This window comes from Camellia sinensis, chromosome 11, assembly GCF_055761805.1.
Source record: "Camellia sinensis isolate YWXY chromosome 11, ASM5576180v1, whole genome shotgun sequence".
NCBI lineage: Eukaryota > Viridiplantae > Streptophyta > Magnoliopsida > Ericales > Theaceae > Camellia > Camellia sinensis.
Window position 1 is genome coordinate 58,732,721 of NC_138971.1, and position 72,089 is coordinate 58,804,809.

General features: G+C 39.7%; 1 long non-coding RNA gene across 3 annotated transcripts; it reads left to right on the forward strand.

The window, feature by feature from the left end:
* Nucleotides 1–20,278: 20,278 nt before the first annotated feature.
* LOC145801968 (uncharacterized) lies at nt 20,279–42,034 on the forward strand. 3 transcript variants are annotated; one of them, XR_014343940.1, is made up of 5 exons: nt 36,665–40,237; nt 40,369–40,536; nt 40,642–41,215; nt 41,288–41,386; nt 41,554–42,034. It is a non-coding gene; the product is annotated as an uncharacterized LOC145801968 (long non-coding RNA). The 3 variants fall into 3 exon arrangements; XR_014343941.1 differs by lacking the exons at nt 36,665–40,237; nt 41,554–42,034 and adding an exon at nt 20,279–20,668 and having other exon boundaries at nt 41,288–41,542; XR_014343939.1 differs by lacking the exon at nt 41,554–42,034 and having other exon boundaries at nt 41,288–41,542.
* The last annotated feature ends 30,055 nt before the right edge of the window (nt 42,035–72,089 follow it).

Sequence of the window (72,089 nt, forward strand, 5' to 3'; positions counted from 1 at the left end):
TTCAAAAATGAATTTTTGAGGTAAAAATAGTATGAATATGAAAGGTTTGGAATTGGTTTTGGAGTGTGAGGTTACGTTCCTTCGTTGAGACTTCGAATCACACTCAACGCAACTTCATCATCGAGTGTGCAGGACAAAACATCCAAGTCTTACAGGCAGTCAAAAAGGGGTGTTTACAGGGAGACTCGGGATAGTAAGAGGCAGAGGGGTTCCACCCCACAGTAGTGCCAGGGAACATGGTCTAGATCCACTTTTCCTGTACCAAGTTTTGGGTTAGAGAAAGGTGGTCAGGGTGGGATCACTCGCTTTTAGTGTGGTCAGTTGGGCCATAAGTCTGTAGTTTGCTCGTAGAGGGGTGGAGGACAATAATCTACACCGTTTTTGGCTCATTCTTATAGCCAGAGTCAAGAGAGAGGGCAACCGCATACTTGTTATTAGCGTGGGGCAATCAGGGCACTTGAGGAGGTTTTTTCCTCAAGCAGGTGGCACATCTGGTCATAGAGCCATCAGCCTACACCGTCAGCATAGGCCTCGAGGGCCAATTAGGGAGCCTCTTCGGTTTAGTTAATGTATCAAACTCATGCTTCGAGGAGTGAGCAGGTAGAGTAGAGACCTACATGGTATGTCTATGCTGTTACCACGCCAGATTTGTTGCTAGCACCTTCAGTAGTGAGAGGTAATTTCTTGTTGTGTGATTCAATTGCCAATGTATTGATTGATACTGATGCATCACATTTTTTCATTTTGTCTGCATTCACATCAGCATTGAGGTTAGAAGTGGCTCAGTTAGCATCTCCACTTAGGGTAGAGTCACCTATTGGTGGTGAGGTTATGTTGGACTAGGGGTGTCAGGGTTGTGAGATAGAGGTTGTTAGTCGCTGACTTCTTTTTGCTTCTGTGTTGATTGACATGTCGAGTTTTGATGTTATTTTGGGAATGGTTTGGTTGTCATCCTATTAGGCCATTATAGACTGTTACCGTTAGAGAGTTACGGTATGCACCTCGAGTGGCCACTATTTTTATTTCCAAGGGGACCTAGTTGATAGGGCCTTATTGCCAGTGTATGATCTATGTGGTCAGGGCGAGGTTAGTCTCATTCTCGCTACATTCTTGGGTGTTGAGAGTGATGTGGTCCAAGTTGAGTTGTCAATGATAGTTTGTGAGTACCTAAACATCTTTCTCGAGGATCTCACTAGTTTACCACCTCTCGGTGAGATTGAGTTCTCAATTGACTTAGTGTCTGGCACGACACTGATTTCTATGGCACCGTATAGATTTGCACCCGCTGAGTTGAGTGAGTTCAGGATTCAACTTCAAGAATTGCTAGATAAAGGCTTTATCTGCCCTAGTACTTCACCTTGGGGAACACCAGCTCTCTTTGCCAATAAGAAGAATGGCACATTGCAACTTTGTATTGATTACCGTAAGTTGAACCAGATAACTGTTAAGAACAAGTACCCATTACGTCGTATAGATGACTTATTTGACTAGTTGAAGAGGTCTTGTTGTTTCTTTAAGATAGACTTGAGATCGGGTTATCACCAATTGAGAGTGAAGGAGGAAGATATCCAGAAGACGACATTCTTAATGCGGTATGGCCATTATAAGTTCTTAGTGATTCCTTTTGGGTTAACCAATGCCCTGACATTTTATATGGATTTGATGAATTGGATCTTTCATGAGTTCCTAGACCGTTTTGTAGTTGTCTTTGTTGATGACATTTTGATTTACTCAACCTCTGAGGAGGAACATGGGGAATACTTGCGGATTGTACTTGAGTTGGTTAGAGCCCAAAAATTGTATGCTAAGTTTGGGAAGTGTGAGTTCTGGTTGAAAGAGGTCAAATTCTTAGGCCATGTTGTGTCCAGGAAAGAAGTGACTATAGAATCCTCTAAGATTAAGGCAGTGCAAAATTGGAAACAACCTAAGAATGTCTTTGAGATTCGGAGTTTCTTGGGCTTAGCAAGGTATTACTGACGTTTTGTGAAGGATTTTTCTAGATTAGCATCACCGTTGACTAGATTGACGAGGAAGAGAATTAAGTTTGTGTGGAATGAGACTTGTGAGAAGTCATTTCAAGAGTTTAAGGTTATACTTACAACTGCTCCAGTGTTGATTATTTCAGAGAGGGGTTTAAGCTATTTTGTGTATTGTGAGGCGTCTCAGGAAGGTTTGGATTGTGTTTTGATGTAAGAGGGGAATGTAGTAGTTTATGGCCTACGACAGTTGAAAACACACAAGAAAAACTATCCTATACATGACTTAGAGCTAGCAACTGTGATCTTTGCCTTGAAGATTTGGAGACATTATCTGTATGGTGACAGGTTTGAGGTATTCTCCGCCACAAGAGTCTGAAGTATCTATTTTCATAGAAAGATTTGAATCTGAGGTAGAGAAGATGGATGGAGTTTATGGAGGATTACAACTTCGAGTTGCATTATCATCCGAGAAAGGCCAATGTAGTGGCCGATGCCTTCAGTAGGAAATCATTTGTAGTGTAGCTACTATTGCTATCTAGGAGTGGGAGATGTTGGGCACTATTAGCAAGTTTGACTTATATCTTAGCGAATTCGTTGAGACTGCAACTTTATTTACTATAGTTGCACAACGTACGTTTGTGAGTCGAGTTATTGCAGCACAGCGGGGTGATCATGAAGTAGGAACCCTTTGAGAGAAGATATCTAGTGGGAAGGTAGAGAAGGGCTTAAATGTGTATTCTGACTCGAGTGTTAGATATCTTGACCTCCTTTTCGTACAAGAGTCCTATAGAGAGGAGGTACTCCGAGAGTTCCACCATTTGTGCCTTACTGTGCATCCAGGAGGCATTGCTTAAGATATTAAAAAAATTCAATAAAAACAAAAAAATATAGAAAACAAGGAACCAGAATTTTTTGAAAAATGTATTCAAAAAATTGGAAACAAACATGGTGATTGTCCACATCATCAAACCATATCATTTGAGCTAATTTGAGTCACAAAAATTTAAGCTACCAAGCAACACCTTAAATTTAAATCACACATAACTTTTTAGACAAAAATTTGTTATTGTTGGACAATCTTCACTGTATTTAAATAGATTAAATTCTGTTGTGTACAAAACAACAACAAGAATATAAAGAAATAAAGAAAATGAGAGAATTTGTTTGATTACAAAAATTAAACTCGAAATAATAAATAAATAAATAAATAACAGATTTTATTTTGTTACAAAAACAAAATTTAAATCTGATTTTAATAAATAAAAACAACACTGAAAATAAATTAAATAACTTACTTGATTTAATTTCTTCGAATTATTTTCTGATCAAGTCCAGTGTTTGACACTGTGTCCTTAAGACAGATTCGTCCTCTCCACGGTGCTATCAGAATTTGGACGTCTATCTCCCAAGATGAAATGATCTACCACAAACAATAGCAGCACTACAAATTGTTTGCCTTACGAACACACTAAGTGTTTACACTCTTTCTTTCAGAAATAAAATGTAACAAAATGAAGAATAGAATAAGCAGAGGTGAAATACGAAATTTCTGAATTAATAACATCAAATGAGAGTGGTCCTTTTTATAGATGTAAAGGTGGCTCTTGGTTTTAAATTGAACATGTATGATACCTGTTGATTTTGAATTCAAACAGATTTGAATCTGTTAATAATTCAAAGAGATAGCAAAAAACGGCAAGGGCCCTGTTTGGGTGTGCACTAATTCCAAACTAGTTTATTTCTGTTTGAAAACAGGAAGGGCCCTGTTTGGATGTACAGAAAATCCAAATCAGTTTAATTTGAATTCTGGATTTTATTTTACCAAAAATAAAATTAAATTCAAATGTTTTTGACCTAAAAAGATTAGTATTGGGCCGAACAAGCCCAACCCAACCACACACCACGCCCAAGCCCAGGCCCAGGCCAGCCCGACCGGACGGACGGCGGCGGCGGCGCGCGCGTGTGTGGTGATTTTTGGGTCCAATGGGTCTAGCCCATTTTGCCCATAACCTCTCCCTCTAAAACACTTGAGTACCCCTTGGGGCACACCCCAAGTACCAAACCCATGCCTTATAAACCCTTTCAAAACTTCTCACCAAATCAATTTGGGACAAGCCATTTTACAACCTTAAGGAATTTCCACCAAAACTCCATTTCCATGGAGCACACTTTGGCTTTAATTTCCCATTCACTCGGTAATGGTTTTGAGCAACCAAATATACCACGTGAATCACAACGCGGCATAGAACGCGTTACCACTTTGACCCGAGTAAATCGACACTTGGGGCCTACCTAAAAAATAGACCAAACTTGAGAAAAAATTTTGGTTTTACCCATAATTTTTCAACCATTTTCAACAATCCCCCACATGAATGGAATTTGATGACAACGGAAATGCAACAATATGCAGACTTTAACGAAAGAGTATAAGTCGAAAATATCTTGCATCAGGATAGGTAGTTTTCGGCCTTGAACCTTCCCTAGTGATAACCTATCGGACTTACTGGCTAACCAATGGACGCGATGCCTTGAATTGTTCAGCCGTTTGTGTAAGCCAAGACAATAGATTTCACACAAAATATCTTCTATCACATCGTGGTTCTCACTGTTGTGTTCATTTTGGCCTTGAAAGTGCCTGGTTTTCATAAGTGTTTCTAGAGAATTTAGCCTTTTCATTCTCATAGAACCGACCCCTGTTCAACACTCATATAGGTGATTCTTATTGTGAGTATCTCCTTATACTCGTCTTGATTTTATGCCTTAATCAAGATATAAGTAATCATTAAAAGCAAAGCTTATCCTTATACCCCTGCATACAACATATGTTGCAGATATCACTCTCACCATAGGAATGGGTAGGGAATTTTTAATCCCTTGGTGATTTCTGGTGAGCCATACATAACTTAGTTGTCCCTTTGAACTTAGTTCTTGGGATCTCCAGTCATATAAGTAGGGTTACCATTATGACGACTCTTATGTAATAGGCTTTAATCCCATCCCCTTCGATGAACTATACACTAGCTCTTTTGTCAAACATTTTATTAACAGATCTGCAATATTCTCTTTAGATTTTATATAATCTATTGAGATTATTCCGTTTGACAACAATTGCCTTACGGTATTATGTCGACGACGAATATGTCGTGACTTACCATTATACATATGATTCTATGCCCTGCCTATTGCAGATTGACTATCACAATGAATGCAAATAGCTGGCACAGGTTTTGGCCACATTGGAATGTCTTCTAAGAAGTGGCGAAGCCATTCTGCTTTTTCTCCTGCTTTGTCCAAAGCAATGAACTCGGATTCTATTGTGAATCGTGCGATGCAAGTTTGTTTCGTGGATCTCCAAGAAACAGCAGCGCCTCCTAGAGTAAAGACATATCCACTAGTGGATTTTGAATCTATAGTATCTGATATCCAATTGGCATCACAATAACCTTCGAGTACTGCTGGATATTGAGTAAAGTTCAAACCATAATCACGAGTAAATCTTAGATATCTAAGAACCCAAATGATCGCTTTCCAATGGTCTTCTCCAGGGTTACTAGTGTACCTACTCAATTTACTGATAGCATAAGCTATATCAGGAGGAGTACAATTCATTAGGTACATTATGCTTGCAATGATTTGGGAGTATTTTAACTGAGACACTGTATCACCTTTATTTTTTGATAAATAAAGACTGATGTCTACAGGTGTTCTAGCTAAATTCAAATCATCCTTGATAAATTTATCAAGAATTTTCTCAATATAACGAGATTAAGATAATGCATATCCGTCAGATGTTTTAGTAATTTTCATTCCTAATATTATATCTGCGACCCCCATATCTTTCATATAAAATCTTTTGTTAAGCATTTGCTTAGTTGATTTGAACATGTTTTGACTGCTTCCAATGATAAGCATGTCATCCACATAAAGACAAACTATGACATATCCTTAGTCAGTGTTTTTAACATAGACGCATTTGTTACATTCGTTTATTTTAAACCCATTAGTAAGCATTGCATGATCAAATTTTCATGCCATTGCTTAGGTGCTTGTTTTAATCCATAAAGGGATTTTACAAGTCGACAAACTTTCTTTTCTTGCCCTGATACTACAAACCCTTCGGGTTGTTCCATATAGATCTCTTCATTTAGATCACCATTTAAGAAAGCTTTCTTAACATCCATTTGATGTATTTCTAAATTAAACAACGCTGCTATAGCAATAAGCATGCGAATGGATGTTATTCTTTTCACAGGGAAATATGTGTCAAAATAATCCAGACATTCCTTTTGTCTGTAACCTTTAACTACAAGTCTTGTTTTATACTTGTCAATTGAACAATCTGCTTTTATTTTTCTCTTGAATATCCATTTATATCCAAGAGTTTTAGAACTTGGTGGAAGATCCACCAATTCTCAAGTATGATTTTGCATGATGGATTCAATTTCATTATTAACAGCCTCTTTCCACAAAGGTGCTTCAGGACCTGTCATTGCTGCCTTAAAGCTTTGAGGTTCATTTTCTAACAAGTATGTCAGAAAATCTGGACCAAAGGATTTTGATGTTCTCGCTCTCTTACTTCGTCTTGGTTCATCATCAGTTAAATCCTGTTGGTCGAGACCATTACTAGTCTCTTGTGTTTGATTATCATTAGTCTCTTGACTTTGTGTACAATCATAAGTTCTTTTCTGTGAACTTAATTCCTGTCCTTTCTTATAAGGAAAGACATGTTCAAAAAATACAGCATTCCTTGACTCTATAATAGTGTTTACATTTATATCAGGTATTTCTGATTTATAAGTCAGAAACCGATATGCACTACTATTCTGAGCATAACCAATAAACACATAGTCTACTGTTTTTGGTCCAATCTTAGTCTTTTTAGGAATAGGAACTTTAACTTTTGCCAAACACCCCTACACTTTTAAGTATTTGTAGGAAGGCGGTCGACCTTTCCACAATTCATAAGGAGTGCTGTTGGTTTTCTTGTGGGGTATTCTATTAAGAACATAATTAGCAGACAATATTGCTTCTCCCCACAAGTTCTGTGGTAAACCTGAACTTAGTAACATGGCATTCATCATTTCTTTTAAGGTTCTATTCTTCCTTTCAGCAATTCCATTTTGCTGTGGAGAATAAAGGGCTGTAGTTTGGTGAATAATGCCATGTTGTGCACAAAATTCATTTAATGGTGCATCATATTCACTACCCCTATCACTTCTAACCATTTTAATGGTTTTACCAAGTTGATTTTCAACTTCTGTTTTGTAGAGTTTAAACATTTCTAAGGCTTCATCTTTACTTCTAAGTAAATAAACATAACAATATCTTGTGCAATCATTGATAAATGTTATGAAATACTTCTTGCCTCCTCTAGTTTGAATAAATTTTAAATCGCATACATCAGTATGAATTAATTCTAGAGGTTCGGTTTTTCTTGCAATCGATTTAAATGGAGCCTTAGCTAGTTTCGCTTCTACACAAATTTTACATTTATGATTAGGGTTAATTTCAAACTTTGGTATATGATCTAAACCAATTAATCTACGCAAAGCATCAAAATTCACATGTCCTAATCTACCATGCCATAAATTTGACTCAAGAATATAAACAAAAGATGTGTTATTCTTATTCATAGCAATTTTTTGGTACAACTGTCATTACATTCAACTTAAAGAGACCATCACTCATGTATCCCTTACCAACATACATACCACTCTTTGTTAATACAAATTTATCAGACTCAAAGACAAGCCTAAAACCATTTTTACTTAACAAAGAACCAGAAACTAAATTCTTCCGGATGTCAGGTACATGCAGTACGTTGTTGAGGGTCAGTTCTTTCCTTGATGTCATCTTCAAGATAACTTTTCCTTGTCCAGCCACAGTAGAAGTAGAAGAATTTCCCATGAAAAGTTGTTCACCATTTGTAGCCTCATTGTAGATAGTGAACATTTTCTTGTCCGCACATATGTGACGAGTTGCTCCAGTGTTAACCCACCACTCTTTGGGATTTCCAACCAAGTTAGCCTCAGACATCACAGCAGAAAGGTTGATGTCATTCACTCCGTCAGAGATGTAATCCAATTCTGTTACATTGGCCTGATTGGTGGTCTTCTTACTTGTACTTCCATGATCCTTCTTAGGGCGGCGGCAGTCAGAAGCTCGATGTCCAGTCTTGCCACAATTATAGCATATTCCTTTGAACTTCTTATTGCCATTGTTGTCGCTTTGTTTAGGACCATCTCCAGTAAACTTCCTCTTTTTGTTATGTGGTTTATGAACTTGTTCAACCACATTAGCCTTGGACTCAATGGGATTTTTCCCATTCCTCTTTTAGCCTTTCGGTTATCTTCCTCAATTCTTAATCTTACAATCAACTCATCCATGGTCATCTCTTTGCGTTTATGTTTTAAATAATTTTTGAAATCTTTCCAAGTCGGTGGTAACTTTTCCACTAAAGCAGCGACTTGGAATGACTCGCTAAGAGACATACCTTCTGAATGAATATCATGCAAAATTATTTGAAAACTTTGAACTTGAGAAATTACCGTTTGGGAGTCTACCATTACAAAGTCTAGAAATTTACCGACGACAAATTTCTTCGTGCCGGCATCTTCTGTCTTGTATTTCTTCTCCAAAGAATCCCACAATTCTTTTGCTATTTTTAAAGGACTGTATACATTATACAGCATATTGTCAAGGCCATTCAGGATGTAGTTTCTGCACAGGAAATTTGAATGTTTCCAAGCATCTACAGCGGCAACAACTTGCCGATCACTTTCACCCTCTTTAAGTGCTAGAGCCTCTTCATGGAGAAACCGGGCAAAATTAAGAGTCGTAAGATAGAGCAGCATCTTCTGCTGCCATCTCTTAAACTCGGTACCGTTAAATTTTTCCAGTTTTTCTCCATGATTGATTGGTACATGAACATGGTTTTGGATAGGGACCGATGTAGGTGTAACAATAGGAGTACCACTGCCAGATGCAGTTTCAGTTGTAGTAGCCATAATCTCTGATTACAAAAATCAGGAAAAAATAAAACACAAATTAATTTTCTAGTTACCAAAACCAGAAAATAAATTATAACAACAAAACAATTTTATTTTCCTTATTACTAAAACTAGAAAAATAAAATATCACAATAATTTTCTGTAATACCAAATAATATTCTGCAATTGTTAATGTCACTAGTATATTACTACTAGTTGTCAAAGAAAAGAGACAGTATATTACTACTATCTGTCAAATAGCATAAATCAGTATTTGTTTTTCCAACCAGAATATTACTTTGAAAACACAGAAAATTAAATATAATGAGAATACCAAAAAAGGAATCTATCTTAAGATTGTTATTGTTGGACAATCTTCACTGTATTTAAATAGATTAAATTCTATTGTGTACAAAACAACAACAAGAATATAAAGAAATAAAGAAAATGAGAGAATTTGTTTGATTACAAAAATCAAACTCGAAATAATAAATAAATAAATAAATAACAGATTTTATTTTGTTACAAAAACAAAATTTAAATTTGATTTTAATAAATAAAAACAACACTGAAAATAAATTAAATAACTTACTTGATTTAATTTCTGATCAAGTCCAGTGTTTGACACTGTGTCCTTAAGAAATAAAATGAACCGAACAAGCCCAACCCAACCAAATACCACGCACCCGCGCCCAAGCCCAGCCCGCCCGACCGGCCGGACGGACGGCGCAGCGCGCGCGTGGTGATTTTTGGGTCCAATGGGTCTAGCCCATTTTGCTCATAACCTCTCCCTCTATAACACTTGGGTACCTCTTGGGGCACACCCCAAGTACCAAACCCATGCCTTATAAACCCTTTGAAAACTTCCCACCAAATCAATGTGGGACAAGCCATTTTACAACCTTAAAGAATTTCCACAAAAACTCCATTTTCATGGAGCACACTTTGGCTTCAATTTTCCATTCACTCGGTAATGGTTTTGAGTAACCAAATATACCACGTGAATCACAACGCGGCATAGAACGCGTTACCACTTTGACCCGAGTAAATCGACACTCGGGACCCACCTAAAAAATAGACCAAACTTGAGAAAAAATTCTGGTTTTACCCAGAATTTTTCTACCATTTCCAACAAAATTATGGGGGTTTTTTTTTGTTTGCCACCATATATACATTAGATAGTAGGGAAAATGAGTACCACAAAGGGTATCAAACTTCTCTATTTAAGATTTAAATCCGAAACTTCACACTACAAAGTGATGGGCCTTGTCATAGTTTGTGCTGAGTCTATTTTGATGATTCGAATTGTTTATATTATAGGGTTCGTCTATTATATCATCCATTAAAATAATAATAATAATAATAATAATCAGACATACGTAACCCCATGATTAAGTTGTAACTGTTTTATAAAAATTATCAAAATCACACTAACTATTTATAATTTTTTTCCTTAAACATAAATGTGGTTATGTTATGGGATACAGATATTCAATTAATTTAATTTTTTTATTAATTATTTACACAATAATCAATTCAAATTATTAAAATAAATTCAAGACATGCCCCTGAACTTCACAACAGGAACACCACCTAATTCACGTCAGTGCTATACAACTACTAGACCCTTAATACAAATTTCAAGTTCTTATGGATTTGTTTTTCGTATCATTCCATCCCACCCAAACCTAGAGAAATTATTTGGTGGGTCTTGGAGTATTGCTCAATGCCACTCATACTGACACTTATTCAGTTATCTCCAAAAAAGACAAAAATCTAATAAATCCTATTATTTCAACCAATAAAAATCAAGTTGAGCACAAACTCTACTTGTCTCCGGAGCACTACATAATTTTCCCTCGAACCCATGTGGTTCTCCCTTCTCCAATAATGAAGCATTGCAACTTTTAAGAAATGGAAAGAAAATAGGGTGATAGAAATCACAAAGTATAAACATTATAAATGGGCCCAATTGCTTGGTTGGCTCCTACTTTGGCCCGTTATAGCCACGTTTCTTGTGTAATTTCCTCTTTTTTATTTTCCATGCCAACCAAGCAATATATTACTTTCAATCTATTCTTCCTATACCACGAATGGCAATAAAATATACCATTTGTAAATAATAATAAGAATTAATTACTAATAATTTCTATTTCAAGGACCAATATTAATGTAAGTCCTACTGTAATGTTTATAAACTCCTGTTCATCAAAAAAAAAAAAAAAAGTTGGGATTCTTGGTAAAAACTCTCTTTTTTGGGGTTTTTTTTTTAAGGGTAAATGACAACTTAACTAATTTAACTTCAAAAAGTCCTTGAGAAAGAGGCACATAACTTAGTAAGGACACACTATATATATATATATATATTTTGGACAATATTGCCATTCTATATATAATTTATTTTTTTTGGACAATATTACCCTTATATATATATCATATATTTGAAAATCTGATTGATATATATATTGATCTCATATATTTAAAAATCTAATTAGTAAAGATGATCCGAAATCAATGAAGACGGTCTCAAAATCTGAAGATTTCGCTGCCAAAGATCTCGCCGTCTACCAACAATGGACGATTTGCCGCCAATGATCTCTCCAAATTTGCTTCGATCACATGTTCTCTAACTATCTCGAAATATGTATCAACGAGAGCTTATATTTCAAATCTGTACAAATCTAAATCAAATTTTGAGAATTTCATCAAGATTGAGAGTGTTGATCAAGTTTTAGAGGTTTTGCTACAATCACGTGTTTGATTATTGTTTGAATTTGATCCAGTATGTTGATTAGTTTTTTATTTTATTTTATTTTATTTATATTGTGTATGATCTAATTTTGTTTGATAAAATGAAAGCAAAATTTTACCTAGGTACTATGTGCTCTGTTTTTGTTTGACAGAAAGAGGGTAAAATTTTAGTCTGGTACTATATGCTCTGTTTGTGTTTAGGAGTAAGATTTTACTCTACTTTTATGTGCTCTGTTTTTGTTTGATAAAATGATATTAAAATTTTACTCTGGTATTATGTGTTCTGTTTTTGTTTGATAGAATAATAGTAAAATTTTACTCTGGTACTACGTGCTTCTATGATTTGTTTTTGGACTTGTAGTAGCAGTAAAAGTTTACTTTGACTAACAGTAAATTTTTACTGTCAAATGATTACAGATTTGAAAAATGGTTCCATCTCTTATGTTGTTATGCAAGTATGGTGATCGTACCATTGTGTTGAAGTTGTGTCAAACTGCACATTAAAGGATTTAATCGATTTCTATTGTTTATTGATGATACTTTCCCGAATGGAAAATATAATGGCATATAGCTATCAACTACAACAAAAGATTTACTTATTTTCAAAGTAAACTTTTACTTTTAATTATATTAAGATTTTACTGTTTTACTTTTTTGGCCTTTTGTAAATTATACTTACTAATTATAAAATGTTCTCTCTTTCAAATTTTTTTCCTCTTGCAATTGGTATTGTTGATACAGAAACTACGGACAGTTGTTGATAATCTTGTTGTCTTTCATCCAATTTGTAAGAAACTACCCCATAGGCCTAGAAAGAATGGGATTCTATTTAGGGGTGAGAACATAGGGCGAGTATAGTGGTAGATGCAAGAAGTACGGTCATAACAGGAAGACTTGTAAGGAGACATTGTCATGAAAGACATTATTATTTTTTAATAAAAGTATGAAAATAATATAGTACTTTTGCAATAACAATCCATTTTTACTGTGTTATTGAATGGTTGTCTATCCAATTCACTGAGTTGCTTTGTGATTCAATTAGACACTTTAATATATTTTTTTTTAATATTCTTGATTAGTTTCATGTAAAAGAATTTGTAATGGAGCTTGTTCAGTAGAAATGAACATTTTGAATAAAATTTTACTTTGAAAAATAATAAAATGTTACTGTTAGAAACAATATAGGTTTAGTATGAGTTTTACTATAAAACATATCCAACTTGTATCAACATATGTGCCTTTTTATTTTTAAACTTTAAAATAATATAATTTTTAGTCTAGATGTCAGTTTTTAATAAAATTAGTATTTTTAGAATACTCTCGTCAAAATCTATCAAACAAGATCCATGTTACTATGAAATTTCTTTAAAAAAATAAAAGAAAATATCGTCGAAATTGACATAGACGGTAAAATTTTACTGTCATTATCAAAGTAAGGCAAAATCGAAGCGTCATTCAGAATAAAATTTTACTTTGGATCAGAGTAAATTTTACTATGATTCAATGTAAAATTTTACTGTCGTTAAACAAATCAGCAGTTAAACTTTATTTTTGTTAATCAGAGTAAAATTTTACTGTTACGAAAACAGAGTTCATACTAGATAAAAAGAATTATAGTCGAAATTGTATTGTCTCATTATCAACTTTCTCATCAGTCGAAAAACATTGAGGAAGATGAAAATGTAAAATATTTTCTATTGTTGCACACAACAACATATTTGGAAAGAAAAATTCTGTGCAAAATTGTCATTGTTATTAGTGTTTTATTTTTTATTGATTGATCATTAAGCAATAAAATTTTGGAACTTGAAATGAGATCTACTACAATAATATTAATTATAGAGAAAATGCTATACAAATTGTAAGAGATACGTCAAGTCAAAGAGTAAGAAATGTTTATAAAAATTGTTAGTTTTTATATCATTATTCATATTATAGATGTATTTCAGTAAGTAAAAGAAATTATTAAAAAAATATTTATTTATACAATATTACTCTTTTTAAATAACAATTTCAGGCATTCTTTCTTAATGATGAAGTCTTGTTTTCTAACACATGAATGATAAAATTATATGATCCTTAATTATACTTTTCAAAAATTTTGAGTCTTAGGCATAGTTTGGGAAGTTAGTTTTGATGGGTTAGGGGCTAAAATAACCACAAAAAGCAAAATAGACTATTTTAGTCACAAAAAACAAACATCAAATCTAACCTATAATCATTACACTCCTCTCTCACAAAAAAAAAATTAAAAAAGTTAAAAAGTCAAAAAATCCTTCCCAAACCAGGCTTTTTAGCTGCAGGCTAAAATAGCCAAAAAGCCAAAAAGTCAACCCACTTCCCAAACGGATATTTGTGGTCTAAAGCATTGGTTTTGATGGCTTAAGGGTTAAGCCGGCCCTGCATTGCTGCTCTCCAAATTTTTAGGGTTAGGGCTGGGCTGTGAGAGACCCTTAAAAAAAATCATTAAAAAATAATTTTTTTTAAAAAAAAAAATTCAAAATCACCTCGTTTTCAATACACTATAAAAACGAATTATAGAGTATCTGAGCAAGTTGAATTAGAGTATGGTAGGCGTGGACTAGGCTGACATATGCCCACAATCAAGTCAAAATAATGAGAAGGGCTCACGGCCCGGCAGCCCATTTAAAGATTGGGTCGGCGAAGTGGGCTTCAAGCCTAAACTTCTTAACCATATCTTGAATCATGTTCTTTTATAGCTCGAATAAACTTAATTTTTTAGAAATGGGGTCACTGCTGTGTCTTAATTTGAGGTGTATTATGAGTTTATTTTTATAATTTGAACCGTTCATTTTATGGGGTTTGTTAAGTACTTCATGCTTACCGAAAATCATATTAATTAGATATTAATAACTATATGATCGATAATAAAAAAAAAATAAACAATTAGTTTTTCTTTTGAGAAATAGTATAAAAAATATGCAATTCGATCATATAACTATTGATATCCGATTAATATGATATTCGGTAAGCATGAAGTACTCAACAAATCTTACAAAATTATCGGTTTGAATCATAAAAATAAACCCATAATACACCTTAAATTGAGGTACAACAATCACTACTATGTCTTTAGCACAACAGTGACCCATCTCCTAATTTTTTTGTCAATCATTGAAAGGGAACTTTATTAACTTTTGTTTTTTTACCATACTAGACGTCACAAAATGCAATGCTGAATTTATTTTCCTTGAAATAAATGGAGGAGCCACTACGCCAAAATTGGGCTTTAGCGGCGGTTTTTTACCGCCATTAAAGGGTGTAAAACCGTCGTTAAAGCATTTAACGGCGGTATTAACGGCGGTTTCGTTACCGCCGTTTATGCGTGTGTCGGAAAAAGTGAAACCGTCGTAAAAAGACAAATTACCGTCGTTAAAAGTCGACCAAAAACGGCGGTAATATAGGACCAAAAACGGCGGTTTTTTACCGCCGTAAATAGGTCAAATTTTTCAAAAAATAATTCTTTCTTCTTGCACTCCCCAAGTTTTGAACCCAAGACCTCTCATCCACCAACACCAACCACTCTGCCACAGCCACTCTTCATGAAATATATTCCCTAAATAAATATTTAAACATTACTTTTACTTTATTGTAGATGGTTTCGCCGGAGCTCGCCGGAGTTTCGTCGGAGCTCCGCCGGCAAAGACCGCCGTCATTAACGGCGGTAATGATTGGGCATTAGCAGCGGTTTTGTTACTGTCTTTAAAAGTGGGCATTAACGGCGGTTTCGTTACCGCCGTTAAAAGTGGGTTTCATTACCGTCGTTAAAGACACTTTTAGTGGCAATTTTTTTAACGGCGGTAACGAAACCGCCGTTAATGATACATTAACGGCGGTATTAACGGCGGTTTTCGTTACCGCCGTTAATAGTACCTTTAACGGCGATTTTCGTTACCGCCGTTAAAAAAACCGTCGTTAATGCCCTGTTTTGGCGTAGTGAGCATTAGTTAAGTTTACAACAAATTTCAAACCAACAAATTTTATTTTATTTATTTATTTTCATTTTTTTGCAAAAATGAACGGAATGTTGATCAAGTTTATAGTGAAATTCCAAACCACCATTGTGTTTTTCTTCATAAAATCTGGTTTTGTGGTCTTGTGTTCATTTATGCATTAGTGTAAAACTTAAGAAGAAAAGGAAATTAGCAAACTTCATGAACAATGATATGAGTATTTAATTTTGGGAAAATTAGTTTAAAGTCCCTCTCATATTTTTAGTAATGAAAGAGATCCACAACATTATTTTATGATATCTAAAGTACATCAACTCCCACACTCATATATCACAAAGAAATTTGACTATCTAAAATCAAACCTCATTTTTTTTCTTCTTTCTCTCTCTCGTTCTCACTCTAAACTCTCTCGGCGTGCCCAGTTCATCAGATCGTCCACCTTCTTCTTCATCCCCTTGTGGTATGTGCCTCTCTCTCTCTCTCTCTCTCTCTCTCTATATCTATCTATCTATCTATATATATATATGTATCTCTGCATTTCATCTTTAGTGGAAATGGTCCTATATCTAATTTCAAGAGCTTGCAAAAAAGTGATCCTAGTGCTCAAGTTGTGGAGGTGAACAAAGGAAGTTGATTTCTGGGATTTGGAGAGAAAATAGCGAGCTCCATTGATGGAGCCATCATGCTTTCCATCGCCATTGTCCCAATCGTCGCTGAAATGGCTCCCTGCAGCTCAGCCTCGGCCACCGCCAATATGCATCGCTGCCGCCTCAGCTCCTTCTCCTCCGCTGGATTTGGCGGTGGCGACACTGGAAGCAACGTCCTCAGGTTCTACAATGTCTTCAGGTTCAAAAGAAAAATTAGTTAGTTCTCATTGTTGATAAATGTATATATACGTACAGAGAACCCTTGAATTTCTTTTGACAGTGTTGACAGTGTACAATGAAGAGATAGAACTGACAGAGAAATTTTTTATGAATCCAAAGAAAAGAGCTGAAAGAGAAATTGTATACAATGTTTCCTACAAATGTTGACAATGTTTTCTTTGGATACATATATACAATGTCAACACTGTCAACATTGTATACAACACTATCAACACTGTATATCTACAATGTCAGCACACACACACACAGATATATTTATATATATATATATATATCCAATGTTGAATACAACGTCTTCAGGTTCATAATTTCTCTGAATCCAGATAAATGTGTTGACAGTGTTGAATACAATGTTTCCTACAAACTAGAGAAATTTTGTGCTGACAGTGTTGACAATGTTGAATTTCTCTGGATTTGGCCACTTTTCTATGGATTTGGCAATTTTCTCAAGATTATCCTTGAATTTTCTCTGAATTTGACAATTTTCTCTGGATCGAATTTTCTCTGAATTTGACAATTTTCTCTAGATTACCCTTGAATTTTCTTTGGATTACTCTTGAATTTTCTCTAGATTTGGCAATTTTCTCTGAGTTCGAGTGAATTTCTTTGGGTTTGAGGGGGATTTTCTCTGGGTTTAAGTTCTGGAATTTTCTTTCACTGCAATAAGGGCTTTGCTTTCAACTTCTAAAGGATCAGTTTTAAATGATTTCCATGAAAGAAGAGCTCTCAAGGTATTGTGATTATCTAATTGACTCCCACTTACCCTCTTGATATTACCCAGTTATGTCTTTAATTTTCTTTCAATGGACTGTGTAACGCCCTCAAAATAAAACCATAATTCATACATTCATGATACAAGAAATTGACAATATATTCAAGAGAATAAAGTGTATATCTATTTATCAGAGTATTTATCACAAAAAGAATTACATGTTGACCACAAAAGTAAATGCCCTACGGGCTTACAACTTTCCAAGTTAACACTTGGTTACAAAAAAGAAAAGAGTACTAACTCATACACATGAAGCCCTCAGCTTGAATTTACATGTAATACACAAAAAGGTAAACAACAAAAGGGAATCTTCAGCCTCTAAGCCTCCCAAGCTATGTCCTTGGAGGTGGCATATCACCTGAACCTGAAAATGATGTCCCATATAGGGTGAGCCAATACTCAGTAGAGATATACTAAACCAAGTATGAGAAATAACTAAAACAATAGAATTTGATATATGGTTGACACTTATAAACCAACTTACAACACTTTTCAATTCAACATCAAATACATCCATTTTTCATTTTAGTTTCCTTCACTTATACAGTTTTGATTCATAATTATGGCTCAGAACCTGGCCAAACAATTCAATGAGACTATAACACATATTAAAACACTTCCATACTTCACAATTCACATGAGAATATAACTCATATTAAAACACTTCCACACTTCAACACTTCCATATTTCAAGTGATACACAGATTTGCTGTATCAGTGGAATCCATCCCCTATCTCCTCCCAAATAGGTTTGATAGTCCATCCTCTATCTCCTCTCAAACCATGGAGTACATTTCCTATCCCTCCCAAACAATATACATATACAATGTATTTAAACACTTATTATATATAATGATCAATCAATGCACACATTTGTTGTATTATTTCAACTGTCATATTCAATGTGATTAGTTTCAGTTTTCCCTAATTATCATACAATGTCTATAACAATCAAGACTATCCTCCACCGATAGCCCAAAGCAGTTATCTCTAAACAGATAATAAATTTATCAACAGATAAAATATCGACATTTTCATAAGTGATTGATTAAATTATCCAACTACACCATTTACTCCCACAATTTTCCAATTTCATGAATTTCACTTCAATTTCACATTTCCCCAAATTAATGATTCAACATAATTAGAGCATTTTTTTCCCTTTTCTCAATATTAGCCCAAAGGCTCAATTTCATCGATTTAACAACAACAATTTCATTTTTCAATGTCTCATACACACATAGGTTTTAACATTTGAAAATCCTCCTTTTTATAACCTCAAGTCAAACCCTAACTTTCTCAAAATGACTAAGCAACACCATCTAATCAAAATGATCAAAATTTATGTTAAAACTCATAGAATAGAGTAGGTTATCCCTACCTTAATTTTCGGAGCTCAAAGGAGAAGAGAGGTGAAACTCAAAGTGCTCCAAATCCATAACTTTTTAGATGAAAGAGAAGCCCTCACGAAACTCTACCTTTCTTCCAAAGGGACTAGGGTAGAAGACCACTAGAACAAGATGAAACCCTAGAGAGAAGGTATATAAAGAGAGAAAGAGCAGCTGGTCTAGGGTTTGTATAAAAGAAGATGATGAAAAAGTGAAGTGTAACCCGCTGCTGCCAACTGATATATTCGAGGCTCGCTCGAGCAAAGGAGTGGTCGCTCGAGCGACCAGACACAAAGAAACCTCGCTCGAGTGTAGAAAGCCTTGCTCGAGCCAACAAATCGAAGCTTCAGGTCTGCAACCCAGAAGCATGCTCGAGCGAAGGAAAGCTCGCTCGAGCGAAGGAAAGCTCGCTCGAGCGAAGAATTGCAACCTTCAGGTCCAAAACTAAACGCAGACGCAAGCTCGAACGCAAGACTTTTCGCTCGAGCCACCAGATATATCACCCAACTCTCGCTCGAGCGAAGGATCTAAAACACAGAGCTCGCTCGAGCGACAAAAGCCTCGCTCAAGCGAAGACACCAAAATCTGGATAGTAACCATTTGTTTCAAAACACTCCCAACCTGATACAAGCCTGCCCAATACATCCTAAAATTCAAATATAAGGAATTTAAAAGACGAAAATGAAACAAATGCAACAATACTTAACTGCGGAACCTAAGTCCAGAATACTGTACATAAAGGGGAAAACCCGGGATCACTATAGACTGTTTGGCTTTTGAGCAAATCAGAATTTCTTTGGGAAGAGAATTTCTCTGGGATGGATCCAGAATTTCTTTGGGAAGAGAATTTCTCTGGGACCAAATTTTCTTTGGATTGATGTTGAAAGACCTTAGACATTATGAAAATATTAGATGTCCTTTATTCTATAAAATCTTAATGTCAGGGACCCTAAAAAAAAATCCCTTTTAATTTTTTGCTTGAAAATGTATTGGTGAAATACAAAAGAGAATTTGGAAAAGACAACAAAACTGAGATGAAAAGAATTTTTTTAATTTGTTTATTGATTGGGGGTGAAGAAAAGTTAAAGGGTCATGATATGATATACAATAAGAATTATCTGCTACGATTCTTTTATAATAATTTTGTCGTATTTTTTTATTACAGCAAAACATTGTTTACAAAACAAAATATATAATTTAATTTCTTTGATTTAAAAAATAAAATAAAATGATGTCAAAATATTGTGTACATAAAATTAAAAAAAAAAAAAAATCACTCAGAGTAGAAGAAATCATTTGCTTTAAATTTAAATCTAAATTGTTGGATTACCATTATTGTGACCTGTCTTGCATTTATTGAACGCCCAACCAACCTGGAGGGCAGGGGCAGGTGCCCTGCGACTTTACCGTATATATTGTATTAGTGTATATACTTTAGGGTTAGAGAGAAACATAAAGAGCTGCAAAGTGTTTTTTGTAATCCTTATTGTTAGGACTGGGCATAGGATTATTTGATCCACGAAAACTCTTTACCCAATCCGACCTGCATACAAATGGGTAGTTTCAAGTGTATAGTAAGATCGGATGCAGTTTAGAATATGATTTTGTTGTGGGTTGTAGGTGGGTCTCGAGTTTTTCCAGTATCCGCCCGCACTTGCACAATTTTTTTTTTTTTTTAAACCTGGACTGTCGATCTTCTTATTGACAAATTCATATTAGATTCTTTTTTCCAAACGAAACCCTAATCTCTCAGCAATAGCCGCTCTATTCTCACTTTTTCACTCACTCTCGTACTTGTTCTTTCACCTCTCTCTCTCTCTCTCTCTTTGGCGACCGGTGATCGGCCGGTGCGACGACTGGTGATCAAATCAGTTTGCCTTCGCAAGTTCGCAACACTTGTGAGTTGCAGCTGCCATACCATCGTTGAGGTCTGTCAAATCTGTTTCTGTTTTGGATTTTTTGTGTTTTCAAGAACTCTTCCACACATAAACTTTTTATATTATAAAAAATTAGAAGATAAATTAACAATCATTTTCAAACTTGTTAACTAGAAACCTATTGATGAGTTCAATATTAGAACAAATAGAGTTGAATCTGTTGATTACTTCTTTATATTATATTTATTGTTTTAATTTTTGATAATGCGACCTGTCAGACTCAGGATAAAAATAATTCAAAATCTTTGATTTTGTTCATAAAAGTATTCTTTTACAGCTTGTATAATTGTTTTCTCTCACTCAGCAAATTAGTGATTTTATTTTACAAATAATTTGTGTTATGTATTTAGAAAAATTATTTATAATTTTATTGAAGATATGAACAAAAATTATCAAAATTTCACTTAATTTTTCATTATATTTGGAATTATTACTTATCAAAATGCCATAATTTATAGCAGATTAGTTAAATGAAAAGTTGTATATGATACTTTCACATTAAAAGTACATACTTGTAAAACTTGTTAGGATAAGTCCCATAACTAGACAGACAGATAGCATAATTTTAATTTAATTTAATTTTATTCATTACATCTCAAATTCTAGCATATTAGTTGGCAATTTAGTCAAGTAGAAGTCTGAAATTGCAATTTGTGATTGAGGTTTTCTATGTTAGTTCTTATTTAATTTTCATTTTAATTTTTTGTAATCCAATTTGAATGGAGTATAGTGTTGAATCTCCCGTAATCAATCTGTTACCTCTAGAATCCTTCAATTCTTAGAATCTGTTGGTATTTTTCCATAATAATACGTGAAATATATATATATATATATATATATATATAATAAATTAAATAGATATGACAAAACAAATTTTTTAAATAAAAAATGAAATACAGAATAAACTACATAACTAAAAATAAATAAATGAATTATATTATATTACTAATAGAACAAATTATTAACATAGATAACTAAAGATTAGAACTCGTTGATGTATACTAAATTCTAAAGAATTAAAGAACAAATGATGAGAAAAGAAGCAAATCGAAACCTGTGTCAAAACCAGCTCATGCAGAAGTACTTTTTGAATAGCTTTGACGAACTTGATATAAAAATACCTTTTGAATAGCTTCTACCTTCTGAATGCTTCTGAATACCTTTTGAAGCACTCTCTCTAATAAAAACCAAAGAAGTGGCTAGCAAAAAAAAGATAGGGAAAAAATTATTTGATATAAAAATTATCTCCAACTTTATTATCTCAAAACACCATCTCATTTTCCATAAAAAATCTCTCCAAAACCATCAAGTTGGAGGGAAAAGGCCTCTGTTTATACGTATAGGGAAGAACCTTAGCTATGAATGATAACATCAATAAGGCTATCAAATGCCACTAACCAAGGCCATTAACTCTAGCCATTAAGGATGGAGTTACAAAAGTTGAAAACCAATGGCCACTATCTACTCCATCATTAAAAGATGAGAGTTACAAAAAGCTAAATCCCATGTGCTTAATATATACAAATAAATATGTATATAATGATGTTTGAATAATTCAAACAGATGGGTCGCGAAATAGATACTAATGTTGGGTCACAACCTGATCCAAGCCCAATCTCAAAAACATGCACAAGCTAAGCTAAACACAACGCAACTCAGCCCAAGCTCAAGATTAAGTCCAAGTCCAAATCCAAGTCTAAGTCTAAGGCCAAACCCAACACATGCACAAGCACAAGTCTAGGCCTAGTCCAAACTAAGGCTAAGTCCAAATCTAAGCCCAACTTTATTAATGCCTACTTTATGAGACAATTCCCATTCACAACTCAATGGTTTGGGCTCATCATTTTTATATTGTAATTTTATTACCACTCGGACCCACCTCAATCAACAGTTGGGTCTCACTTTTATTTTGAATTAAAGTTGCTGAAAAAAAATTATTTTCCAACAATCCCCCACATGCATAAAATTGGCCGAATAAAGAAAAATGGGCAATGCTTAACAACAAAGACTCGGAGAGAGAGCACATAGAATAACTCTATATCAGAAAAGGTAGCTGTTGGCCTTGAATCTTTCGTAGTAAAATCCTATCAGATTTACTAGCTGATAAATGAACGTGATGTCTTGAACTATTCTTTTATTTGTGTAAACTGAGACAATAGACCTCACACAAGAGACTCCAATCATTGTTATTGTTCTCACTGTTGTGTCTGGTTTGGCCCTAGAACACTAGCCTTGTTCAGTGAGTGATTTTAAAGAATTTGGTCTCGTCAATTCTTAAAGAAGTGGTCCCACTTCGCATTCACATAGGTGACCTACATAAGGTATCTCGCTATACCACGATTGACTATTCACAGTACTTAGGCCTCATTTGGGAACATGCTATTTTAGTAACTTTTTGGCTTTTCACGAAAAGATGTACAGAAAAATAGAGAGAGTAATGTGACAATTTATAGTGATGTTTTAGCTTTTTGGCTAAAATATTTAGTCCCCAAATGAGGCCTTAGGTCATTAAAAGTATTAGCTTAACCTTCCACCCTACAGGGTATCACTGTGTAAACGAATGGACAGGAAGATTTACCTCCATAGTGACTCACCTGTTACATACAATTAGGTTGTCCATTTGAATTTAGATCTTGGAATCTCCAGTCAACTAGGTTGGATTTTCTATTCCGGTAACATTGGCTAAAGGCCTTAACCCCATTCTTTTTGACAACTTCTTACTAACTCTTGATTTAACCCTTTGGTTAGCAGATCTGCAATAATGTCTTTAGACTTTAAATGGTCTATAGAGATAACACGCAAGAGTAGTCCTTGTATAGAATTATGTCTTCGACAAAAATGTCTAGATCTTCCATCTGTGCCATACCAATATTTGATTGGTTGTCACAAAGTATACAAAGTTGCTAGCACAAATTTCGATTAATGTGGAATATCCTTAAGAAAATGGCAAAGCCATTTAGCTCCTTTAGTAGCTTTATCTAAAGCATTGAATTTCGATTCCATCATTAGTATCATGATACACATCTGCTTCAAAGAGCTTCAAGACGCGATTGTAGTTCCAATTAGAGAAAACATATCCACTAATGGATTTGTAGTCTTTATATTAGATATCTAGTAGGCGCCTTTGTGGTTTCTAGTACAACTAGATATCAAGTGTGATATAACCCATATTCCAGCTTTATCGTAAGTACCTTAGTACCTGCATAAACACCTTCTAAAGATAGTCATTGGGATTACTCGTGTATCTACTTAGCTTGCTGACTAAATAGGCTATATTCGGCCTTGTACAACTCATCAGATATATCAAACTTCCAATGATTCAAGAATATTCCATTATTCTTGGTCAAGTGTAGACTCAAGTCTACCGGTGTCCTCGACACACTTCTATCTAATTTACTAAATTTCCTAATAATCTTATCAATATAATGAGACTGAGAAAGCACAAGACCACCAGATGTTTTGGTAATCTTAATTCCAAGAATCACATCTGCAAGGCACATCTGTAGCTTGCTTTTCATGCTCCTCGAAGGGGTTTAGTCTCCTCGGATACGACCGCCCTATAGTTCGGACTCTTGTGGTTTTGAATTTGATTTCACAAGTGTAATGTGAAATAGAAAAACACAAATGAGAGCCCAAGTCTGGAAAATCTTAGAAAATCCATTAATCATCAGAGATGCCAAAAATGAATTGTATTGCCAGATTTTAGAGTCGCCACCTAAATATTTTTAGAAAATTTAGGAAACCTGTGATTCGTGCGAAAAGCCACTTATCCGTTATAACCAAAGTGTCTCGGCTCGGGAACTTAGGTATAAGAGGGGAAGGTCATGAATTGAGCACCCCACTCACCCGATCAAAGTTTGGCCTCTACTAATCATGACGTGATTTTTATGGATAGTATATGCTCATGTTTTGATTATTATGCTAATTTAGTATGTGAGGCACACAAGTATAGACTACATCACCCACTTTGGAATGCTTTGATTTCATGTTTGTTTGAAAAGAGGTTTGAATATGTGCTACTTGAAAAAGTGAGCTCACATGTACACTAATCAAAGTCATTCCAACTAAAGCAAAATAGCCTTCATCCAGAGGCATTCAAAAAAGTATTTCAAATAAGCACATAGCCTCAAGGTGGTATGCTTTACATCGCAACACAAACACACATGTCATATGCTAAAGCAAAAATGCTCACCTAGTACTCAATCGAGGCAAGCCAAAGAAAAGAAAATAATTAGAAAAATGTATGGTTCTAAATATCCAAATGGCTAATGCAACGTATACAAAAATACAACTACTAGGTTTGGCTTATTAACATGTCATATGGATCAACTCAAAGCATACAGTAACCCACGTATTCAAGTAAGTAGGAAATGACAATGATATTTAAGAAAAATGATGAACTGAACCTTATGTATGCAAAAGTAGATACAAAGCATGGCAATGATATGAAACGAAAATATGATACTACCACGATAAACATGTAAATAAAAGAGAGAAAGAAATTGGCATTGGAAGACATACAAATATTACAAGTTTGCCCTCGCACAAAAGGGTCCGAATGAATGTCCTAATTAACTAATTATAACAACGCAATTGAATGAATGAATTAATTAACTATTACAAATTCGAATGAAACCAAAGCAACTAATTAATTACAACATATGAATCTAAAAGCTACTAATCTAATGGACTCGAATAGGAGGTGAGGAATCGCATGCGTGCAACCGAAACATCCTCCAGAAACCTCTCTATTTGCTGCCAAAATCTGCTCTGTTTACAGTCAGAAAATTGTTTTGTTTTGGCCATAGGATCTGCTCTACCTGAGAGAGTGGTCGGCCATACAGAATGATGGCCGTCCAGCCACTGTTTTTGGAGAATGCCCTGCTGAAACAAAGAAAAACATAGTGTTTCCAGGAGATGTTTATCCTCTCTGTCGTTCCCTATTATGAAGATGATCAAAGGAAGAGTAGATTCGATACTCAAATCATCAATCATCGCAAATTTGTTGCTTGATGATCTTAGAAACGATAGGACGAGAGCTCAATAAATGAAACAAAAGATAGACAATACCTCCTCTCTATCATGGAGTCACCTCTAGGGAGGGGGTAGACTTGTTTCATGAATCATCGAACATCACTGAAATAGTATACGATGATTCAAGACGCAATAGGTTCAGTATAACGTCCGATTGAACCTAACTAAATTTTATTATCTTTTTACTCCAATTTTATTAGCCTTTTACATTATCTTTTCATTTTTTTATCTTTTCTTCCTTTTTATCTAAAGGCGATGATTACGTCCACTAAGTCCAAAATAATAAAGCATAGCAAGTATGACTTGACCCGAGAAATCAGCTTTTTAAGCCCTTTTCTACAAGAGAAATTACAAAGGAAGAATCAAACTCATTTACAAGCAATAATGAATTCGAAGTCAAACCCGAAATGAGCGATAATGACTCAAACTCCAAACCCAATCATGAGCTATAATAACTCTTTCCTTTGTGATTTCCAAGGATCTAACTAGAAAATTAGTCCCTTAAAAGTAATGCACCAGCAATAAAGGGAAATGTCAAACAAGAGATCATGTTTAGCATAAGAGAGATGTAATGCACTAGTAATGAACCTCTGAAGAGATTAAACGATTTAGCATGAGGGGTCTCTTTCTTATGCCTTGAGCGGTAATCTTTTGTTTGATACGACTCTTAATCAAAAGAAACAAAAAAATGAGCGCGGTTGCAGATTATGAATGAAAAGTGAGTGATTACAATGACATGAATATATGTATGAAAGCTATAAAGAATGAAAGAAAAGGCTATCAACTCAAATGGATTGGAAGCTATGACCTAACACCAAACCCATGAGAACTTACAACAACATAACTATAATATTCAAAGCATAAATTAAATAAACACATTAAACAACCCCTAAACTCCAAAAAAATAGTGACCAAAACCAAAAGAAACAAAGTAGAAAAAGGTAAAGCAACAAGCTATGGAACAAGGCCTAAGGAAGGGTGGCTAACCCCTCATCTTTTTGTGACTTTAAATCACATTTTTAAGCTTAAAATAGCTCTAAAATCAATGTGAAAATACAAGAAAAAGAGGGAGAAAAGATGGTTAAAGAGTTCACAGATTACCCCTTTAAAGAGAGGAAGGGCTTCCTAGTTAAGAACCCACAAGCTTAACACTCTCTAGCGGCTGAAATTATCTTCAAGAACCTCAGCAAAAGCCTCAAGTTTAAGCTTAGAAGGTGTATGTATAATGTATGTACGTTGAAAGAGAAAAGGGAAGTGTGTTGGACAAGTTATAGCTCTTGGCAAAATTTTCTAACCCCAAACCATGACGGGGGGCCTTATATTTATAGAAAAACAGTTTCTCACGTCGGAAATATTTGTAAAGAAACAGTAGGTGCAAGGCATGCACGTGAGGACAACTGGCTGCTGTCAAAATATCTACTACGATGAACATGGCCGGCCGGCCATGAGGAGGTACGGCCGGCCACCTGAAAATGTCTTACTGGCCACTTGTTGGCTAGCTCTTCTCTGAGTAGTTAGGCTAGAAAAAATAAGGTTTTGTTTCAAAGGAGGTGCAAGGTTTAGGTTTTAAAGCTTGAAACCGAATCATTTTGCTGAAGAATTGACAGATTACATAGCGTAACATTTCATCATCAAGTGTTCAAGTGAGGCACCCAAGTCTTAAAGAGCAGTCAAAATGGGGTGTCTACAGTTGCCCCTCCTTGACAGAGTTTGAAGTTCTAAAATGACGTGAGTGAATGTCAAAGCCCAAAGACAACCCATTTGCAAAGGCCGTAAGACTTGGGCAAGCAAACAAAATGTAAATGCAATTGGTTGAACCTGATAATTGCCTACGTATCCCTTTGCAAGGAATCAAAGCAGCGTAGTTTAGGGGCAAAATGCAATTGACATGCTCAAGACTACACTTTGGAAATTGGACTCACACGCTTTGCAAAGCCGATTATTTTGAAAATCCATGATAATACAAGACAATGAAATGAGTAATAAATAGATGACAGCATATGAATGAAACAAGCTTCAAGCTCAAATCAAAATAAGTCCAACCATGTTTTGCATGTAAAAGAGTAAGCAAACAGCAATTCCAAACACATTTCACATGAAAGGAGAAAGACAGTGTAACCAATAGGTGTATCTTACCGTATTTTATATAGAGAGGGAAGGTTTTAACCAAATGAAAGGTGAGAGCCAAACTACATTTCACGTAAAGAGGGTATGAGATAACCGCGTTTCACATAGAAAGGGTAAAAGATACAAGCTAAACTACATTTCACGCAGAGAGAGTGAAGGATGCGAACTAAGCTACGTGTTACGAAGAGAGGTGGTGAAAGATGCAGTCCTAACTATGTCTCACATAGAAAGAGTGTGAGAAATGAAATCCTAACTACGTCTCATGTAGAGAGGATTAAAGATGCAAGCCAAACTATGTCTCACGTAGAGAGAAAAGGTACAAGCCAAATTATGTCTTACGTAGAGAGGGATGAAAGATACAAATCAAACTATGGTGCAGCCCTAACTACGTCTCACATAGAAAGGGTGTAAGAAATGCAATCCTAACTATGTCTCACATAGAAAGGATTAAAGATGCAAGCCAAACTGCATCTCACGTAGAGATGGATAAAAAGCTACAAACCAAACTACGTCTCACGTAGAGAGGGATGAAAAGGTGCAAACCAAACTAAGTTTCACGTAGAGAGGGATAAAAAGGAGCAAACCAAACTACGTCTCACGTAGAGAAGGATGAAAAAGTGCAAACCAAACTACGTCTCACGTAGAGAGAGATGAAAAAGGGCGAACCAAACTATGTCTCACGTATAGAGGGATAAAAAAGTGCAAACCATACTACGTCTCACACAAAGAGGGATGAAAATTTGCAAACCAAACTACGTGCAAACCAAACTATGTCTCACGTAGAGAGGGATGAAAAGGAGTAAAAGCAACCCTATGCCTCGCATAAAAAGGATGAATAAGCCTTCAACATGCAATCAATCAAATCCACCGTCGGGTGATAAGGATAGACATAATAAGATGAATAGGAACGATGCACATGGATGCAACATGATGTGATATAATTACTGTAGTTGATGCGAAATACAATGCGATGCATGTTCCATGCAACATAATTGAAAAGATAAACAAAAAACGGTGGTTTTGAAAACACCTCATGGGGGAAGTGGCGATGAACAACCTTGTTCTGCCAGAGATCTTCCTCTTCTTTTTCTATTCTTTCAATATGGTAAAATCTGCTTGAGCTTAAGGTCGAGGCACATTCAAACTTTGGAAACATGGCGAGACCTAGAATGATCCATCCAGAATGACATTTCAGAAAGATTCTTTAATTTTACACTTTATAGATGAATACAGGATCCTCCATGCACAGAATAAGCAAGATCTTAGCAAAATAGGTTAGGACCCACTTAATAGGCACGTTCGGCCAAAAAATGGGTCGGCCGGCCAAAATATTAGACGGCCAGCCACCCGTATTGACACCTAGGGTAGATTCGGGTTTTTACACCCGAGGCTTTTTTAAAACACAACTTTGGGCCCTCATTTCACACACACACATGCCAAAAATCACCTCTCTCTCTAGATTTCCATCCTACTCGCTTTACCCAACGACCCACGCAAACTTTATTCGTGAAACCCATTTGGCCCTCTACGTTTTAAACCGATTGGATTTCGTTTTGGTCGAGTTTTTGGGTTTCTCATTATTTTTGGCTCATTCTCACTGGTTTTTCTTGGTTTTTTGTATTCTCTTCTGAGTTTTGACATTTTCCTCTTTTTTCTCCTTCCTAGGGCTTAGGTTTTGGTGTTTTTGCCTATTTCTCTCATTTTTTTTTCTTTTCACTCACCACCTACTATATTCTTCATGGCTGACGATATTCCACACGAGGATACCCCTTGTAGCTCGAATTTTCATGCTTCTTTCGGATACGACTAGCCCTACAGTTCGGACTCCCCTGGTTCTAAATCTGATTCTACAAGTGTAATGTGAAGTACATAAACACTAAAGAGTCCAAATCTGGAAAATCTTTTGGAAAATCGATTTTGAATCAAAATGCTAAGAATGGACTACTTTTCCAGATACAGAGTTACCACCTAATTATTTTTTTGAAAAATTTAGGAAACCCATGACTCGTGCTGAAGGCCACTGTAGACATCCCCCGAACGCCCCGGGAGGAACGAGCTCCCGTTCCGTTCATATTGGGGTCACTACAGCTCAGGACTCTCAAATTTGTCGCGGTTCTAAGTCTGAACCAAAGAGTCCAAATCCGGCAAATCGTTTTGAGAAAAAACAGATTTTTGAAAGAAGTGCCAAACATGGACTGCTTTGCCAGATATAGAGTCGCCACCTAAATGTTTTTTTAATGGGAAATTTAGGAAACCCTGACTCGGTGCCAAAGGCTACGTGTCCGTCATCACCAAAGTTGCCTCGGCTCGGGAACTTGGGTACGATTGGGGAAGGTCACTTCGTGAGCACCCCCGCTCGCCCGATCAAAGATCGGCCTCTACTAACCATGATATCTATTTTTGAAAACATTGTGCGTTCTTATTCCGGTTTATTAGCCTAGGTTACTATGTGATGCGCACAACATACAAGTATAGACTGGGTTGCCTGAATTGGAACAAAAACATTTCATGTTTGTTTTTGAAAGATGGCTTGCTACTCGCAAGTAGGCTTAAAATGCAGATTTTGCCACCCTCGGGTGGGCTTAGAAAAGATGGTTTTGCCACTATCTAGTGGGCTTAAAACAAACATTTGATGAATTGTCTCAATCCAACTAACCCAACCTTCACCCACAGGCATTCAGGCAGATATATCACATAAGCAATTAGCCTCATGGTAAGCATGCTATTCATGGCAGTCACTCACACGCATGCAAGGATGCTAAAGCATAAAGCTCACCGGGTACTCCAAGCCAAAACAAAAACTCATTAGAAATCATGCATGAATCCTAAGTATACAAAAATGCCTAATGCAACACATGCAAAAGTGCAACTATAGCAGGCTCGGCTATTCTAAACATGGCATATGGAATGCTACAGCTAACATGTATTCAATTTGGAATTGAAAGTACAATGAAGTTAGTATGATGCGCCGAGCCCGGTGCATGCAATACAGATGAATGATGCAAACATGCTGTCATACTGTATGCTAATTTAAACATGCCCTAATCTAACCATCATAAGCAGGTAAATAAAAGGGAGAAAGACGTGGGGTTGGAAGACATACAACACACACACGCACACTTATTACAGTTGTGCCCTCGCGCAGAGGGTCCGAATAAATATACAGTCCCAAATGAAAGAATATTACAGTCCAAATATTACAGTCCGAATAATATACAAATTCCTAATTAATTAACAAATTAACTAAGAAAACTGTAAAAACTGGCGTGCAAGCCAGGGACTGCCTTGCTCCTGATGAATGATGCATGTTTGGGCTGCCTTGCGCGGAAATCCACTGGGATGCCCCAATTAGCCTCTGTTTACACCTGTTCTTGAAAAGCGTGCCAAGCCCCGAAAAGTTACTGATTCTTCATTTTGCTGCAACAAAGAGCAGGAAAGGGGCATAGCAATGTATTTTCACAGATATATGCATGCCTCGATCCTCGTGCCACCAATCACGCATATCGATGCATGATGGCAGAGGGGTCGAAATGTGCAACTCAATATAGAATGAATGCACGTGTAAACACAACAAGAACCTAGCTCCATCATGGATGATCCGGAGTGTCGGTGACTGGGGAATTGAGATACGTTCCGTCACTCGGAGTACGGAACATACCTCGTTTCCCGTGCCCGGGCTAACTTCTATCCCGAACACAATGCAATATGCGTGACATGCATGAATGCAACTAAGATACAGCATAATATGCACAATGCTATGAAAATGAGATGTCTCGAAATGCGTGCACACGGGCATGCAAACTGAGGAAATGCATGAATGCGATCTAAGATCCAACCTAGCATGCACTATGTTATAAAAAGGAGATGCCTCGAAATGCGTGCACACGGGCACGCAAACCGAGGCAATGGCATACGTAATGCAATATGGCTAAAATGGCATATAGAATGCAACATGGACTTATACTAACATGAGAGAGCCTCAGCCACACTCACATAAGAGGCCGGTGGGTGAAAATGAAGTGCCTCGAAATGCGTGCACACGGGCACGCAAACCGAGGCAATGGTATATGCAACGCAATGGCATGGAAATGGCATATAGAATGCAACATGGACTTATACTAACATGAGAGAGCCTCAGCCACACTCTCATAAGAGGCCGGTGGGTGAAAATGAAGTGCCTCGAAATGCGTGCACACGGACACGCAAACCGAGACAATGGTATATGCAATGCAATGGCATGGAAATGGCATATAGAATGCAACATGGACTTATACTAACATGAGAGAGCCTCAGCCACACTCACATAAGAGGCCGGTGGGTGAAAATGAAGTGCCTCGAAATGCGTGCACACGGGCACGCAAACCGAGGCAATGGTATATGCAATGCAATGGCATGAAAAATGATATGCAAACATGCTAATGGAATTTCAGCACTGAAATGTGGGGAAAACAGCCCCGAAATGAGGCGAAAACACACCCGATGCATGGAATTTCTCCCGAAATGCAAGATTAAGTACGTGAAATGGCTTACAGCTATACAAAGCATGCATAATTGGTACACGAGATGAAAAGACAGAAGCAAGGCAGCCTCAAAATAAGCATTTTTACAATACAAATCATGGCCAAACAGCAAGCAAAGATAGGGCAACAATGGCATGCAAAAATGGCCCTAAACATGAGATTATGAAGCAACTCACAGCTGCTAACTCCAAATAGGTTAGGGCCCTTCAACAACATTGAAGAGGGGCCAAAAATAAGCCACTTTACAGAACTGTAAAAACCCTAAAAACAAACATAGATATGGCTAAGCTCTTATGCAAGAAAAAGGGCCAAGAGGTGGCCAAAGAGGCAAGTGATATATATACAAAGCCCAAACTGAAAAATTCCCTTCTACAACATTGAAGAGGGACCAAAAATATGCATATTTACAGAACTGTAAAAACCCCAAAACAGTATACAAACATGCTAGAAATGCAATGCAAAATGAGGCTCACAAGTGGCTATAACACAAAGTCTACAAAATATTCCACAAACGGCCAAAGACCCTTAATGAAACGTGTTAAGAAGGTCAAAATAAGACTTTTTCTAGTACTGTAAAACACCCAAAAATGGAAGCATAATGGGCTTCCAAAGCATGCAAAAAAATAGCATTCAAGGAAGATATTGAAGCAAGTGCAAGATGGGGGGCTCAAACAGGGTTGAGCCCTTAAGAAAAAGTGAAAAAGAGCTCAAAATAAGGCCACTTTCAGTTATGGCCAGAGCTCAAAGAAAAAATCATATATGGCTAAGAAATGGTGCAAAAATGAGTTAGAAAAGAGGGAAAGTGGACTTACCCTTGAAGACCAATGCTTTTGTTGCTTCTTGGACCAACTTTGATGACTCTAAGCTGCTGGAATTCCTCCCCTTGCTGCTGGAATGGAGTGATGGTGGTGGTGCTTGGTGGTGATGAAGAAATGAGGTAGAACTTAGGAGTTTTTTTAAGGAAAATGAGAGAGATGGATGGAGATATGTATGTATATCCTTGAAGCAATTTTTCTAACCCCTAAAACAAAGGTTGGCAGCTGGTTATAAGGACCAAAAGGAGGGGGAGCATGGAGAGAAAGGGTGGGGGAAAAGGACCAAGGCTTTTCCCCAAAAAATATCCCTCGGATATAGATCTTTTCTGGGAGATACAGCTATACAACTGTAAAGTGTGAAATGAGAGGATTATGGCCGGCCACCTTTTGGACTTGCAGGTGGCCGGCCGGCTAGGGGTCAAAAGGGTCAAATTGCTTTAGTGGCCGGCCACCACAAAAAGGTGGCCTCCCTGGTCCCCTCATCACAACCCTGTGGTTCGAATTTGGAAACTCTAAAACAGGAGAGAGAACAAGCCATTTTTAGGAGGGGTTCAAAAGGGTCAATCGACATTAGTGGCCGGCCACCAACTTTTAGGGTCCTCCCATGTGTGTACAACACAAATATGTGGTTTGGGGTTGAAGAAAGTGGCCCCAAGGTGTTCAACATTGGCTCGGAAGTGCGAAAAACGGGTGTCGGAGGGCAAAAATGGAATATAACTGGTTGCCAAGATAATTGCTGGCCTCCCACCCTCCAGTGACCTTCCTGGTGATGAAATAGAGGCACCTGCCAAAAATGAACGAAAACCGATGCAAAACGAATGCTCGGGGGCCAAAACACGCAGTTCGGGGTCCCGAAAATGGGCTGCTAAGCACCGAAAGTGGCATTCGGCCACGAAGTGGGTTTCTCCGACCCCAGTGTCCCTTGAAAGGGAGTAAATAAGATGTATGCCAAAAAAAATCAGAGCAAACGGAGATGGTTAGGCGGTCCCGAACCGAGGCACACGGCCAACGGTCCTGAAAAACCGGAAACCGGACTCCGAAATGGGCAAAATGGCGTGCGGCCACAAAATGTAGCCCACGGCCACTGAGAGATGGTCTACGGGATCTCTCCCTCCCCTCAGGAAAAGAAAAAGAGAAAATCGAGTCTGGTTCGCAAACCGAGGCGAGGCACATAAGAGGGTTCGGAAATCCGGAGGCAGGGCCCACGGCCGCGACTCTGAGACTTCTGAACGAGCACATTATGCAACATCACCAAGCGCCCAATTGGTGACGTCTGAGTCTTAAGGTCGGTCAAAAATGGGGTGTCTACAGTTGCCCCTCTTTGACAGAACTCGGAAGTCACAAGTGACGGGAGTGAATGTCAAAGCCCAGAGACGACCCATTTTTGACAAGGCCGAAGACTTAGACAAAGCAGACAAGATAGACAAAGATGTGCCCGCAGGCATGAGCAAAATGCAAATGATATGCAAGAAGATTTTGAAGATTGGACTTATACGCTACGCGAGGCCGGTTTTGAAAGTTGGACTTATACGCTGCGCGAAGCCGGTTATCACTCATGATCATGCAAAGAGAGCTGTAATGAAGCAATTATGCGAAATAAATGCAACATTTTAAGCGAATGCTAGGCAAGCAAGTAAACTCGAGCCAAACTACACTTCGTGCAGAAAGGATGTAAGAAAATTATGGAATTCTCACTACAAATACAGTGTGCATGTGTGATAGATACACAGAGCAAACATGTGATGGATACACAAAAAGGTGAGCACAAAGTGTGATAAATGCACTAAGTGAACAAGTATGATAGATACACAAAGCGAGAGTGTGTGATTGATACACAGTGCGAACGCGTGTGATTGATACATAAAGTAGGCATGGTGTGAGCGTGTGTGATTGATACACAAAGTGTGATAGATGCACTAAGTGAACAAGTATGATAGATACACAAAGTGTGAGTGTGTGATTGATACACAGTGCGAACGCGTGTGATTGACACACAAAAGGGTGAAGTGAGCAAAGTGTGATGGATACACTAAAGGTGAACACAAAGTGTGAAAGATGCACTTAGTGAACAAAGTATGATTGATATACTAAATGTGAACACGAAGTGTGATAGATGCACTTAGTGAACAAGTATGATGGATATACTAAAAGGGAACACAAAGTGTGATAGATGCACTTGGTGAACAAGTATGATGGATATACTAAAAGCGAACACAAAGTGTGATAGATGCACTATGTGAACAGAGTGTGATTGATACACTAAAAGCGAACACAAAGTGTGATAGATGCACTATGTGAACAGAGTGTGATTGATACACTAAATGTGAACATGAAGTGTGATAGATGCACTTAGTGAACAGAGTATGATTGATATACTAAATGAATAAAGTGTGACTGATACGCTAAACGAGAATGTATGTGATAGATACACAAAAGTGAATGAAGAAAGTGTGATAGATACACTAAAGAAATGATCTTAAACCGAACTTCTTTGAATGAACCGTACATACAATATCGTGCATGAATGGGAAAGAAACCTGATAGGTACAATGCAATACAATGCATGATGTTTAAGGAACGCAATAAACAAGCGTAGCGGCGCTTTTAGAAAGCACCTCATGGGGTGAGTGGCGATGAACCGCTCTACTCTGACGAGGATCTCCCCTCGTGCTCTTCGAACACTTACCTTCAACTCACAGTACAAAGGCTCTGAAATACTGACAAGGATTCTTCATGTAGAACACTTTGGACATTGCCTTTCTTCCTGATCATATTCGCAACTTTCCTTATTCTCCAACGGGGTGACAGACTAGGTTGGTTCAGTATCCAGAATTGAGGTGCATACATGCTATCTCAACATATGGGGCTTCCATACAGATTTCAAGCCGAGGACGCGCCTCTGGGTATTTAAACCAGACTTTAGTCCCGGAAATCCCGAACCTTTACGTTCTAGGCATCAGCCATTCGAAGTCTAGTTTCCACCGTCGCAGTTGGTCCCCTAGGAACTCATTGCGAACACAGCCAAGATGCCTCTGGCAGGGAATGGTACTCAGGGAGAGCACTTTTGATCGCCATTTTGGCTTGAAGCAGCCTTGATCTTGAGCTTGAGGTAGAGGCACACTCATACTTCGGAGCTTTGGCAAGACTTGAAGAGGTACACACGGAATGTAGTCTCGGAACTTACTGAAGTTGGAACAAACTCAGATACCCGACATTTCCTCTTTTCTTTTGCTTTGCAGTCTGGAACCCATATAGCTTCAGATAGGTCCTGATTTTATTGTTCTGACATGACCTGGGTTGAACCCTGCGGTTTTATGAAAGAACGAATCTTATTTTGCACAGATGTGGAGAACGGCACGGCACTCGGAGCGCAAAACGATTTTATTTTAGAATTGATAAATGAGCTCTCGACCGGGTATCGAGCCTACGACTGAACACAGCAAAATGACTCAACAAGGAAATAAAAGGCACACAACCTAGACACATCGAGTAACACTCGAAACGACTCAAAACAAGAATCGAGATAAAACAAAAAGACACGACACTCAGACGTGCATAGGGAGCCTGTTTCACCGGGTAGTGTTTCCCACCCTTTCTCATTTGTGGTTCTCACATCACTCGGCCCTCAAGCTCTGTTTTTCTGAAAAAGCCCTCTTCTCACTTTTCCTCTCATCGCACGTCTCTCTAACCATCATAAGCAAGTAAATAAAAGGGAGAAAGATGTGGGGTTGGAAGGCATAGACATTATTACAATTTTGCCCTCGCTTAGGAGGGTCCGAATGAATGGACTAGCTAAGCTAATTACCTAACTAACTAACTATTACAAGCAAATGAAGCAAATTAACTACACTAGCTAATTAATTAATTATTTCAACAAATTGAACTAACTATTGTAGCTAATTAAATACAACGCAAAACTAATTAACTTGCTATTCTAACTAATTAATTACAAGCCCACTACTCCAAGCAAAATTACAACATCACTTCACAGATCCCAAGAATCGAGGGACGACTCATGTATGGATGTGGATTTTTGTTTGATAATACTCTCTATTTTGCTACTGGAATATCTTTGTTGCACAGTTGGAAAATTGTACTATTTTTCCACCTTAGCTTCTGCTTTGCTCTACTGAAAAAAAGACACTGCTAGGCTAGAAAAAGTGGCCGGCAACCCAAAAGTAGTGGCCGGCAGACCACTAATAGTGGGTTGCTGTGCAGTAAAAGTGGCCTACCGGCCACTGATGTTAGTTCTTTTCTTCAGCAACAGAGGACAAATAGAGCATAAACCAGAGTATTTTCGGGAGATGTTTGTCCACTCTGCCTCTCCTTATCAACAAACTGGTCAAATGAGGGGTAGGCTTGATTCGCAAATCATCAATCGATGAAATTTCATTACGTGATGACTTATGAATCAAGGGACACAATTTAATAAATGCATAATAAAAAACTCTCAAAAACCTCCTCCCTATCATGATTGATCAAGGAAAGTGGTTGACCTTGGAAACTTGAACCATTTCATCACTAACAAGTATGAAATGACCTAAGTCTCCACGGGTTCAATTGACGCCTGATTAAATACAAAATTAGCTTATTATCTTGTTCCATTTCAGTCCAATTTTTATTACTTCATTTTAATTACCTTTCATTCATTAATCAATTAAGTCCAAAAATAGAGATTAAGTCCTCTAATAGAAAGAAGTACCAAACCAAATGTTGTTTTAGGCATGAGAGAGATGTCATGCCATTGGTAATAAACCCTCCAAAGGGATTAAACCATTAAGCACAACAACCTCAATCTCTAGCTTAAACAAACAATTTGTTTCAAACAACTTTCAAAACAAAGAAAAAGTCAAGAAAAGAGGCAGGTTATAGAGGTGATTAGAGATGAATACAAGTATGGAAAACAAGAAATAAATACTATTAACTCAAATAGGTTTGTGGCTAAGGCCTAAACCACCAAACCTATGAGGACCATTACACTACAAGCCTACAATACAAATCATGATTGGAACAAACACATAAAAAATAGTCCTAAAATAGGCTAAAACAGTGCTGGAATTGAAGTCAAAAGAGCTAAAAGAGTAAGCTACAATATAGAGCAAGTTAAGCTAGTAACCAAGCACAAGGAGGGGATGCTACCCCCTCCATTTTTGGGACTTCAAAACATGATTTTGGCCTGTGAAAACCCTTTGAGATTCAGCAGTAAAAAGCTCAAAGAAAGATAATAGAAAGGTGGGAAACACAAGGGCAAAGGCTTAACAAGTTAGGTGCAAAGAAGGGTGATCCACTCTTCCATCCTTAATGGCCTTAAACCATTAGTTTCAGCCCAGAAATTCAGTGTAAAAATAGTTCCAAAAAATAGTAGAAAAGATGGCAAACAAAGAAGGGAAACAAGTTAAAAATTATACCTCTTGTTGAGGGATACCCTTTTTGAGTTACAAACCAACAATTACACACCCTCAATAGCTAAATGCAAGCTCAAAAACACCTCAGCACAAATACCACAAGGTCTGGTTTAGAGTGTATAGGCAAAGAGTGAAGAACTTGCAAGAGAAAGAGAGAGAAAGAAAAATTTTTGCCCCCAATTTTTTCTAACCTTTAAAATAAGAGGGGATGTCATCTATATATAGAAAACCATGAGACCACCTCAGAAATATCTATACAGACACGTATGGACTGGTGTATGCATCTATGGAAATAGCTAGCACAGCCGGCAAAAAGATCTAAAAAAACACACAAGTGGCTGGCAGGCCACAAATAGTGGGTTGCCGGCCACTATAATGGCCGACAGTCCACACTAGTGGCCGACAGTCCACTCTAGTGGGTCTGTAGGTCCCAGGATGTTTAGGTTTGAAAAACTACTATTTTGGTCCAAAAACAAGGCAAGAGGTTCATAGGGTTTTGAGGCTCAAAGCTAAGGCATTCTACTAAGGACTTCGAGCATTTGACAAGCATATACAAATTTATCATTAGGTGTGCAATCGGTGTCACGCAAGTCATAAGGACAGTCAAAAATAGGGTGTCTACACCCCTCTTGAAGTGCAGATGCTTCCACTCGCTGCGGGTGTGGAGGAGCCGATGATTGAAGAGGAGGACGGGATGACAGGAGACATTGCTGCGGAGGAGATTTACTCTCCAAAGCTTGAGCCGCAGCTATTATCATTGAGGGTGAGGCCTTTTGACCCAACCACTTACCACCCACGCACACACGTAATGACGCTTGGCAATATGTTGCAATTTGAGGACTTCGCCTAGGATACGGCCGAGGACTTCCTCTTGAGGAAGCGTGCATCACATCTTTCCCAAGACGCCTTTAAGGTAAGAACTGTTTTTCCTTTTTATGTACTTTGTTTTCTTTGACATTCATTACAATCTTTCATCTGCCATGCATTTTAACAAATTCCTCTTTTAACACAAGGTGATGCTCTTGCATGGAGAGGCTACAGGGCAGTGACTGCGAAGGGCTGGTACTAGGAGATCCCCACCAGAGTCCAAGAGTTAGTTAATGAGGCAAGCTTCGACTTAGTTTGCTCAGGGCTCTCATGGCTGTAGGCGAGCCGGCTCTTGCTTGGTGCTCTGGTAGAGATGTGGTGGGACACTACTAACTCCTTTCACTTCTCCTCCATAGGAGAGATAAAGATGACCCCATACGACTTCTCCATGATTACGGGGTTGAGAGTAGGAGGTGATCCGATCCCCTTCGATCTTGCCATGGGCCAGTGGGAGGCTGCCTAGATCTATCTGCTTGGCACGCGCCCTCACTTGGACAGGCCAGCCATAGTGAGATATAGCTGGTTCTATGACCACTTCCATAGGTGTCAGCTAGAGACTGAGAAGCTGATCAAGCAGTACACTTAAGGCTTCTTGATCTATCTTCTCGGTACCACCTTGTTTGTGAGCAGATAAAACACCGTGGGTCTATATCTGCTTAGTGCCTTGGTGTTTTGCCACAAGTGCGCTTCTATAACTAGGGTGGCACTGGCCTTGCCACTTTGTATAGCTACATGAGCTCAGGATCCCACAAGAAGGGGAACATGGTCGGAGGCTATTGGAGAGCTTGGGAGGTACATTCTGCACTTTTATTTCATTTTTGTTATAAACAATGCTTTCTGTTCTGTTCTCTTTGTCTTTGTTTTTGTTTCTACCTGTATTTTTGTCTCTACCTATTGACTCACAAACTAATCTTTTCTTACAGCTCTAAGTATATGCCTACTTCCCCGTGCTTGCTCCAGTGCTGAGAGATGAAGTAGAGGCAGATGTGCCTCACTCCAGGCGATATGACGGTAGGTGCTATCCTCGGTGCCGCAATGTCACCACCGTTGCCTACTACCATCGATTCTTCGACATAGTGACAGTGTGTGAGGTAATCTAAAACTCATGCCCCTTCCATTCCATTTCTATTTCTTTGGCCCATTCCATTCTCCGACAACTGACAACAACTAACAATTGTGAATTCTTTGTTTGCAAGTTACGTGGCAACCATGGGTGGTCATGCCGGTCGGGACGAGGGACGAGGGACGAGTATTTCGAGTCCTGGGATACCTCCAGGGTGTGGATCTTACTGGAGGGTCCTTTCTACAGGACCTGGTACTTGGGGGAGATGTTCATGAGCCAGACCCTGGGCCTATCAGACCTCGTTGTTCCTACTCCTCCTCTTGCATCCATGAGGACCGCCGATAGTCTACTAGTTGAGGCTGTTGTGCAATTCATGGTGAGGTAGGACGCCAATCTACTCCTTGGGGTTGGGGATTATTGTGAGTTTATCCGAACCCAACTCATGCTGTCTCTGACCAAAGCTCACGAGGGAGGCGTTGCAGATGTTCCCGCCTCCAGAGTTGCCACTTGTGCAGCTGAGCCTCATGCTGGAGGGGTTGTTCCTGTGGCTAACCCTAATGCTCGAGTGCTTCCCCTGCTGTATGTGTTGATAGTCTGGCTGAGATTCTGATGGCAATCACCTACTAGCAGCAGAGTGCGACGGCCCACCAAATTCCGATTGAGTACTTGGAGGAGCGCGAGTATGTTAGGGACCCCGATGTGAGTAGGTATGTACTTTGTCTTGTAGTTTATGTTTCATGTTTTCTTTTCTGCATAGTGATGTTCAAACTCACTTGTAGGTGCTGTTGGAGTACGTGGATGGCCTCTTTCAATTTGTTGACTCCATGGTCCAGATAGTATAAAGAAGAGAGGCCCTGCTCGCCTACCATGGTCATCAGGTACTCTATTTTTCTCATTCATCTGACTGCTTTGATTCTATTCTTGCCATACTCATAATGTTTCTGTACCAAACTGAACTGGTACCCTGTTTCTTGCTTTCAACCTCTGCTTGTACCTACGGCATCGGTGGCACCAACGGCACCTCTTCCGACTGCGGGGAGGAAAGGTAGACAAGCTCCTATACGTGGCAGGGGTGGGAGGAGAGGTCGGGGCAGAGGTAAAGGTGCCCAGAGTCAAAGTGAAGAGTCTCAAGCACGAGAGATTTCTTCATCTCTAGAGTTGACTTTCAGTGGAGATGATGCCGAGACTAGCGGCACTAAGGGGACGATGAGCGAGCGCTCCGAGTCTGAGAGCAGAGAGGATATGGCTGGCTCTGAATCACACTCCTCTGACGACAGCAGTGCAGATGGTGACAGTGACCCTAAGTCTCGTCCTTGGAAGAGGACGAAGAGGGCTTCTCGACACACCTGATGTGACTGACTCTGATTTTTGCACTCTTTTTACTCTTTTCATTTGTTTTGGTAGTTCAAACTTTGTATAGCTTCAGATAGGTCTTTTATATTTTGAAAACTTGTAGTTTCTTTTCTGTAAAAACTATGATCGGGGTAGAACCTTGCAATTTTACAAAAGAAAGAAATTTTGCTTTACATAGCATCTCGAGAATGACACAACACTTCCATAAGAAATTATTGTATTTCTGAATTTGAAACTGAGAACGATCACAATTGAATAAGTTCTCAATCGGATATCAAGCCTAAAATTGACCAAAATACAAGCAATGACTCAACAAAGGAAATACAAAGTAAAAACAACTTAAGTACACCTATACACACTTACTAGAAAAAAAAGACTCAAGACAAGACTCCAAAACAAAAATGGTAGACATAATACTGTTGCCAAACTATTTGGTTGGCATGCTTGGCCAGCCGGCCAATGGAATATACGGCCGGCAAGGTAAGTGGCCGATCGGCCAAGACTTGCAGCTGGACAACAAGCAAAAACTGTCAGCCACTCACACAACCTTATTTTCTATAAAGGTCTTTTCTTGTTGTTTATTCGACAGAACCTCATCTTTTCTGCTAGTTTTCTTTGAAAATTGAGACTTTCCTTGTGGAGAAGATCAAACACTTTGGACAGCACAAAAAAGATGAATTTCAACGGTTTCGGCATAAACCCTCATTTTACTTTGAGTCACACTTCACTTTGTTTTCCATTCCTCCATGTCGCTACCGGCTGTTACGACCCAATTTCTCATGTACTTCGCTTTGGATCACAAGAGATGTGTCCCACTCTCAAAGAGTTTCAAGCGTTAATGGAGTCTCGACGCAATGATGAAATTATGCCTCAATCCCTTTTCAGTCGTGCGCAAGCTTTTGAACGAATATGTGGCCTCTCTTTCAACGAAGCTAAGTCTTTGGCTCATGACGGAGAGGTGAACATTTTTGGCCTGATTCGCCGTTTCTCCGATATTGGGAACGGACGTGATCTTTTTTGGCGAGGTTATCGCCAACATGCTTTCTGCATATGATTGCTTGCCATTATTTCTTAACCCTAGTGGTAGCGGAGTCAGAATCTGACTAATTGAAGTGGCTCAACGTCTCAAGGAGGATCGAAGCTGTATAAACCTGGCACTGGCCGAAACCATAATGGGTTTGGACACTTTCCATCGGTGAGAGACTTCTCAATTTGTGGGGAGTCCACTGCTTCTTCAGATAGTGTTTCCCATCCTTTCTCATTTATGATTTGTCACATCACTTTGGCACTCACTCGTTATTTTCTCTCAAAGCCCTTTCCTTACTTTTTCTCTCAATGCACATCTCTCTCTATTTTTTAATCTCTCTTATTTTTTATCCCTTCCCAGGTGTGGTTGATGGATAAGCTGAAGGTCGTCGACCCTTGCCTCGAGTATTTAGCTAGATCCTACTTTCGCTCGTAGCTAGTGAGCTTTCCCACAGAGGGATTGTGGTGCGACTGGATGTGTATCAGATTCGTGACTGACATCGCTTGGCGGTGCCCTTGGCTTAACTTCTTCGAGATGAGTTATAGCACGTCCCGCCAGCTAGGTATACAGTTGATCGTCCTTACACACTGTGTGTTCTACTTCCCATTCCTGTTTAGAAGCCAATTTGGGCATGGTCAGACCTGTCCAGATGAGGGGGTGGAATATCCAACTTCATTTCCAATTCATGCTTCCCACTTGGCTCGATACCTCACTGCTTGGAGGATGAGAGAACGTTTGGCCCCTGCGGCTAGTTTCAGTTGTGCCCTTTTGGCCGAGTGCTTGGCTTAGCCTGAGGATAAAACACAAGTTAGGCCAACCTTGGCGGCAGAGACTTCTACGTGTGCAGGCAAGAGGCAAAGGACCACTACTTGACTTATCTGTGCCCCTAGTTTATTGCTTTGACTTTTCTTTTCAAGTTTTATGATATAAAACCAACTTTGATTCAACCTGAGAGTTAGAGGGTGTACTTGTGTTGAAATCATGTAATCAAAGTTGTGAGTACTGGAAATTTTCCTTTTTGGTCCAAATAATGGTCTATGTTGCACAAAGTGAAATTTTGAGAAAATCATCTTCGCTAAAACCTTTCAAAACAATTTTCACAAATGGTCATTACCTGACACACATGGAATCAATCTGCAAGACGTACAATCCTGAATCAAAAATATCATAACTGCCCACAACTACATTCACCTTCACTATTGTTTTGCCCCTTTGCTTTATCTTGCAACTGACCCTTCTGCCAAATGGAGGTAACACAACCAAGCTAGCAGATGATGAGATGGATCGATCAAACAAATGGATAGGATAGTTGAGTTGAAAATGGTTATGGCTGAACTTCGGGATGAAGTTGCCTACGCATCCCAAAGATGGAAATCAGGCCTTACGTAGTTTGGTTAAGGTTCACTCAGCTATTAACTCTCTCTTTTTACGCTCTAACTTTTGACAAAGCCACCCTTTTGAGTTTTCAACTTTGCAAGCTCCATTTTTCTTTATTTCCAATTTTTCATTCTCTAACTTTTGCCTAAGTCGTCTTTTCGAGTTTTCAGCCTAGCGAGCCTCTCAAGGATAGTATTTCTTTAACTTGTCTATATTAATCAGTTACGAGAACTCCAAGCCATCTAAATCCATAAAGATGATTACTACTCTTGACAAGACAAATTTGATGTAGGAACCAGTCCAATTAGGTTAGAACTTGCCCTTAAGGTCATAGATGGGTGCTCGATTTTCCTTGAGCACTATATCTCCTTCTTTAAGGTTTTTGGATTTGACTTTCTATTTGAAGGCCCTGGCGATTTTGCGCTGATATCCCTGAATGTGATACAATGCCTTCAACCTCCTCTCGTCAAACAGTATCAACTCTTCAAACTTGTTCTACTGCCAATCCACCTCTGCTATCTGACACTTGACCATAATTCTCAGTGACGGTACTTTGACCTCAATCGGTAAAACCACTTCCATCCTATATACCAAAGAGTAGGGAGTTGCCCCTATAAATGTTTGAATTGACATTCTGTAACCCCAGAGTGCAAAAGACAGTTTATCTGGCCAGTCCTTGTAGGTTTCCACCATCTTTCACAGAATGCTCTTGTTAATCTTGTTTATGGCTTCAATGGCTCCACTAGCCTGTGATCTATATGTTGATGACTTGTGAAAAGCCACGTTTTATTTCTCAAGCAAAACCACCACCTCCTTTTTAAAGTGTAAGCCATTGTCTGATATGATCTCATTTGGCACCCCGTACTTGCAGATGATGTTATTCCTGATGAACTTAGCCACATATGACGCTTTCAACACAGAATACGACTGCATCTCCACCCACTTGGTAAAATAGTCGATCTCCACTAAAATGAACTCATGTCCATTCGAGCCCTTTGGCAAGACTGCCCTAATGACGTCAATTCCCCAGACTGAGAAAGGCTATGGTGACGTCATGTTGTAGAGCTTTGACGGCGGGATATTCATGCGATTTGCATAGATTTGACATTTGTGGCATCGCCCAACAAAGTTAATACAATCTTCCTCCATGGTTGACCAATAATATCCCTATTTGAGGATCTTCCTGGCTAGCATCATACCATTCATGTGTGCTTCACACTCTCTTTTGTGAATGGCCTCCATGAGACGTTTCGACTCTTCCTATTCAACACAAAGCTTATGCATTCCCAGATACCCCTTTTTGTACAGCTTACTTTCACATATGATGAACTGAACGGCCAGACACCGTATTCCCTATTTATCCTTGGCATTTACCCCTGGTGGATATGCATCCTTGTCCAAAAAGTTCCAAATGTCATGATACCAGGGGTTCTTGTCCTAAACTTCGTCTATTGCAACTATTGTCTCATAAGTAGGCACATTCTTCTGTTCAATAATAATCGAGCGCATCTTAACCCCAAGCTGTATGTCTACCATGGAGGATAGAGTTGCTTGCGCATCAACAAACCGATTGTTCTCTCTTAATAAGTGCGTACATGTTAGTTTTTCAAACCTTGGAATCAGAATGTCCAGGGTCTGGTGATAAACTTTTATTTTCTCTTCTTTGACCTTCTAGTCTCGATTGGCTTGAGAAACAACCAGGTTTGAGTCTCCGATGATGTCCACCCTTATTGCCCCTAGTTTTAGGGCAGCTTCTAGTCCAACGATACACGCATCATACTCTGCTTCATTATTGGATACTTTGAACCAAAGTATGAAAGCTAGGGGTATATAGGAATCATTGGGCGCTATGACCAACACGTCTATCCCATAACCATATTGATTAGCGGCTCCATCAAAGTACATTTTCCATATCTCGTCTTCTACATGTAGAATTTCCAGATTTGGGAATAGGTACTCTACCACTTCATCTCCTTCCACTGGGTGGTCTGCCAAAAATTTCGCTATTGCTTTTCCTTTGACTGACATGTTAGTGATGTACTTGAGGTCAAATTCGGAGAAAAGAAGCAACCAACGAGCTAGCCTACCCATAAGCACCAGTTTCTCAAAGAGATATTTGATGGGATCTAATCTCGAAACCAGAATTACGGAATGAGCTAATAGGTAGTGTCTTAACTTCCTAGTGGCCCAAACCAAAGCTAAGTAAGCTTTCTCTAGAGAAGTGTAGCAGATCTCGTAATCCAACATCTTCTTGCTCAGGTAGTAAATGGCCTTTTCCACCTTAGCTTCTGATCCTTGTACTAGCATACATCCTGTGGTTGACTCTGTCACTGATAGATACATGATCAATGGCTTCCCCAGCTCTGGTGGCGACAATATAGGCTGATTCTAAAAATATTGCTTGACTTGTTTGAAGGCGAATTGACATCGATCGTCCCACTGAAACTTCTTCCCCTTTTTCAAGAGACCAAATAGTGGTTCACAAGTCAAGGTTAATTTGAAGATAAACCTTCTTATGAATTGCACTTTCCCTAGAAAGCAGCGCACCAACTTTTTAGTCCTTGGTGGTGGCATTTCTAAGATAGCCTTGATCTTAGGCGGATCCACTTCAATTCCCCTCTGTGTAATCAAAAAACTTAGTATTTTCCTTGCAATCACCTCAAAAGTGCATTTTTGTGGGTTCAACCTCAGTTTGTACTCCCTGATCTGTTCGAAGAACTTTTTCTAGCGTGATGTAGTGGCCTTCTCGCTCTTTGGATTTTACAATCATATCATCTACATACACCTCAACTTCCTTATGAATCATGGCATGCAAGATTGTGGTTGCAGCTCTCTGATATGTAGCTTTCTGAATGGCATAACCCTGTAATAGTAGGTACCCCGCTGCATGGTGAACGTAGTCTTCTCTCTGTCCTCAGGCGCCATCAAGATCTAGTCATACCCTGAAAATCTATCCATGAATGATAACAAGGCATGACAGGCTGTGAAGTCTACCAATTCATCGATGTGTGGCAATGGAAAGTCGTCCTTATGAATAGCCTTATTCAAATTCCAGAAGTCGACGTCCTTTTTCGGAATTAGAATGATGTTAGCCAACCAAGTCGAATATTCAGATAACATCAAGAATCCGGCATTAATCTACTTGGTGACTTCCTCTTTAATCTTCAGCGCCCCAATTTGGATGATTCTGCGGAGTTTTTGCTTAACTGGTCGGGCTTCGGGGTTAAGAGGGATTCAATGCTGTACAATCTCAGGATCGATTCCATGCATGTCTTTGTAGGACTACACAAAAACATCTTTGAAATCATTTAATAAAGCGATTAAACACTCGCATTCCTCCGAAGACAACATAGACCCGATCTGGACTAAGCGTGGATCATTCTCAATACCCACGTTAATTGCAATGATTTCATCTGTGCAAGGCTTAGCATGCCTCTCCTCCTCTTGGTCAATCAAATTTTTCAAAGCTTGAGGAATTTTTTTCTCTTCGTTTAAATCAAAATGTTGAAAATCAATATCAACGCAGCAACCTAAAAGCACAAAGAAGTAAGTGAAGTCTACTGCATTCCCATTGATAAAGTTCAAGTCTTCTGTTATAGTTGACATAAAAAAAAACTAAAAAAAGACCTCGACAGGACTTTGGCATCTAGGTTACTATCCTCAGAAGTGTCAGACTTGAACTCCTCTAATTGACTCGAATTTGACTCTAACTCTGACTCAACAGACTCGGTGGAATGAGGCTTGGCACCCTCAGCACATCCAAAATGTAACTGGTAGAGTCCATAACCAATTCCTCTCTGATCATAGAAATAGTAGTGGTATCCTCCAAGTTCTCTGTAGTAGTCTCAATATTTGTCAAGAGATCAGTCAATGCTGCCCCTACTCCAACCTCACTGCTGTCTAAATCATCATCTTTACTCTAGCCAACATTAATACTTGGATCAGCCCTCTCTTCATCACTGTCTTGAAGTTAGTGGTCGAAGAATATTTCAAAACCTAGGAAATGTTTCTTCGTTGAGGAATCGACCCAAGGCTCAGGAAAGCCGCCGAAGGGGAAATCCTCTCCTTCTCTAATAAAGCGCCCATTCAACATTCCCCAGATTGGCCTGTGAACCAGCTTATAATGTTTCCCGACTTGCTTGGCCTTGGCCCTGGCCCTTTCTCTTATCTCTTCCATTTTCCTTCTCTAGTCTTCTTTAATGGGTACATAACCTAACCAAAAGGCATATGGATTATGTGGCTAGCACCATAACACCTTTTCTTCCAGTTCTTCCAAGCCCCATCCCGGGATTGTATCACAATTTATTCATGAAATAAATGGACTGAGCATTACATGCCTTCGTCATTGACTAGCATCATCTATACCACTTGGGGTTCTACTAGAGTGAAACCCAAAAGAAACACATCCTCATCACCGTGATTGATTTCTAACAAAGGTGTAGTAACCTCTGGCGGTGGATGAATTCCTCCCTCATGAGGGTATTTCAGCATTTGATGGAGGGTAGAGGACACAGCCTTCATGTAATGCAACCAGGGCCTCCCCAAAAGTAGGTTGAAGGTGGCCGGTACATCGAGTACATGGAACTCAATCTTATGCACAAAAGGGCCCACTTGGATCTGTACTTTCACCGTCTCCATAATTTCTTTGCTTGTATTGTCGTATGCCTGGATTACCTGAGTTATGGGAATGAAATCCGCCGGCTTTAGGCGGTGCGAGAAAAACATACGTTGATAGCAGAGCCGGTGTCTACTAGAACCATTAGAACCCATTTTCCTCTGCACTCAATACATATGTATAGTGGTTTGTTGTGAGCCGATCCTTCCATTGGTAGCTCCTTATCAGAAAAAATGAGCATAGGGTTGGTGCTGCTTGGGAAGATCAAGTCGACGAGCTGCTCTGGTGTAGTATCGATGAACAACTTGGCTTTATCCATTGCCGACAAAACTACCTATCGGTGTACTCGTGAAGCTATAAGGAGGCCACAAATAGAAATGTCAACCTGGATCTTTTTTAGTTATTTCATAACTAGCTCCTCCTCCAGCTTTTTCTCATTCTCTTTCTCCTTCTCCTTCTCAATCTCCTTCTCCTTTCCTGAAGGCTCTTCTTGGCCCAAGTGTGGAGGCTTGAAATACTGTCACTCCTGGTCAAGTGGTCTATTTCTTTTATATACCAAGTACTGTCCGAGATGTGATCTCCCCAGTCTGCATCTGTGTCGACAAGATACAAATCGCTATCTTCCCATTATTCACCTTCATTCACCAACAAACAGTTGTCTTGCTTAACTTGAATCACTTTCACAGGACAATTATCCCCCTCAGGGCGACAAGGTGTTGCGGCCTTCCAACTATCTTCGATCCTCTCCCGTTCAAACTGCCCTAACACAGCTTCCCATTTAGCGTCTGCGATTTCATCAACACCCAATTTTTGGGTTTGTTTTTCTGTACTACTGCTCTCAGGCACTTTTCCTTTCTCTTCAACTTCCCTAACTACCACAGCTACTGCGACTTTGTTTCCCTCAGACTTAACTCTAGCTTCCTCTTCTTTTTCAAATTCATCACTCAACCATCTTCGATTATCAGCCGACAGTCTCAGATCAAACCAACCAATCTGCACAATGCCATGGTCTTGTTCTTCGAAGAATTGGAGGTTGTCCAAATCTTCCTCGAGATCTGCAAGATCATCTAGCCCTTGGCTTGGGCCGTCTTCTCTTACCACATTAACGTTAACTGAGCTCGGCAGTACTACCTTAGGCTTGGGTTAAGGAACAAGAACAATGTATCGACTCGGGTCATATTCTCCCTCAGATAATTCCCCAAAAATTTCCAGTGATAGATTGGCACTTCCATACAAGGTCAAAACCTCCTCTTCTTCGGGTGTAGTCACCACAAATTTATAAGGTTTGAATTGTGGGTTGGATGTGTTCACCATGCACAAGTTTGTGCCATTAGGGATGAACAACATGGCTTTGGCAGATGGGAGGGGGTGATATAGATGCCTAGGTCATAGGAAAAGGGTAATGTATGGATCTAGTTAGTCTGTGGTGGAGTTGGTACTTGGTTATGGTTGGGTAATGGATTGGTTACGGTGTTTGGATTTTGAGGTGCAGCTATAACTTTGTTGTCGATGAGATCTTGAATCTCATGACGTAGGCGGTAGCACTTATCTGTTTCGTGGCCATGTTATTGATGGAAGGCGCAGTAATTGGTGGGATCGTGCCTAGGTGGGACAGGGTTTGGAAGTGGTCGAGGGTCCAGGGGTTTCAGATGCCCCTTTTCATTAACACTTGCGTGGCTCGAGATAGAGACATGTGAAGCTGATTGAATGTCCTTTGGTTTCGAGTAAGATTAGAAGTTTGTGGGCTCATATTGGCAAAGGGGTTGGCAGTTTTGGTAGTAGTGACAACACTCACCTTTAAAGGCCTCGCAGTTGTGCTACCCTTAGTAGCATTGGAACTGCAAGTAAAAGGCCTTTTGGTAGGCTCCTTGTCATCTACGACGATACCCTGCTTCATCGCATCTTCAATCTGAACTCCTATTTCATGAAGTTCTTTGAAGGTAAACAGTGGAAGGACTATCATTTTTTGAAGCAACTTGCCACGAAGATTTTAGACAACCATCTGGATTTGGTCCTTTTCTGAGGGTCGGGTGGTCATCATCGATACCTTCGCCCTCTACCTAGTTACAAACTCTAAGAACCCTCTTTCAATTCCTGACGTATTGCTTCAAGATCACAAGTTGTAACCTCAATCTACGTGCTATAGAAGTATTGAGCAATGAAAGATTTGGCCAATTCCTCCTAGCTATGTTTCACAGAGTCTTTCAATGTAGCATACCAGATGGCAGCTATACTTGACATGGTTCGGTCGAAGAGCGACAACTTCTGAAGTCTGGTCAAACCCATTGGTCGTAGGATATTGGAAAACAAACGTATATGTACCATTGGATCCCCAACACCATCAAAGTAGTCAATATGTGACATTTTGAACCACTCCAGCAGTGACGATAGATTCAGTATACCCATCCTCTACACCTGGAATGGAGTTAACCCCCTGTGCCTTTTTGAATAGTTTTTCAAGTTTGTTGACTTTGAGCATGGTCGGGTTAACCACGAATTTAGAAGATGCCTCAGTCTGGTAAACTGGAGCTCTAGACATCTATACTGGAATTAGGTTTGCTTGGATGGGAAAATTCGAAACACCTTCGGCCTGTGGATCCTGAGCTACAGCAGCATTGGCAGTGGCACCGAGCATAGGAGTAGCCACGTTAGGTATATGTGAAGAAAAAGTCGTAGCCAACTCTATTGTTGTTGTTGCAACTTATTCGTGACATCGGCTTGACGGGTCATGTCGTATTGGACCGAGTCGATTGATTGCTGCAGACGAATCAATAATTCTTTCAAATCTGATCATGGATACTGAGCCATTCTAGGAGTAGGTAACTGTGCTTGAGGTGAATTGACTATAGGTGAGCTGAGAGGTGATTGCTAAAATAACTAAATTGGCGAACCCTGCTTGACCTTTCTTCGCCTTGCAATTGGTGATAGTGAAGCAAACACTGGTTGTCCCCGAACATGATCTTCGACCTTACAAAGTCTTCCGACACAGGTCTAGAGCACTTGGGGGACATCAGAACTTTCTGAAGCTATGGTTTTAGACTACCCAGAAAAAGAAATTAAAAAAAAAAAGAAAAAAAAAGAGCAACAATCAGAAATTGGACAGCACCTCAACCTAGATTATCAGAACAGATATGATCAGAGTTGCAGGACTATACTCCCCACTGAATTCTACCCCACAAACTGATACCAACTGTACCACTGATATGAAGCACACTTGTACAGTTTCACTGTAGAGCACATACAAGTTAAAGAGAGCCAAAACACCTCTATGAGGAGGGTAGGGTTACCCTGTCCTAGCTTTGGTATGATCTAGGGTTTCACTACTTCAAGCAAGTAGTTTCACAAAATCCTGCATTCGGGTGAACATCTTGTCCTATGTTTGGAACAGTCACTAGAGCTTTACTATATGCACTAGGCCAATTGGTCAAAAGGGTACCTTGGAAAGGTTACCTAATATACGTTTCACGCCTAACACCAAAAAGTGAAAGGAGGATAAAGCGGTACAGCAGTAACCCAGATCCAAGGGTTTTGTTCCCAACGTGACATTACCTACGTCCGACCAACCTTTTGGCAAAGTTTTGGCAAACCCCAGCAAGTCATCCAGAATATCAGATGGTAAACACAGTGATTTACGGGCACCAAGCAAATGCAATGCAATGAACATATATCTGTAAATAAAATGTCATATCATGAAGTCCAAGTCAAGTTCTCTAAATTTCCCTAGTAGAGTCGCTAGACACTGTACTTTCCTTTTCGTGCTCCTTGGAGGGGTTTAGTCTCATCGAAGACGATAACCCTACAATTTAGACTCCCATGGTTCTGAATCTGATTTCACAAGTGCAATATGAAACAGGAAAACACGAGTGAGAGTCCAAGTCTGGCAAATCTTAGAAAATCCATTAATCATCAGAGATGCCAAAAATGAACTGTATTGCCAGATTTTAGAGTCGCCACCTAAATATTTTTAGAAAATTTAGGAAACCCGTGATTCGTGCGAAAAGCCACTTATCTGTTATAACCAAAGTGTCTCGGCTCGGGAACTTAGGTATGTGAAGGGAAGGTCATGAATTAAGCACCCCACTCACTTGATCAAAGATCAGCCTCAACTAATCATGATGTGATTTTTATGGACAGTATATGCTCATGTTTTGATTATTATGCTGACTTACTATGTGAGGCACACAAGTATAGACTACGTCACCCACTTTGGAATTCTTTGATTTCATGTTTGTTTGAAAAGAGGTTTGAATATGTGGTACTTGAAAAAGTGAGCTCACATGTACACTAATCAAAGTCATTCCAACTAAAGCAAAATAGCCTTCATCCACAGGCATTGAAAAAAGTATTTCAAATAAGCACATAGCCTCAAGGTGGTATGCTTTACATCGCAACACAAACACACATGTCATATGCTAAAGCAAAAATGCTCACCTAGTACTCAACCGAGGCAAGCCAAGGAAAAGAAAATAATTAGAAAAATACATGGTCCCAAATATACAAGTGGCTAATGCAACGTATAAAAAAATGCAACTACTAGGTTTAGCTTATTAACATGTCATATGGATCAACTCTAAGCATGTAGTAGCGTACGTATTCAAGTAAGTAGGAAATGACAATGGTATTCAATAAAAATGATGAACCGAACCTTATGTATGAAAAAATGGATATAAAGCATTGCAATGATATAAAACGAAAATATGATGCTACCACGATAAACATGTAAATAAAAGGGAGAAAGAAATGGAGGTTAGAAGACATACAAATATTATAAGTTTGCCCTCGCATAAGAGGGTCTGAATGAATGTCCTAATTAACTAATTATTACAACACAAATGAATGAATTAATTAATTAACTATTACAAATTCGAATGAAACCAAAGCAACTAATTAATTACAACATACGAATCTAAAAGCTACTAATCTAATGGACCCGAATGGGAGGCGAGGAATCGCATGCGCACAACCAAAAACATCCTCTAGAAACCTCTTTGTTTGCTGCCAGAATTTGCTCTGTTTACAACCAGAAAGTTATTGTGTTTTGACATCAAGATCTACTCTGTTCTGCTGTAAGAATACCACCGCCTATACAAAAATTGGTGGCCGGCCGGCCTGAGAGAGTGGTCGGCTGTACAAAATGATGGCCGACCAGCCACTATTTCTAGGGAATACCATGATGAAATAGAGCAAAACAAAGTGTTTCTAGGAGATGTTTATCCTCACTGTCGTTCCCTATCATGAAGATGATCAAGGGAGGAGTAGATTCGATTTTCAAATCATCAATCATTGCAAATTTATTGCTTGATGATCTTAGAAATGATAGGACAAGAGCTCAATAGATGAAACAAAAGGTAGACAATACCTTCTTCCTATCATGGAGGTAACTGAAGGGAGGGGGTAGACCTGCTTCATGAATCATCAAATATCACTGAAATAGTATGCGATGATTCAAGATGCAATAGGTTCAGTATAACGTCCGACTGAACCAAACCAAATTTTATTATCTTTTTACTCCAATTTTATTAGCGTTTTACATTATCTTTCCATTTTCTTATCTTTTCTTCCTTTTTGTCCAAAGGTGATGATTACCTCCACTAAGTCCACAACAATAAAGCATAACAATCATGACTTGGCCCGAAAAATGAGTTTTTCAAGCCCTTTTCTATGGGGGGAATTACAAAGGAAGAATGAAACTCATTTACAAGCGATAATGAATTCAGAGTCAAACCCAAAATGAGCGATAATGACTTCGAATCCGAACCCAATAATGAGTTATAATGACTCTTTCCTTTGTGATTTCCAAGGGTCTAACTAGAAAATTAGTCCCTTAGAAGTAATGCCCCATCGATCAAGGGAAGTGTCAAACAAGAGATCATGCTTAGCATAAAAGATATCTAATGCCTTGGTAATGAACCTCCAAAGAGATTAAACCATCTAGCATGAGGGTTATCTTTCTTATGCCTTGAGTAGTATTCTTTTGTTTGATATGACTCTTAATCAAAAGAAACAAAGAAAGAAGGGATGTTACAGATTATGAATGAAAAGTGAGGGATTACAATGACATGAATATATGTATAAAAGCTATAAACAATGAAAGAAAGACTATCAACTCAAATAGATTAAAAGCTATGGCCTATACACCAAACCCATAAGGACTTACAACAACACAACTATAATATTCAAAGCATAAATTAAATAAACACATTAAACAACCCCTAAACTCCAAAAACCAGTGGCCAAAACCAAAAGAAACAAAGTAGAAAAAGGTAAAGCAACAAGCTATGGAAATCCTAAGGAAAGGTGGCTAACCCCTCCTCTTTTTGTGACTTTAAATCACATTTTTAAACTTAAAATAGCTCTAAAATCAGTATGAATATACAATAAAAAGAGGGACAAAAGGCAGTTAAAGAGTTTAAAGATTACCCCTTTAAAGAGAGGACGAGCTTCCTAGTTAACAAACAATAAGCTTAACACTCTCTAGTAGTTGAAATTATCTTCAAGAACCTTAGCAAAAGCCTCAAGTTTAAGCTTAGAATGTGTATTTATAGTATATGTATATTGCAAGAGAAGAGGGAAGTGTGTTGGACAAATTATGGTTCTTGGCAAAATTTTCTAATCCCAAACCATGAAGGGGAGCCTTGTATTTATAGAAAAATAGGTTCTTATGTCGGAATATCTATAAAGTGACAACTGGTGCAAGGCATGCACATGGGGACAGCTGGCTGCTGTCAAAATATCTACTACGCTGAACATGGCTGGCCGGCCATGAGGAGGGATGGCCGGTCACCTAAAAATGGCTTGTGGGCCACTTATTGGCCAGCTCTTCTCTGATTGGTTAGGCTAGAAAAAAATAAGGTTTTGGTCTGAAGGGGTGTAAGGTTTAGGTTTTGAAAGCTTGAAACCAAATCATTTTGTTGAAGAATTGAAAGATTTTACAGCGTAACATTTCATCACCGAGTGTTCAGCGTGAGATGCCCAAGTCTTAAGGGCGGTCAAAAATGGGTATCTACACCATCCTTCTTACTTAAGTGTAACAACCTCTTGGTAATTTTGAACATAACATCTTCTTATAATTACCAATTGTATAGACACAAAATGACGTATCTGTTTGTTAGTGTCTTTGACATCCACACATTTGCAAATACCTATTTTTTTAAAACCCACTTGACAACATAGTGTAGTCAAATTTCTCATGCCATTGTTTCAACGCTTATTTCAAATCATAAAATGATTCTCAAGCTTACAGGCTTTCCTTATCCTCGAAATGAAAAACCCTTTAGGTTGTTCCATTATCGAAATCTTCATTTAGGAAAGTCGTCTATAACACCCATTTGATGTAACTCTAGATTCACACAATTGCGATCACAAACACAAAAGTTGGTGATCACACATCAAAGTAATCTAGACCTTCTTTCGTTGGTAACCTTTGATAACAAGTGTAGACAACCCATTTTGACCGGCCTTAAAAATTGGGCGCTTTCTATTGATTACCTGATGATGACAATCAAAATGTGTTTTTCACAGAATCCTCAAAAGAGAGATGGAATTTGAGCTTTAATCCCAACCTTCACACATTTTTGGCTGAACTATTTTAGACCTTCAAACCCTTTTTTCAAAATATTTTTTCAAATATTTCCACGATGTTTCGAGGCTCCTATTTCAATTAAAATATTCCACTTCTGAGTAAGGACAAAGTGGAAATAAATGGAAGGGAGGTAAACTGTTTGAAAAACATTTAAAAACATATTCTTTATAGGTTTAGAGTTGAAGGAAATAGGAGGGGATGGAAGAAAACTGGTTTAGGAAAAGGATGAGCATCAAATCGTTAAGAAGAAAATGAACAAATTTCACTAAGTTAGGCATCTCTCTTTGTACACTTGGAATTTAGTTGTGAGACCACCACTATGGGAAAGTAGACTTCTAGGGATTTAATTTAGACCCAAGAATCACCTAACACTAAGTCTGGATAAGGGAGATATACCTGTTTGAAGTTGGGCTTAAAAGCAGATTTTGTTGACCTGGCCTGAGGGAAATTAACAGCCTTTACTAAATTAAGCACATCTCTTTGTACACTTAGAATTTAGATGTTAGGACACCACCATTGGAAACTAGACTTCTGGGGCTTCAATTTAGACCCAAGCATCACCTAAAACCAAGTTCGAATAAGGAAGATATGCCCATTTGAAGTTGGGCTTTTGAGCAGATTTTGTTGACCCGACCCGAGTCAACAGCAGATCCTTTTTTTTTTTTTTTGGTTTTGGTTTTGGTTTTGTTGGGACACCCCATTGACCCATTTTATAATCCATTCAAGTGCACCCATTCATCCTCCATTATCTCTACTCACCCTCCATTATCAAAAGAGGTTTTGGCCTTGTCATAAAGGATGAATCAAAAGCAACAAAGTCCTGATCATCATTATCATCCTTGTCATCCTCATCACCTTTGTCTTCCACCTTGTCCCCCGTTCCTTGACTTGTTTATTCCTTCATGGCTTATACATTCAGATGGTATATTGAAGAGGGGAAGGATAGACAACGAAAGGAGAAAATCATTCGAGAGAGTTGGAGAGAAAAGAGAGCAAAAGAGGAAAAATTATCAGAGAAAAGAGAGCAAAAGAGGAAAAATTATCTAAATTGCAGCCTTGAGCTAAAACACTTCCAAGCTTCCATAGCTACTAAAATTCCTCATTTCCATACACCAAAACCACTCCAAAAATTCTGATATAGCCAAAAGATCAATTACCTTGACCATAAGGAAGAGTGTTTAGTGATTGAAAGTGAGGAAAACTAGAGATTAGCCACTTTCCATACCATAAACTCCATAATTTTGAATTGAGGCTTTGATAACACACTTCCTACACTTTAGGGTGATCACGAGGGAGTTTGTGAACCAAGGAGTTCATCATTTTCTTGCATTTCTTATTTATTTTGCTCTTTTGCTTTGATTTCTTATTATATTATATATTGTTGTAATCTAATTAAAAGTGATGAGTTGAGACTCCTATATATATTGCTTTTAGTTCTGTTTTTGTTGTGGAAATCTAAAAAAATAGAGTTTGGCCGAGCCTACCAGGCTACCTGGCCCGTTAGTTGGTCAGGTAGCCACCCAAAAGTACACTATCACGCCCGCAACCTTCATGACCATGCCCGCGACCTCTAGGCAAAACCAGGCAGCCTTCCGACGTTGAGAAGATCAACCTCCGATGGTCTTTGAAGCGCTTGAAGCTATTATTTTCTTATGTTTATTTTTGAGTGTTTGTGAGAATTTTTATATTGTGTTATAATATTTTTTCATCTCCCTCGTAATATTTAAAGTGTTGTGCTAATTCTCCATGCCCACTTGTTATCTATCCCATTCTTTAATCGCTTTCTCTAACTATATATATGTATATATCTTGCATGCCATGCATATTCATGCTTTTGCATACATGATTCATGCCTAGATCTAGCTAAATTTGCATCTTTGTGCTTTAATTGATTATTACATGATTTTGTGCACTATCGCATGTTTTGCAACATGTCATGTTTTGCAGAATTTTTGTGCTCTAATTTTGTTTTGTAGTTGTTCGCGGAACGTCGGTAAATATGTAAGTTGTTATGCTTTAGCATCCCATTTGTGTGCGTTTTCCTTATTATGTTTGAGCATCCTACCATGTGGCTACTTGCTTACTTGATATAATTGTATGAATGTCATTGGATGGAGGTTATGTTGCTTAATTTGGAATGATGTTGATTTTTCATATTTGTAAACTCAATTTATTTGGGTTGAACATCTTCAAAACTCTTTCAAAATACATGAAATCAAATTGTTCCAAAATGAATGGTATAGTCTATACTTGTATGCTTCACATAGTAGATTTTAAGATTTATTAAATAATCAGAACATGTATAAACAAAATAAAATTCATATCATGGTTTAGTAAAGGCCGATCTTTTGATTGGGTGAGCAGGGGTGCTCAATTAATGACCTTTCCCCTTCATACCTAAGGTTCCAAGCCAAGCATCCTTGGTTACGACGAACAGTGGCCTTGACACGAGTCACGGGTTTCCTAATTTTCTCAAATAAATATTAGGTGACGACTCTGAGATCTGGTGACGCAGTCCATTTGTGGCAATAATTTTGTAATAAAATGGATTTTCTATAAAGTTGCCAAATTTGGACTCTCATCTATGCTTCACATTGCACTCGTGAGACTAGATCAAAGAAATCGAGAGTCCGAACTGTTTAACGCGTACGAGTACCTCTCAGGCATGTTACAACAAGCCTGTCTCATTGGCTTTCATTCACTTGCATCCCAAAGCTTACTATCTATGAAAGATCAAGTTAATTTAATAACACATGTCTAGAGAAATCACAGCTTCAAATAAGCTTTTAGCCTTACTAGCCACCGTATAGGTTTAAGAAAGATTAGATAGAAGAACTTTGAAGTCCTAACCTTTTAACATCTTCTAGGCTCATCTCTTTTCTCATGAAAACCATTTCCTCAATTTCATAATAGCATTCTTGTGTAAATCTGAATATCAGATTTGTCCACAAGAAAATCGATATGCACTACTATATTGTGCATAATTGTTGAACACAAAGTCAATGAATTTTTAGGCCTATCCTACCCGCTTGGGTTTAAGTATTGTCACCTTTTGCATGACACCTCCACATTTGTAGAATTTATACGACGCCTTTTCAAAAATTCATATAGGGTCTTTATACAATACTTTGTGTCACAATGATTATGAGACTCTCAAAATCATCACACAGAAAACGCATTCTTAGACCGTCATAACCAAATTATGTCTTTTCCGAATTTAAGGCACTAAAACATATTTGGTCTAACCTATCACTCTGATGTCAATAGACCTACTGTTAGGAAACACAAATCCAGTATTCAATAGTCTACATTCAAAACTTCATAACATGGCCAGTAGCCTTATCACTAGAAATCACTAATTTCTCAGCATATGGTTAGTAGATGTTCTACTACTAGGAATCACAATGCCTTAACATGTTGTAGACACCCCATTTTTGACCGACCTTAAGACTCAGACGTCACCAGTTGAGCGCTCGATGATGTTGCATATTGTGCTCGTTCTGAGGTTTCAGAGTCTCAGCTGCGAGCCTTGCCTTCAGACTTCGGGGCTCTTTTGTGTTTTGCCTCGGTTTGCAAACCAGGTCCTGTTTTCTCTGCTTTCTCTTCCCAAAGGGAGGGAGAGGTCTCGTAGACCATCTCTCAGTGGCTGTAGGCTAGGTTTCGTGGTCGTAGGCCATTTTTCCCGTTTAGAGCCCGGTTTTCGATTTTTCGGAGCCGTCGGCCGTGTGCCTCGGTTCGGGACCGCTTAACCACCTCCGTTTGCTCTGGTTTTTGGCACACACCTTGTTCCCTCCCTTTTGAGGGACACTGTGGCCCGAGAGACCATATTCGTGGTCATACGCCACTTCCGGTGCCTAACAGCCTGCTTTCGGGGCCTCGGACTGCGGGTTTTGGCCCCCGAACCTTCGTTTTGCATCCGTCTTGGTCTATTTTTGGCTGGGACCCTATTTTCACTGTTAGGGAGGGGGTTGTATGGTGGCCGGCCACCTTTTTCCCTAAAAAAACCAGTTTTCTCATTTTCTCTCTCCAAAAGCCGATTTTTCTGACAGAAAGCTGGTTTTTCCCACTTTTTCTGACTTTTCGTACCACCATTGTGTTGTGCTCATCTAGGAGGCCACCAATATGGGTAGGCCGGCCAGAAATTCATCTTGATCCTTTTGAACCTTACTTGAAAGCTGGTTTTTCTCTCTCTTGGGTCACTTTTTCTGGGTTTTCACCACACAGCTATATTCTGCTCATCTGGGAGGCCACCTTTCTGCGTATGCCGACCAGCAATTTTGCTTCACCCATTTGACCCCTGGTCGGCTGACCAGGGGGAGTGGCTGGCCGGCCACCTCAGCTGGTTCGCCAGCTTTCTACTTTTTGCTCTTCTCAAGTGCAACACAACTATGCCAGCTGTGAAGCACTTGACCGACTGTCCGAGATTTTGAGTCTTTTGTTGACCTTTTTAAGTTGTTTTTGACCCTCTTGCTTAGCTTCTTAGGGAAGCTTGACTCTTTTGTCAAGCTTCTTGAGAAAGCTTGACCCTTTTTGGTCTAGCTTCCTCAAGAAGCTTGACCCTTTTGGGTTTAGCTTCTTTGAGAAGCTTTGAACCCCTCTTGAGGCTTTTCCAAGAAGCCTTATCCCTTCTCCTCTATATAACCAACCCTCCATCCCATTTTGCAAGGGTTAGAAAAAATTTTGGCCAAGGCACATGCACTCCATCCTCCATAGCCTTCTTTTCCAAAGCTCCAAATCCTAATTTTCTTGGCCATTTACACTACACCTCTAAGCCTAACACCTCCATCATCCATTCCAGCACCTTAGAACTCATTTTCAGAGGTTCAAAGCTCACTTTCTTGGTCCGAGGTTGGCTGCATTGCTGTGCTACAAGGGTAAGTCCTCATTTTCCCATTTTTGCATTATTTTGCTCTATACCTTAGCTCTATTTGTAAGCATCTTCGAGCCTTGGTGTAAAATGAAAATAGTCTTATTTTGAGCTCCTCTTCTTGTTTGTTTAAGAGTACTTTTCTGTTTGAGGTCTCCTACCCCCTTGTATGCTTTATCTCTCTTTTAGGGCTTATTTTGCATGATATATTAGCCTTATTTGTGAGCATTTTTGGACCTCGACCTAAACTAAAGAAAGTTTTTTTTTGACCTCCTGTTTAAGTTTGATTGAGGTCACTTTTATGTTTGGAGTCATTTTCTTCCTTGCATGCTTCATTTCCCCATGTTTTGAGCCATGCATATGAGCATTTACATTGGCCTTGTTTTGGCTCCTTAGCCACTGAAATCCAGTGGATTTTCAATAGCCTTGATGTGTCTTTGAGCCCCAAAATCATAGAGGGGTGACCCTCTCACCCCTCATTCTCTTTACTAGCATTGTTGGCCTTCCAAAGGGACTCTATTTTGCATGCATTGAAGTCATGTTTTAGGCCTCATTTTGTGAGTTGTATGGTCTGCATAAGCTCTGTCCAGAGCTCATTTTGCCATATTATATATCTATGACGCATGTGTAGAACAATCCCCTTTAAGGCCTTTCAAAGGGTCTTTCATTTGCATGCTTCCTATGTAAATTTCAGGGCATTTTTGGTGAGTTTTAGGGTTGTCATAACTCATTTCTAGAGGTAGTTTTTCCATGTTATATGTCTATCTTGTATGTGCTTAATAACCCCTTGTAAGGGCCTCCAAAGAAGCCCCTCATTTTTGCATGCATTGGCTGCATTTCAGTGATTATTTAGGCATATTTTGGCATATTTTATTCACTGTTTTTGGCTGGTTTGATGAGTTCTCATTTGCTTCATATACATGCCATGTAAACCATGTTTGCTAGCCAATGTTGCATGCTATTTTAGCCCATCATGTTAGCATCTTTTGGCCAGGCTCTAAACTAGAAATGTACATGTTTTGGGACTACCTTGGCTCTGTCTTTTGACTTCATGATCAAATAATGCTTGCTTTGTATACTTATGGTTCAATGCATGTGCCTAGTTTTGAGTTTCGGGGCTTATTCCATGCATCGGGTGCCATATTTTCATGTTTCAGGACCATTTAGCATCATGTTTTAGTGCTAGAAATTACATGTTCATAGGCCATTTTTCATCCCTTGCCATGCTTTGGTAGAGTGGCATTTGATGCCTTAGGTTCGGTCCTCGGTATGCATGCACGTGTGCACTCATTTCGGTCGTCTCATTTTCGTCTAATGGCCACTGATGTGAGTGTGGCAAAGGTCCATTCATGTTGGTGTAAGTCCATCATGCATTGTGTATGTCATTTCGGTCCATAGCATTGCGTATGCTAGATTGCATGTTAAAGCATCGTGTATGCCATGTCACATCAAGTATTGTGTATGCCATTTCATAGCATTGCGTATGCTAGGTTGTATGTTAATCGCATTGTGTATGCCATCTCATTTGCATCATGTTTGGGATAGGAGTTAGCCCAAGCACGGGAAACGAGGTACGTTTCGTACTTTGAGTGACAGAACGTGTCTCAATTCCCTGTCGCCAACACTTCGGATTACCCATGATGGAGTTTAGGTCTTGTTGTGTTTCCATGTGCATTCATTTCATATTAAGTCGTGCAATTCGACTCCTCGGCCATCATGCATCGATATGCATGATTGGTGGCACAAGGATCGAGGACTACACTCCCCAAAGAGTAGTCATGCATACATATGTGAAAATACTTTGCCGTGCCCCTTTGTTGTTCTCTGCTGCAGTAAATCAGAAATCAGTGGCCTTCTGGAGCTTTGCACAATATTCCGAGAAAAATTGCAAACAGAGGCAAACCGGGGCATCGTAATGCATTTCCGCGCAAGGCAACTCAAGCATACATCATTCATCATTCGGAATAAGAGCTGAGGTAGTCCGTGGATTTGCGTGCTAATTTATCTGCTTTCCTAGATTAATCTGTTAATTAATTAGGATTTTTGTATTTATTCGGACTGTACTATTTATTCGGACTGCATATTATTTATTTGGACCCTCTAAGCGAGGGCAATGTTGTAATAAGTGTGCGTGTGTGTGATGTATGTCTTCCAACCCCACGTATTTCTCCCTTTTATTTACCAGCTTATGATGGTTAGATTAGGGCATGTTTCAATTAGCATACTTATTCTCGCATGTTTGCATTCATTCATCTGTCTTGCATGCACCGGGCTCGGCGCACCATACTAACTGCATTTGTATTTGAATTCCAAATTGAATACATGTTAGCTGTAGCATCATCATATGCCATGTTTAGAATAGCCGAGCCTATTATAGTTGCATTTTTGCATGTGTTGCATAGGCATTTCTGTATAGTTAGGATCATGCATGGATTTCTAACATAGCTTCTGTTTTGGCTTGGAGTACTCGGTAAGTTTTATGCTTTAGCATCCTTGCATGTGTGTGAGTGACTGCCATGATAGCATGCTTACCATGAGGCTACGTGCTTATGTGATATAACTGCCTGAATGCCTGTGGGTGAAGGTTGGGTTATTTGAATTGGAACAATTCGTTAATTGTGTGTTTTAAGCCCACTAGATAGTGGCAAAATCATGTTTTCCAAGCCCATCCGAGGGTGGCAAATACACGTCTTAGCCTACTTACGAGTAGCAAACCATTTTCAAAATAAACAAATATGAAATGTTTTGTTCCAATTCAGGCGATCCAGTCTATACTTGTATGCTGTGCGCATCACATAGTAAATCTAGGCTAATAACCGGAATAAGAACGCATAATGTTTTCAAAACTAGATATCATGGTTAGTAAAGGCCGATCTTTGATCGGGCGAGCGGGGGTGCTCACGAAGTGACCTTCCCCAATCATACCCAAGTTCCCGAGCCAAGGCAACTTTGGTGATGACGGACACGTGGCCTTAGGCAATGAGTCAGGGTTTCCTAAATTTTCCCAAAATAAAATATTTAGGTGGTGACTCTGTATCTGGCAAAGCAGTCCATGTTTGACACTTCTTTCAAAAAATCTGTTTTCAAAAATGATTTTCCGGATTTGGACTCTTTGATGATTTCATCGGTCTTGCATTGCACTCTGCGAGATTAGATACAGGACCGTGACACAAATTGAGTCCGAACTGTAGTGAGGCCCCAAGGACGCGTCTACAGTTTCTGGCGACTCTACTGGGGACTTCGGAGAACTTGACTTGAACTCATGATATCTTGTTTTGACTACACTTATGTGTTTCTTTGCATTGTATTTGCATTGGTGCGCCTAGGACACCGTGTTTGCCATCTGCTATTCCTGAGCGGTTTGCCAGAGGCTGTACCGGTTACGGGCTCTGCTAGTATGGGAACACAAACCCCGGTTTTACCGGGGCACCCTTTTGACCATTCGACCTAGTACATATTGGAATCCATAGTGACCATTCCAAACTGGGACAGGCTGCTTACCCGATCGTAGGTTGTTTGAAACCGCTGCGTGCGTAATGAAACCCTAGCTCCTGAAAAAATAGGACAGGGAAACCCTACCCCAACATAGGGGTGTTTTGGCTCTCACTTGTTTGTTATGTGCTTTTAGAGTGCGTCTCTGTACGAATGCATGTATCAGTTTACAAGTTTGGGGATTAGGCATACGGGCGCCAGTTCAGTATTTTGGATATCAGGCCTGCGAGCACCAGTTCAGTATTTTCGGAATCAGTTATCTGCGGGTATCAGATCCAGCTTCGGGGACAGTGATTTTGGAATAATGATCAGTCTTTGAGAACGGTGTACCAATTGCGTGTTAATTATACCCGACTGTGTGTTGTGTTTATTTATGTTGTTATGCTGTCCGTTTGTCTGCTCGTTTATTTCCTTATTATTGCTTTATTTATCTTTTTGCTAGGTAGTTTAGCACAATTACTTCAGACCAAGAAGATATTCCCCAAGCACTCTGGACAAGAGGGCGCCGACTCAATCGATCCGAGGATCTGGTCAACGGACAACCAGTGTATCATTCCCTACCCCCGGTTATCAGACAGAGGTCGAGAAGGCGCAGGGTATCTGAGCAGAGGTTGCCAGAGCAGTAGATTACCCCATCAGTGGACAATCAGATTGAGATCCCAATTGTTGCTATAGAGATAGACCTGCCAGTAGTTCAGACAGATCAGGGCAGTATGGCAGGACCGACAGGAGTTGAGGAAATGATGCGTCAGATGCAGGACACCATGAGAGCCATGCAGCAGGATGCTGTTCGCTGAGATGAATTTGCCAAACAACAGGCCGAGATCATGGCCCAGCAGGCAGAGTTAATTGCCAGGTTGCAACAACAAACCGGGGCATCTGCTTCACATCCAGTTCCTCCCCCACCAGGAGTTCCGACACCCAGGGAGGCACCAAATGTCCAGGTAGATACAGACATACCAACGGGGGCAGCTCTGCCCCCAATTTTTCCCCAGCTATCTAAGGCACCTACGCCTGTCAATCAACCAGACTCTCCCTTCGAGTTCGAGGTAGACCATACAGCACTGAAATTGAGCAAACTTGAGAAGTTGTTCAAGAAATCCTAAGGGGTAAAGGCTATCCCGGATATCGAAGACGGATATACCGATGTGGCTGTGACGCTGCCGAATAGGTTTAAAATGCCGCAAATTGATCGCTTCGACGGATCTGGGGACCCCATGGTGCATCTCCGGCTATTCTCAGATATACTACGACCAATGGGCCTCACTAGACCACAAAAGCTTTCACGATTCGGTCGGACCCTGTCGGGTGTGGCTGCTCTCTGGTATGCGAAATTAGAGGATGATGTCAAGCAGAGTTGGGATGAAATGGCCGAGGCGTTTGTCACGCAATACTCTTTCAATACCCAAATCAAGATTACGACCCGGGATCTCGAAACAACAAGGCAGGAGCCTAAGGAGAGCTTCTCGAATTTCGTAACTCGGTGGAGGGCGAAGGCTTCAATGATGACCCTAAGGCCTACCGACAAAGACCAAATTAGGATGATTGTGCGCAATCTCCAGCCAAAACTGATGCAAAAAATGATTGTGCTCCCCTTCCCCACCTTTTCAGATCTACATGAAATGGGGGTACAAATCGAAGATGCAATGAAACAGGGTCTGATTGACCAAGATAGAGAGTAGCCCAGAAGAACCTTTAACCGCAACAACAATGCAGGCCCAAGTGGCGCTGCAACCGCAAGAGCTTCGGAGGTGAGCATGGTCACCACCATTCCCCCTCCCCTTCCAAGACCCATGGCAGCCACACCTTTCTCCAGTGCATCCGGAAGCAATACACAGACCGCCAAATACCAACCTAGAGGCCAAAAAACCTTCACCCCATTGTATATGCCCCTGTCCAAGGCTCTAGGGGTATTAATCAAGAAAGGGCATCTAAAACCCCTGGAGCCGAGGCCATTACCAAACCCACTCCCCCCCTCTCACAACCCGACCAAATACTGCGTATATCACCAACAACATGGTCATGACACTGACCAATGTTTTCGACTGCGTCAAGAAATTCAAGATCTCATTGACAAACATGTGATCCTGCCTCTAGAAAAACCCAACGTCACAACTAACCCGCTCCCTACACACAACCAAGCTCCACCTCCCAAAAGAGTCAACTTTATCCAGACTGGGGTCGTGCCTTACGATCCTAGCATCTATATCACTCCTTCCCACCTACCTAAGCCGGAGGTGCTCCTTCCTGACTGCACTGACTCTTTGTGCATGTTGGACATCTCCAGAACCCAACCCGAGCCAATGGTGGTGACTGGCAAAGACAGAACAGAGGAGATTTCAGAGGATGAGAGAATTGTTCAATTAAGGTTTGAGCAGTCTAGGAGTGTCGCTGGGGAAGCCTACGATCCGAGTGATTACATTATGCCAGCAGGCCAGTTTGAGCCTAATATCGAATTGCCAAAGAGGGCAGAGCTGTGTGTGATCCAAGGGGACGGATTTGAGCAGGGGACAGATGGTTTGACGGTTGTGGAAGAGGACTTGGCCAACTTCTAATTTTTCGACGACCAAGATCCAGGAGACGCTGCAGTCAACTGGTTTGATTATGAGGAATCGACAGAGGCTACTGGGTGGCTTGATGACCTACCAGACGTCGTCGAAGAATCTCAATTGGAACAGGGCCCGGCAGGGGCGAGAATATCAATTGTGGCCAGAAGGGCCAGAAATCAGAATGAATCGCCAGAGAGCGCCGGTGCTAAGAATTTCACTCAAGACTTGGGCATTATGAATGCGGGAATTGTTGAACAGCCAGCTATACTGACGCAGTTGTAACAAGAAAGGTTTGAGGATGCCGAGAGAATTAAGAAAGCTAAGGGCCCTGAGGAGACTAAGAGTGCTGTGTGCACGAAGATAGAGAATGCTGTGAGCATGTGGGCTGAAGGTACTGCGAGTACAATCATACCGGAGTCGGACAGGTGTCTGTCGGCTGCCGACGGAATATGGTAGGAGGACGATGATTTATGTCTTGCCCACACGGATGAGGATTGGGGGAGCAATTAGCCAGATGATACCTGGTATATCAACGAAGTCGATCATATGACCAGGAGCGGGTGGTATTTCAAGTCCCCACACCTAGACCAGCCAGAGGTGTCTGGGAAGGATAAGGAAGCTGAAAGACAGAAAGAGAAGTAAATCGAAGAAGAGGCTGTACTGAGGCAGTTAAAGAAGATACAAGAAGACATCTCCATCTAGGGACCGCTTATGGCATCACGAGTACACAGACAGGCTATCTTATCGGCCATGGACAAGGCCAAGCTCTCTATTGACACCACGCCCGAACAGCTGGTGGGCTTAGTTTTTCCGGGAGGAGCTACCCCGATGTTGACTTTCTCTGACAAAGAGCTACCACCTGAGGGTGCAAACCATAACAAGCCCTTCTACATCTCCGTGGAGTGCAGAAACAAATGGATACCCGTGGTGCTTGTCGATACAGGGTCTGTCATCAATGTGTGTCCAGCAAGGACTACCTATGCAATCGGTTTGAAGACCGCGGACTTTGTGCCAACAGCCCAAGTGATTCGGGCATACGAGAACACAAGTAGAGAAGTCATGGGGACAGTGAAAATTCAGACCAAGGTTGGGCCGGGGCAACATAAGGTAGACTTCCACGTCTTAGAGGTTCCCGCCACTTTCAATCTACTCTTAGGGCGGCCGTGGCTGCATCAAGTGAAGGCAGTTTCTTCTACCTTGCATCAGATGGTGAAATACCCCCATGGGCAGGGAGTAGCCGTTGTTTTTGGGAATTCATCGATCCATCCACCGCCGGAAGTATCTACGCCAGTTTTGGAAATTGAGCACGGTATGGAGGATGTGTTCTTATCTGGTTTTACCCTAGTTGAGGCATGGGTCGTGCAGAACATCTTAGCTGTTAATGAGGGGGTGTATGTCAGTGCTCAATCAGTATACATCATGAACAAGCTTTAACACATCCCCGGGATAGGATTGGGAAAGAGCGGCCGAAAAGGCGTCGCAGCATTGGCCGAGGTGCCACACCACCCACATACCTTTGGCTTGGGTTATTTGCTCACCAAAGAGGATTGGATAAGGAAGGGTAAGGAGATGGCTGGGAGAGCCAGAGCGAAGAAGGCAGGGGAAGCCTTTTGACTTAATGCACCAGCCCGTTCAGGGTACCCTAAACGGACCCTTTGTTCGGGAAGGGGAGGACTTCCCGTTTTGTGGCTTCCCAGAGCCGTGGCTGAACGCGGAGAGGAAGCGCGTGCCGGGATTTGAGATCTTCTTTGATGTACAGTTATCAGGGGATGACGTTGCCGAAGAGCAGACGGACCCATTGGCTGAGGCTGAGCAGAGTAAGAAAGTGCAGTCTGAGGACGCTAAAAATGAAATGGGGGTAGCGCTGGCATGTCTACTTTCAGATCCTCCGATCGAACAGAAGTGCTTGGGGGATAACTTCTCAGTATGCATGATCGGGAACGGAACGGCTGCGGGCTTACCACAACTATTTTGGATGCATCTATCGCACCTTCTCTCATTTGGCAGTATGAAGAGGGATTTTTGTCCAGCAGCACTGGGTCAGGTAGTGAACTGGAATCTGATTCCACCGAATCTTGTGAGTCAGAATCTGGTTCCAGCTCGACTGAGTCTGAGTCCGGTATTCCTGGGGATGATAACCCGGATGCCACAGTCTTGTCCATGTCATCTTTTTCTTTCTCTTTTGAGTCTGTTGTAACCGAGGAATCGGACGATTTGGATGTGCTTAATGAGAATGATATGGCTGTGGTTTCTGAGTACTTTTCTATGCCCTTGGTTTATTGCATTAATTCAGACTTTCAAAATTTTGATAAAAACGACGAGGAAGAAATTCTTCCGATTTTGCAACGCTTAATTGAACAAGAGCAGGAAAGATTTGTTAAACTCTTAATGGAGGAAATCACTACTGTGAACATCGGTACTGAGGAGGACCCGCGGCTGGTCCAGATCGGGTCCACGTTGTCTTCGGAGGAACGCGAGCGCTTAGTTGCTTTGTTAAAAGATTTCAAAGATGTTTTCGCGTGGTTCTACGAAGACAAGCTTGGAATCGATCCTGAGATTGTACAGCATCGAATCCCTCTTGACCCCGAGGCCCGACCCGTTAAACAAAAACTCAGAAGAATCCACCCGGACTAGGCCCTCAAGATTAAGGAAGAAGTCACCAAGCAAATTGACGCAGGTTTCCTGCTGGTATCCGAATACCCAACTTGGTTGGCTAACATCGTTCCGGTGCCAAAGAAGAATGGCAAGATCCGAGTATGTGTGGATTTCAGGGATTTGAACAGAGCTAGTCCAAAGGACGACTTTCCCTTGCCGCACATTGATGAGTTAGTGGACTTCACAGCGGGGCATGCTTTGCTTTCGTTTATGGATGGCTTCTCAGGCTACAATCAGGTAGTGATGGCACCAAAAGACCGGGAAAAGACTGCCTTCACCACCCCGTGGGGGACATACTGCTACAGAGTGATGCCGTTTGGGTTGAAGAATGCTGGAGCTACATATCAACGGGTCGCGACCACAATATTGCATGACATGATCCATAAGGAGGTTGAGGTGTACGTGGACGACATGATTGTCTAGTCCAAGGAAAGAAAGGGCCACTACACTGCCTTGCAAAAGTTCTTTCAAAGGATCAGAGAATTCCGGTTGCGGTTGAATCCTCAGAAATGTACGTTTGGTGTTACAGCAGGGAAAATGCTAGGGTTTCTGATTACACAGAGAGATATCGAAGTCGACCCTTCCAAAATCTAGGCCATCTTAGAAATGCCACCACCAAGGACTGAAAAGGAGGTGCGAGGCTTTCTGGGTAAAGTGCAATTCATAAGACGGTTTATCTCAAAATTAACCTTGACTTTTGAACCACTTTTTGGCCTCCTGAAGAAAGGAAAGAAATTCCAGTGGGACGGCCGATGCCAAGCTGCTTTTGAACAGATCAAGGAATACTTACAGAACCCACCCGTGTTGTCACCACCAGAGCTGGAGAGACCGTTGATATTGTACCTTTCAATAACTGAGACCACAATGGGCTGCATGCTCGTGCAAGAATCAGAGGACAAAGTGGAGAGGGCCATCTACTACCTGAGCAAAAAGATGCTAGAGTATGAGACTCGCTACACACCGTTGGAAAAGGCTTGCTTAGCTTTGGTATGGGCTACCAGGAAGCTGCGGCACTACCTGTTAGCTCACTCCGTAATGTTGGTTTCACGACTCGATCCCATCAAATATCTTTTCGAGAAACCAGCACTTACGGGTAAGCTAGCTTGTTGGTTGCTTTTGCTTTCCGAATTCAATCTGAAATATGTGACACGCAAGTCAGTCAAGGGAAGAGCAGTAGCAGAATTCTTAGCCGATCATCTAGTAGAAGGGGTGAAGCAGTTGAGTACTTATTCCCAGATGAAGCCATTTTATACATCGACGACGAGTTTTGGACGATGTACTTTGACGGAGCGTCAAATCAGTACGGGTATGGGATAGGAGTATTACTAATAGCACCCGACAATTCCCGTATCCCTCTAGCCTTCAAACTCCGATTCAAAGTCTCGAACAACGAAGCAGAATATGAGGCATGCATTGCCGGTCTAGAAGCAGCCCTGGAACTAGGGGCAAGACGGTTGGACGTCATCGGGGACTCGAACCTTGTTGTGTCTCAAGCAAAAGGAGACTGGAAAGTCAAAGAAGAAAAGATGATAATGTATCACCAGACCTTGGACTTGTTGATTCCTCGGTTTGAGAAGCTAAACTTCACTCATCTACTAAGAGAGAACAATAGGTTCGCAGATTCTTTAGGAACTCTATCTTCCATGATAGACATCCCGTTCGGAGTCCGGATGCGTCCAGTCATTATTAACCAGAAATTTGCGCCAGCCTACGAGTCGATTGCTGCTATAGACAAGGTTCAGGACGAAAACCCCTGGTATTACGATGTTAGGAATTTCTTTGAGAATGAAGCATATCCGCCAGGGGTGAATGCCAAGGATAAAAGGGCAATAAGAAGAATGGCCGTTCTGTTCATCATCTGCGGAGGTAAATTATATAAGAGAGGTCATCTGGGAATGCACAAGCTGTGCGTTGAAGCCGAAGAGTCGAGGCGCCTGATGGAGGCCATCCATGGAGGGGAATGCGATTCGCATATGAACGGGGTAATGCTAGCGTGGAATATCCTCAGACAGGGTTACTACTAGTCCACCATGGAGGAGGATTGTATCGGCTTTGTTCGGCGAT